Consider the following 67,658-nt stretch of genomic DNA (forward strand, 5'->3'; position numbering starts at 1 on the left):
GGCCAGGGTCGTGTGGGGTCTGGGGGTTGTGTGGGGCTTGGGGTGGGGTGGGCCGGGGTTGTGTGGGGTCTGGGGGTCGTGTGGGGTCTGGGGGTCCTGTGGGGCCTGGGTGGGGTGGGCTGGGATTGTGTGGGGTCTGGGGGTCGTGTGGGGTCGTGTGGGTCTGGGGGTTGTGTGGGGCCTGGGGTGGGGTGGGCCGGGGTTGTGTGGGGTCCTGGCTTGGGGGGCCCTGGGTAGGCCCGTCTTCCGGCCGCACCAGGGGCCACGGGTGCGGCTGTGAAGGATTCGTCTCGTCTGTGCTCAGAGGGAGCGGAGGCGGGAGACCCGGGGCTGGGCGCCGGCCGGGCCCTGGTCTGCACAGCCGCACCAGGGAAGCAGGCCGCGCTCTGGCTTCGCCTTCCAGCCGGGCAGACAGAAGCACGGCCCGAGCTCAGGCCGCGGGGTCCAGGTGGGTGGCGCTGGCCTGGCAGGCCCGCCCGGAGCCGCTGACGGAGCGGCAGTGGACCCTCAGACCGCGCCCGAGCCTCGCCGTCCAGAAAGGAGGCGGCGGGAGATTGGAGGGGACGGGGGCACCAGAGCTCCTTGCCCGGGACCAGGGCTTGGCGGCCAAGCCGACTGCCAGCCCGGGGGTTGGGCGGCACAGAGGCCACACTGCAGTCTCGGAGACCTTTGCCCACTCAGCTCTAGGTTCGTCTGGCAGCCGCCCTCCAGAGGAGCTTCGAGAATGTGAAACAGGTTGGTCCGGCTCTGAGGTCACCCAGTAGCCAGGTCTAAACAAATAAGTTAGTTGTTTTGTTTATTTCTGTTACAAAAGGGATCTGTCCTCCCTTGACTGGTCACCATGAGGCCTTCCTGGTGCCCAGAAAGAGGGTGGACTTGGCACCAGGGCCTCCGGTCAGCGGGCAGGGGCTGCCTCTGAAGCAGGCCGCACACGGCTCCCCGGCTCCCCACCTCTGTCTCCGGCCATCACAGCCTCTTCCAGGAGGGCGTCCACTTCCCCTGACCCAGGTGGTCCCAGGGCCCAGCCCCTAGCCCGAGGGCAAGCCACCGCACCCGGGAGACAGCCGTTGTCCACACGTGGACATTGGTCACCGCGTCCATGTGACACAGGACCCCGTGTGTGGTGGCTGTCCCGCGGCTTCTGTCCCTTCTGCCACCCTGGACCCGTGCTGGGGTCGGGGGGTGGCGGTGGGCGTCCATCCTCGGGGAACCACAAGCCGCAGACACGCTCTGCTTTGGCTCCGTCTGAGAGTGGCCTCTCACTTACGTTTCGTCATTAAAGCCAGGCTCTGGGCTCCGGCTCAAGTGCAGGCCTCCCCATGCTGCTGGCGGGTCGGCAAGCTTGTGCCCGAGGGCGGCGCAGGCAGCGGCAGGACTGGCCGGGTCTGCGCACGGAGGAAGGCCGGGGCTGGGGAGGCGGAGGGAGCGCAGAGCGGGGCTCACGATGACCGCACGGGACGCGGTCACGAGGAGGCCACACCCCGCCCGCCCAGCCGTGGGCCTCCGGGCCAACGCGGCCCGGCCCGCTCCTCCTGAGAGCCTGAAATGAAACCCCAGCTCCTCCTTGAGTGTGCGGGCCACAGCTCCTGGGAAACCCCAAGGGGTCTTTCAAGCAGCCGTGAACACGGGGTCTGGAGGGGGAGGCCCGGAGGCGTAGGGCGCCGCCTTCTCCAGACATTCTATCTGCAGAGAGCCAGCGCCGCCGCCTAACCTCAGTCCACACAGCCCCCCAGACAGCAGCTGAAAAGGCCCCACAGCATGAACGCAATTTCAGGCTTAGGGGGTCTTCTCGAGATGAAGGTTTGATCAGGGGGATCCCCTGGAGGAGCAAATGGCCACAGTCCACAGAGCTGCACAGAGTCAGACACGATTGAAGCAGCAGAGCAAACGCATTCGCGTGACGTGAAGCCAACTTCGGGCTCAGGCTTTTCTCTTTTTCGTTTTGGGAGCAGTGACGGGGGGCAAGAGTGAGCCGTACACACGGAGCTGTGGCCTCCCTGCAGGTCATGGACACGGACACACCGTCTCCCCCAGGAGCACGCCTGTCCCGGCCGAGCGGCCAGCTGTCTGCACTTGGGGCCAGACGCGCTGGCGGAGGTGGATCTATCACCTCTACTGAAAACTCACTTGAAGACGAGGTGTGACATGTTGCCAAATGCACGTATTTTTATTATGACTGAGGAAACGCAATCACAGGTTGCCCACCAAGTTGCTTTATCCGTAAAAACAGTGCCAAGGAGGAAATACAAAACCAGCAGCACAAATTCACAAGTGGCCTGTCCTGGGCTAAGCGGCAGCCACATCGGGCCTCAGGGGGATCCACAGGCCGAGGTTCCAGGACGCTGGGCGCACTGTTCCCTGCAGCTCTCTCCCGGTAGCTCTCTCCCGGCCTCCCAGTGGGAAGGGCGCTTTCCCAAAGCTGAAGCTGTGTGCAGCGCTCCATGGGGTACGTTCGAGCCCAAGGAGGACAGGAGGCCACCTCCGCCCAGCCGTCCACGTGCATCATCAGGGGCGCCCACACCTCCCCAACCCCGCCACGGCCTCTGCGTCCTCTCAGGGTGCTGGGGGCACCCCCACAGCCTGCTTCCTCTTGGCTCCCGGACGACTGATGGGGAGTTGCCTCTCCTGTCTGCAGGCCACACACACCCCCCGGCTTCGGGCAGCAGCGGCTCCCTGACCGCCCTCCCGGCTTCATGAGGATGAGCTGTAGGAGCTGCAAGGGCCCCGTCCACCCAGTCCCGGGTGACCACGAGGCTGGCACCCCTGCCCGCCCCCCGCCCCAAGCGAAGCCTCCCCAGCGCTTGCTCTCCGGGGAAAAAACACAGGCCAGGAGCAGCCAGCAGCTGCCTCCTGCCCTTGGGCCTCACACTGGAATCACGACAGAAGCAGGCGCAGGCATCTGAAAGCGAACGCGTGTTTAGGGACGACACGGAAAGCTTGGTTGGGGGGACACCCAGGGCCGCGGGCCGCGGGCCGCGCGGGGGCCGGGCGGGGGCCCTAGGCCGCGTGGTGGTGGGGACACCCAGGGCTGCGGGCCGCGCGGGGGCCGGGCGGGGGCCCTAGGCCGCGTGGTGGTGGGGACACCCAGGGCCGCGGGCCGCGCGGGGGCCGGGCGGGGCCCTAGGCCGCGTGGTGGTGGGGACACCCAGGGCCGCGGGCCGCGCGGGGGCCGGGCGGGGGCCCTAGGCCGCGTGGTGGTGGTGGTGGTGGTGGTGGTGGTGTTCGTGGTGGTGGTGGTGTTCGTGCCGCTGGACGGCCGGCCCCGCGAAGGCCTCGCCCAGCAGCACAGGCGGCAGCTCCTGCTCCAGCGCCCCGGGCGGGCCCGGCGCGGCCTTCAGCGGCGAGTGGCCCTCCCGCGCCCTCTGCCGGCACCGCCGGTGGCCGTAGGGCGGGGGCGGCGGCTGCGGGAGGGGGTGGGCCTCCAGGGGTGCCTGCGGCAGCGGGGCGGGCGGGTGGAAGCTGAAGGACCGCCCGGGCCTGAGCCCGCTGGGCGCGCCGGGGGGCCGGCCCGAGCCCTGGGGGGACCTCAGGAACGGCCGCTCGGGGCCCTTCGGCCGGGGCGGCAGGTCCAGGGCCCGGGGCAGCGGCTCAGCGGCCGGCAGGGCGAACTCGGCCAGCCCCGGGCAGCGGCGATGGTGGGCGGCGTGCACGTCTGACTCCTGCGAGCGGGACCGGCCCTGCGGGTGCGAGGCCCTGGCGGGGGGCTCCGGCCGGGCCTGCGTCGGGGGGGACCCTGCAGACACAGCAGCCGTGAGGGCCTCCACGGGGCCGGGTCTGTCCCGCTGGACCCGCTGCTGCCAGGACCCGTGACCTGCAGGCCTGGTGCCCGGGGGCCGGGCCCCCGGGACTCACCTGGTCCGAACTTGGATGCATAGTTCTCGATTCCGGCCAGGTCCAAGTAGTGGTTCCTCCGCTCCGTGTTTTCATCCACGCAGTAGGGCCCCCGCTCCGAGCAGGGGTGGGGGTCGGCGTTCGGCCTCCTGAGAGGAGCGGAGGGGTTATAGCTCTGATCTCCGCTGCTCTGACCTTCGAGGTCGAGGACAAGCAGGGCCCACCGGGCCCCAGGACTCTGGTGCCACCCTGTGGCCTCCGCCACCGTCGTCGCCCGGGAGCTGGTGAGGGCTCCATGACCGCTGCTGTTGGGGGGTGGAACCACGGGGCCCGGGACCGAGCGGGCTGAGGGTCCGGAGAACACCCCCCCGCTGCCCGTGAAGCCCTGCGGCCTCTCAGACGACACTGGGCCTGTCCAGCTCCCACCCAGGGGCCGGCCACCCACCCCATGGCAGGGAGCGCCTGGGGCCACCCCAAGGGGACAGCCCTTGAGGCCTGCAGGAAGCAGGGGTGTGGCCAGGGTGCTCCCGTCCAAGGGGAGCAGAGCCGGGGCCCAGGCCCTCACCGGACGTGTGCGGACAGCCTCCTGTCAGCCACCCTGGGGTCCTCACTGAGCTCCGCCTCCGCCCTGCAGCGACTGGCTTCGCGGTCTGAAAGCGGGGGACGTGGCGGGCAGCCTCCACTCACCCACTTCCTCTGCCCGCGTGCTCACCAGCCCCCACGCGTTCACGCGCTCATTCACACCTTCACTCACTCGTGCATCGGTCCAGTTGTTCATTCGTCACTCACGCATTCATCCGCACGTTCAGTCAGTCCCTTATTCATTCGTCACTCCCCACTCACGCCAGTCACTCCTCACTCACTCGTGCACCTTCAGTCTTGCACGCACTCGTTCTCTCCTCACTCGCTCCTGCACACCCAGTCCTTCACGGAACTGTCCCCAGCCCGCGCCTCGCTCTCTGTGTTCAGGATGCCACGGAGCCCTCTGCCATGAAGCGGACGTTGAGCGGAGGTCATAGTTAACACCCCCCGATCCCGCACGGTGAGTGGGCCCTCGGGGGAGCGGCAGCGTGGGGCGGGGAGGCAGGGACCAGGAGCCTGGGCCCTCACCCTGGGCGGCAGGGGGCCCGTCCTTCCTCTTGCTGGAGGGCTCGGGGCTGACGGTCAGCTTCACACGGAGGGTCTTGCTGCTGCCCGAGCAGCGGTGCACCGAGGCGTCGACGACTTCGTAGATGGTGTGCATCAGGCTGGACATGTCCTGGGCGGGGGTGGCGGGCAGACGTCGGGGCACAGGAGGACTGGGGGGCCAGCCCAGGCCGCCCACGCTGCCCACGCCGCCTGCCTCCCACTCCTCTGCGCCGCGGAGACACCAAGAGGCCTGAGCCAGCAGCCCTGCTGGAACCACCACGTCTCTCTGAGCTTTTCAAGTTCAAACTGGGTCTGAGTTCAAAGGGCTTAGCAAGCAAACGATCAGAGCTGCTTTTAACTCAGACACGTTGTCTCAGTCATCCTCCGTGTCTGCTTCCTTCTGAGGGGCCCTTTGCCCTCCTGGTCACAGAAGGCAGCAGAGCGGCGTGCCGGGGGCACCCCTGGGACCCTCACGGCCCTGCTGAGGGGCTGCTGGCCAGGGCAGAGACAGGCGTGTCGGGCTCCACCAGGAACGGCACAGACAGCGGCTGGTCACAGAGGGGACAGACGAGGCTCCAGCCGGCCCTGCTGGTGACCTGGGTCCTGCCCTGCAGTGGCTCCCTCCCCGCAGCCTGACCCGGGAAAGCTTCCTGCCTCTCCTCCCGCCTGGAGGGCCCAGCCGTGTCCCCACCGTGGGACCCGGGCCTCCTCATCTGTCTGCCGCCAACGCCAGACCATCACCTCTCTGGTGGCCTTGCCGCTGTTGTCGAAGCCGTAGAGCGTGAACGTCCACTCCTGGTGATCGTCTTCCTCCACCGAGACGTCGCACTGGACCGCCTGGGGGGCACGGGGTGGGCGGAGGGTCATCTTCACCCACTCGCCGGGCCCCCAACCCTGCCCCGTCCTCCGGGGACCAGTCCCTGCCCCTCCTGGCCGGGCAGGGAGACGTGACGGTCCGTGCATGACCCGGCTTCTGGGTCATTCCCACGGCTCTGGCACTGAAGCCTGGGAAAGTCCCGCGGGTTACGTGGGGCCACAGCGGCTAGCTCTGGCCAGGCGCATGGGGACCCCTCCGCCCAGCAGAGCCTGCCACCCCGGGCACCCACGGGAGGGGGAGCGGGACAAAGACCTACGTCCACATTCAGGCGCCGCTTGCCCAGCCCACGGGCGCCCTCGCGGCTCGCCGCTCTCTCTCCATCGTCCACGCAGAAGAGCTGTCCTGGCCCCTCGCAGGCCTCGGCCTTCTCAGGAGGCAGCATCACTGTGGGGTTGGGGGGTGGGCCTGTCGTCCCGGCCCAGGGGGAGGGGTGGGCAGGCCTAGCGTCCCCAGGGGCAGGTGGTGGGGGTGGGCCCGGTGTCCCCAGGTGCAGGGGGGTGGGTGGGACCCCCCAGAAGGGTCTGAGCTGAGATTCTGGGCACAGGGCATCAGGTGGCCTGGGAGGGAGGCCAGAGCGGCCCTCAGGGTGACCCCGGCCCGGGGCGCACCCCTGCCCTGTCCGCCTGGCTGTGGCAGCTTCAAACCCGGGCTGGCCGGGGTCTGGGGGGTAAGTGGAGGGGTGCACGGTGAGGGTGGTTCAGGGTGTCCGGGGCAGGGGGCATTAGTGAGGGTTGGGGAGTGGGACTCACCCTCGAGGGGACACTGGTTGTCGCGGAAAGGCCCTTCCCTGAGGTCCCCGCCCAGCAGCTCCTGCAGGGAGAAGGGACGGCACAGACCATGAATGCCCACCCGAGCTCGGGGGCGGGCACCGGACCTGCCTCCTGGGCGTCACGCTCCTGCTGCAGGAGCACCAGCCTCTCCACGCTCACTCAGCCTCGGGCTCTGAACGTGACACGCGCCCATCCCTGGGCGTGGCTGGCTCCGTCAGAACCGCCTCCAGGACGAGACACAGGGCCCCGGACGAGACGCAGGGCCCAGGACGGGCCAGTGCTTCTCAGTGCAGCTTGCATCACCCCCAAGGACATGGCCTTCACCGGAGGGCACGGGGCAGCAAGAACAAGTCTCTCTGCCCAGCTTCTGCTGAGCGACGCGGGCACAGACCAGAAGCCGGGCCGTGAACGGGCGAGCTCACTGGCCGGCACATGGCACCTCCCGCCCCAGCTGGACAAGAGCCAGGGAGCGCCCCAGCAAGGCCCAGGAACCGGGTGGCCAGGGCTGCAGGGGGCGCCTCCTTCGCGGGGCTGGGCCAAGGACACAGACAGAAGACACCCCCCGCCCCCACCCCCCACGGCCGATCCTGAGGCCAGTTACAGGACCAACCTTCCAGCCAAGCTGGGAAACCACAGAACTGAGTCCCCGGAGCTGGCAGAGCCAACCCCAGGGTCAGAACAGACGCTGGGCGAGCGGGGCTGGACCCAGGGCGGAGGGGGCCCTGCCCGTCTGTCTCCTGGGCTCCCAGTCGCCCCCAGCATCCTCCTCTCGGAGGCCCTGACCCTAACCGCCGCACCCCCCGGTCACGCCGCTTAGAAGCAGGTGACTTTCAGTTTCCTCGAGAGGCCAGGCGGGCGGTGTGCCCGAGCTCGCTTTAGTAGGAAACCAAACACCGGGTTACGGAGACGCTGCTGCCTCCGCCATGCAGCCCGCCTCCATGGGACGCACCCGCTGGCCCAGCTCGGAGGGCCCTGAGGTCGCCCCGCATACCAACACAAGGGCCCTCCAGCCAAACGGACTCCAGCCTGAGCGCTCTGCCCCGCGGACACCAAGATAAATTCCAATCATAAGACCCTGGCTTTAAGTTGAATTTTTTCCATAACATCAAAGTGAGCTGTGAAGCAGAGGTTCCAGGTGTCTGCGGGGAGCAGGCGCAGTGCCTGGCCAGAGGCAGGTCAGGTGGCCCCAGGGACTGCGTCACAGGGGGAAGCCGGGGCCAGCCGACATCCAGGGGGGCTGTGGGCCCTGCGGTCCTTGCCACGTGCTGCGGGGCCAGAACACAGACGGGTGGGCCCAGGGGCTCAGGCACTGGCAGGAAGTGCCTGGTGAGGACTCCACCCCCCAGCTTGGATGGCCCGCTCTCACCACGTTCCCCTCCAGGGGCCTGGCCAGCCTCCCCGTTGGGCTGGTGGTTGGAGGCTCAGATCCTGCGTGGCTCCTGACGACCCCACCTGGAGTAGAGGCCCCTGTATTCACCTCCTTAAATCACAGAGGCGAGAAAAGCTGCAGGAAGCACCTCCCCGGAATATAAGGATCTGAGACCAGACTGGGCACAGCCTTTCTTTAAAAGAGCCAGTCTCAGTGGGGAAGCATCCAAACCCGCCCCTGGGGACCCGCCGGAGCCCCAGGGCTGGCGGGGAGGCTGGCCCTGAGCACTCGGCCCCCGGGCCATGGGGTGGGGGACCCGAGAATCTCCTCACTGCTCGCCGGGCTCGGCCGAGTGTGCAAAGGAAGAGCAAAACCCACCCGTGGCCTCTACATGTGAGCTTAAGAGAGTCGAAAGTTCAATAATTCCTTCCATCTTTTTGTTTTAAAATAACCTGAGCGCTTACTTTGGGTAGGCGGCGCTGGTTACAGATGAGATGTTAATACGTGCTTTGGGCTGGGGAGGGGTCAGGACAAGGTCTGTGTGAGCCTTGGTGGGACCGAGATGCTCCCAACGCTACGATCACAAACACATCAAGGGCAAAACCAAGCAGTCCCTGATCAGCAACGGACGTGCCCACCTCCCCAGACGGTGCCTGCATTCCCTAACGGGGCTGGGGGTTCAGGACACTCGGAACGTTCCTCCACACACCCGTTCCTCCACACACCCCGACGGGAGGACAGGCCAGTGTGAGATCCGGCGGGTCACCAGCAGTCTCTGAGACGTGGAGCCATCAGACAAGGGGGCGAGGAGGCTTGCGGGAAGCGCAGCCACGCTCGGCCCCGTGACTGGTGACTTGCGTCCCATCCATCCTGGTTACACACAGATGCCCTCTCACCTGCGCTGCTGCAGCTCAACAGAAGGGCCAAGAACTTACGACGTAGGACACGCAGCTCAGGGCTGCTGGCCAGACGTGCAGCCACCCCGCCGGCGACCTCCTACGTGGCTGGAAAACCCAGGCCTTCCAGCAAGACTGGGGGTGAATAGATGACCTCCCCACACACGCACAGGCTCTGCCCGGGCCCCACCCCTCCTGGGAGGCCACCTGTGCTGGCCTCTGTCCCCAGGCAGAGCCCCCAGCTGCAGACGCTCCCCAGCAGCAAACTCCCATCTCGTGCCCTCCCCCACTCCTCAAGGGAGCCCCAGCCTCCACCTACAAACCCTCCAGCCCCACCTGCCCACCCCCCATCCCGGCCCCGCTTGGACAGTCCTTGGCACCAACCGCCTCCGACTCTGCTGAGGGACATGGCTCTGTCCCCAAGGCACCTGGGGCTCCTCTACCTGCCAGCAGGGGCCTGCGGGTGGCCCAGCCCACCACCCAGCCTGCTCAGACCCAGGCCTGGCCTCCTGCCGACCCCGGGGGCCCCCAGCAGGGGAAGATCGTGCCCCATCCTCCAGCGTCCGAGGGGCCCTCCTTCAGCCTGGTGCTCTGGCTGCCAGGGACGGGCCGAGGCCCTCACACCGGACACTCTCTCCTCCAGGTCGTCCCTCTCCATCACCTCAGGCAGCCTCTACCTTTGCTGCAGGCTCCTGCTGCCCCGTCCCGGCCCCTTAGGCCGAGGGGGGTCTCAGGGAGCCCACCATCTCCTCCCCGGGCATGACTGCCCTGAACCCCAGATACTAGAGCACATCCACCCCACGAGGCATGGCGCAGCCCTGAACTCTCGGTCCCTCCCAGCAAGTGACTGTGGCCCGGCCAGGTCCCGCTGCAACGCTGGAGGCGGCCCACCTGCCCAGGTGGGGGCGATAGGCACGGAGGTGTCGGGGGAGTTCATGGAAAGGCTCGGACCCCCGCCTCCCCTGAGAAGCCAGGAGGCCCAGCCACACTTTTCCTCTGCCAGGGTCCCCTTCCGCCCACTGGAGCCGGGGACGCTGGGCGGTCCACCCTGCAGGTGGGGCGGGGGGGGGGGACACACAGCCTGGTCGAGGGGCAGGACACACGTGCCCATCGGAGGCCACGGGCTGCGGGGTGGTCGGCTGGGTAGGAAGGAGGACGCTCCGGTGGTGCTGCCGACCACCCCCTGAACTCGTCTACTTTTCCAGTGTCCAGATTCACACGTTCCTTCAAGATTCAGTGCCTCTGCGACCTCAGGAAACACTCCCAGGCTTCGAGGGCGGCCAGGTCCCTAGGAAGCCCCACTATTGTTCGGGTAGAGGCCCTCCGGCTCTAGAGTCCCTGAAAGATCCCCGAGGGAGACGGTGCATCTGTGTGGTGGCGGAGCACGTGGGAAGATGGCTTTTACAAACCCGCTTCACCGTCACCCGGATAAAGAGCCTGCCCAGAAAAAACGCCCAGGGCCCCTGTGTGCAGCGCATCTGCGGCGAGCCTGGGGGGAGCCCTCATATTCCGACCACCCCCTCTCCCAATGCTGCCAGGACTCAAAGTCCCTTCCGACGCTGTTCACAGACCCTGTTCACAGACAGGCTGGTTCCCGCTCTGTCCCTGGGGGCTCAGCGCGCGGATCTGGGGATTTGGGCTTCAAGAGAGGAGCCCCCCCAGGACCCCAGGGCCCGAGGGACAGTGCGTCTGTGTCCCGGGGCCATAACAAGTGGTCCCCAGCCAGGCAGCTCACACCTGAGGCCAGAGTCAGGACTCGTGGCGTGGAGGGGAGCCCCCCAGGCTCCGGGGGCAGGGACCCTTCTTGCCTCTCTGGCTCTGGGGACCCTGGGCTCATGTCTGCGCCCCCAGCCTCTGCTCTGTGGCCGCTCAGCCTCTGGGCGTGCGTCTTCTGTCCGAGGTCGGACCCGCGCCCGCCCCTTTACAAAGACAGGAGGCGACAGTCAGGGCCCCAGGACCACCTCTCATCTCGAGACCCTTCACTCAGTCGCATCTGCAGAGACCCCTTTCCACTAAGGTCACAGTTGCGGGCTCTGAGACAGGGAGCAGCCCCGCAGTCCGGGAGCCGCCAGCCAGCCGAGAGTCTGGACTGGCCACTGACCACCGCCTCCACCTCTTTCCAACAGCACGCGGACCGGGTGTGGTGACTCCCCACGAGGACGGGGTGCAGGGACCGCCCATGCACACGCTCACGGGGCCCCGTCCCCCTCAAATGGGGACAGACAGGAAGTACATCAGCCAGAAACCCAGCGGAAGCCAGGCCCCTCCTCCGGCCCGAGTAGGGAGAGACTGCAGCGCGGGTCACAGTGCAGGTCATGGCGTGGACGCAAGGACAGGCCTCCTGCTCCCAGGGCACGCCTTCCAGACTCGGGGGCCCCAGAGGACAGGCTCAGCTTCCTGTGACGGATCTGAGGACTGGCAGCCGTGACCAGAACCCAGAGGGTCCCCAGCGGAGAGCCCGGCTGCCCGCAACCCCCAGGAACTGCCCCAGCCCCTCCGCTGCCTTCAGAATGGCCCCGTTCCGTTACAAATACAGGTGGTCCACTCAGTGTCTGCAGCCCCCTTATGGCTTGGGAGCTCTGGGTCCTGGAAACACTGGCCCCGAGGAACCTAAGGTCAACGGTGCTTCCAGGGCCTGTGTGGGGCGGATTCCTGAGTCCTGAGGTGAGCTGTCTGCAGAGGGGCAGGAGAGGCCCAGTGTGGATGGCAGTCCAGGCAGAGGGGAGAGAGGGAAGACGGGGGTGGGGGGAAGCTGGGGGACAGGAGGGGCGCGCGCAGGGCGAGGACGGAGCAGGGGGTGAGGGTGTCCTCCAGGCCGAGCGGCTCCCGGTGGAACAGCCTCTTGTCCCAAGTCCCTCAGAAGAGGGTGGCCCCAGTGCTGGGTGGACGCTCGGGGCGTGGTGGACTCTCAGGTTACGGGGGACGCTCGGGCTGCAGAGCCCACACCCCGGGTCACAGATGCTGTCCTGAAGGTGTGTTCACTGAGTGGCCCCACGTGTTCCCTCCTGCTGGTTCCACCCCCAGCCACTGTCTCCCAGGCTCGCAGTGCCCCTCTCTGGCTGCGCCCCTTGCTGCCCTGCGGGCCCTCCACCCTGGCCTGCTCACACCAGCCCTGCCTCCTGAGCGGTTGGCCATGGGGGCCTGCTGATCAGAGACAGAGCCTGGCCTCACCTCCCACCCTGGCAGGCAACACCCTGGACAGGCAGAGTGGGCAGAGGCCAGGACCCCGGGCAGTGCCCACCAGGCTCGTGCTACCAGGTACCAAGGTCACTTCCAGGCAGTGCCTAGGGCTGGACAAGGGGGTGATGTGTCATGCAAGGGTGACCTGGGCCAAGTGAGGGTCCAGGGGAGCCCCTGGGCTCCTGCTCAGGCTGTCAGGACGCTGGACAGGGCAGGACTGGTATGGGATGAGTTGGGGCGGGGGCGGCTGGGCTCCCCAGGCTCTGGAAAGAACTGGGTCGTGCAGGAGAAGGCAAGGACGGGGCACTGGGGGGAGAGTGGGAGGGCAGGGGGGCAGCAGAGGGGAGGGCAGATGGCTGGGGATGAAGGCGCAGGGCCCAGGAGAGGCAGTGGCCTCGGTGGGAGAGATCGAGGGTAGAGGCAGACCTACCCGCACCCCTGACGGAAGGCCTGGTGGGGACACATCACAGACACACTGTCAGGGAGATGGAGGCTGCTCCACAGGCTGCAGGAAAGGCCTGGCGGCTTAACAGCTGGGGTCGCGGCTCCAGCGGCTGAATAGCCTTAGAGGGGACAATGCAGGTTTGAGGCTTAATAATTCTAGCACATGCGCAGTGAGGCCTACGGAGGGGCTCCATCAGAGGGGTTGGCGTGGCCGTGACCGTCAACTCCTGACTTTAAAGTGCAAGTTAAGGCAGACGCAGTGTCGGGGAAGGGGCCTGCAGGGTCCCCACAAAGCTCCAGGACCCGAGGGCATTCTGAGACTTTATGCAGCAGGGCTCCTGGGTGAGCGCCGTTCAACCAGACTTCCTAACAACCAGATTTGGAATTTAGGCCTAGAAACTCAGTTCTCTGGGGATCAAAGGGTCTCCTAAAGTAAACACCTACAGACCTAATGGGCCAGCCTGCTCCGTAACTGAGGTCCTGGGTGAGGACGTCTTACCCACCACAGCTGCTCACGACTTCACTCATTTTGGTCAAAAAAATACAGAATGTATCTGGCGTTAGTAGTAAAGAACCTGCCTGCCAATGCAGGAAACGTAAGAGATGTGAATTTGATCCCTGAGTCAGGAAGATCCCCTGGAAGAGGACATGGCAACCCACTCCAGGATTCCTGCCTGGAGAATCCCATGGACAGAGGAGCCTGATAGGCTACGGTCCACAGGGTTGCAGAGTCAGACACAACTGAGCGACTTAGGAGCAGTATCGCACGCCCACTTGCCCTGGTCTATGGTCTATGGGGATTTCTTTCTTGGCAACCACACACAAAAAGACCCTGACCCCGGAGAGGTCCCCAGGGACCCACTTGTGAAGCGTGTTGGAGAAGGGCTCCACATGTGTGGCAGGGAGGCCTGAACACACACCACGGTGGCTCAGCCCACAGCCCGCGGCTGTGGACAAGCTACGGGGTGGGGTTACTAAGGTCACCCGCAGGGGTAACTCCAACCTAAGGAGCGTGCTTCCCTGGTGGCTCAGACAGTAAAGCCTCTGCCTGCAATGCGGGAGACCTGAGTTCGATTCCTGGGTCGGGAAGATCCCCTGGAGAAGGAAATGGCAATCCACTCCAGCACTCTTGCCTGGAGAATCCCATGGACGGAGGAGCCTGATAGGCTGCAGTCCATGGGGTCGCAAAGAGTCGGACACGACTGAGCGACTTCGCTGCACCTTTAAGGTGTGTGCAGGGAAAACGTAATAAATGCAGAGCCAGTGAGAAGCTGCACAGCGTGAAAAGAAGTGCCAGCTGCTCAGTCATGTTCAACTCACTGCAACCCCATGGACTGCAGCCCGCCAGGCTCCTCAGTTCATGGGATTCTCCAGGCAAGAATACTGGAGCGGGTTGCCATGCCCTCCTCCAGGGGATCTTCCCGACCCAGGTATCAAACTCAGGTCTCCTGCATTCAGGTGGATTCTTTACCGTCTGAGCTACTAGGGAAACCCTATATGCCCTATATACAAGCACACACACACAGACATGTGCACACACACATACACCCATGCATGTTCACGCATGTGTGTACAGACACACGTGTACACATGAATACACACAGGTATATACATGTATGTGAACACACAATATACTCACAAACACAACATATGCACGCACATGTGTGCACAGATGCACATACATATGCATGAACCTATACACACATGCATGTGCACATATGAACATGAGTTTGAGCAAACTCCAGGAGACAGTGAAGGACAGGGGAGCCTGGCATGATACAGTCTACGGGGTCACAAAGAGTCAGACGCGACTGAGCAACTGAACAATGATGTGCACACATACACATTCATGTACACTCACATACACACATGTACAAATGCATATATACACACATATATGTGTGCGAGAACACATACATATATGCATGAGCACAACAGACAGATGCACACATATTTACACATGCACACACACATGTACACACGCACACACATATACATGTGTGAGCACACATACATATATGCATGAACACAATAAACACATGTACACATACACACATATATGCGTGTACACACACGTATATGGTGCATGCACACCCACATATACATGGATGCACACACAATCTCTACCACAGAGAATCGAGACGTGTCCATAACATATACTAAAAAACTTCAGTGATTTCAATTCTCAGCATCCTGGAACTTGGCTTTTCATTTAACACAAAATCATTCTGCAACAAATCTGCAGACTTCATTTTCTCCCAGTCGTGCCCACTACTGGCTCAGTCTTCAGAGCCAACAAAGAGGAGCTTCGCAGAGAAAGGAAGATCCCCGGGATCCACCTCCTGGTGCCTGCCCCTTCCCTCCCCTCTGAGCCCCCAGCCGCCGAGGTCACGGCGCACAGAGTGTTGACAAGACACCCGTGCCCCTGTGCGGGAGCCATCGAGCCCGCCAGCGCACTTGGGCAGAGGAGGTTTCCTGCCGCCGGGTCTGAAATGCAGACTCAGGTTCATCTTCCTCTACCTGAGCTCTTCCTCTGGAAAAACCACTGGACTTTCATTCCCTTCCACCCGTACTAAAGCCTCGTGTTTCCCATTTCAAAAGATCAGTTCCAAAGTAGAGAAGAACCCTACGCGTTTTCAGCTTTGTGTTTTTAGCTGAGAAGGCCCCACATGTTCACACGTGACGCCAGTGTCCCCAGCAGAGGCAAGCGTGCTGGAGACGCAGAAGGCTTACACTTGATTGCAGCCCAGGACCCCGAGGGCTGAGCTGCTCTGAGAAGCATGTGGGCTTCCCTACCTCTGGAAGCACCCACACCCTCAGGTGGAAACGCCTGCAGGGAGGCGACACCCGCACCCGGCTCTGTGGCTGCATCCAGACCCCTGGGGCCGGAGCGGAGACCGGCGCCCCTTCCCTGGTTTCACAAACAGGAACCAAAACTGACTCAAGAACAATTCATTTGCGATGCCACCCGTGAAAGATAGAGAGAGTCCTGAGCAGACCTGCACTTGCCTCGCTGAAACCTTCCAGCCGCCTTTACCCGTTCCTCCCACCCTCACCCCCACCTCCCACAACCAATTCATTCTCTGCAACGGGGAGCTTGTTTTATAAACGTGTTTACATATTTCTAGTCTTCGTAGGTGAGAGATCACACAGTATTTGCTCTTCTCTGCCTGACTTACTTCACGTAGCACCATGACCTCAAGGTCCATCCATGTTTGGGGCAAGATTTTTTTTCTTTATGCTGAGAAATATTCCACTGCATATACACACCGCATCTTCTTTATCCATTCATCCACCATCAAAGGACACTTAAGTTGCTTCTGTGTCCTGTTGCTCAGTTATTAAGTCGTGTCTAACTCTTTGCAACCCCACGGACTGCAGCACAGCAGGCTTCCCTGTCCTTCACTATCTCCTGGAGTTTGCTCAAACTCATGTCCACTGAGTCAGTGATGCCATCCAACCATCTCATCCTCTGTCGTCCCCTTCTCCTCCTGCCCTCAATCTTTCCCAGCATCAGGGTCTTTCCCAAGCAGTCAGCTCTTTGCGTCGGGTGGCCAAAGTCCTGGAGCTTCAGCCTCAGCCTTGTCGAGGCCACTGTGAACAACGCTGCGGGGAACGTGGGCTGCACACCGCCTCCTGGAGTTAGTTCTGCTTTCTCCGGATCTGTACCCAGGAGGGAGCCTGCGGGGTTGCCTGGCACTTCTGTTTGTCATTTCTGAGGCGTCTCCACAGTGTTCTGCATAGCGGCCGCACCGTTTTCGTCCCCACCAACAGCGGAGGGGGCTCCCTTCCCTCCACACCTTCCCCAGTGTTTGTTATCTGTGCTCTTCTGGCGGCAGCAGCCCCGAGGGGAGGTGACGCCTCGCTGCAGTCCTGGTGACTAGGACGTCCAGCGCCTTTTCACGGACCTGCTGGCCTCTTGCATTTACTCTTCGGAAAACATCTGTTACGTAATGACATCATCTCAGAAGCGGCCCTGGCCCGGGGCAGCCGCGTGGTCTGGGAGCAGCAGACGAGCCCCCAGAGCAGGAGGCCTGCTCTCGCCTCCCACCCTTCTCCGGGTTTCCCCTTGGAACCTCAGCGCAGCTCCGGGGGTCCCTCTGTCCCAGCACCCAGACAACGCCCACGGTTCTTCCCCAGGACAAGCCGCAGGAAGGGCCTGGGCGCCCCTCACGGCAGCCAGGAGGGCAGAGGCACCTCAGTGCCCTCCTAGGGGAGGACACCTGGCGGGAGGGCGGAGCTGACTGCAGGCCCTGCACCGGGTCCGAGCCAGGGCCTCCCTCTGGGCAGCACTGGGCCTGCGGCTGAGGGCACCTGACCTGCCCACCCTGGGAGCGAGGGGGCCGCGGGGTCAGGGGCCATGGGGTCAGGGGCCACAGGGTTCCGGAAGCCACCAATTCAAGGCCGCAACCACCCACCAAGCTCCCAAAAGAACTGGAACTACGCCTCGGGCTGGGGAACATGCCAGAGGACACCCGTGGGTGCCAGGCTCGGTTTTAAAACAGCATTAATCACTTCAGACAAACCAAGGGAAGGAGAAGAAGGGCCCCAGCCCCGTCCTCCAAAGCTAGGAAGACACATGCTGGGAGGCCTCAGCCCCGTGCACTGCGGTCCCCCTGCGGAGCTGTCTCCCCCTGTGACACCCGCCGCCCCGTGACACCCACCTGCCCTGTGACAGCCCACCGCCCCGTGACGCCTGCTGCCCCATGACACCCCACCTGCGTGCTCTTCATGGGCACCTGGGCTCTGGGTCGGACCTGCAGGGCCCTGCCTCGCTCGTGTGCAGAGCCTGGGCCTAGTGTGACTCAGATAAACCACACAGACACCTACTGGGAGGCAGGAGGCACCGTCCCTGGAGGAGCCCTGAGCCCACAGTCCCAAGCCCAGGCAGCCGCAGACGCCAATGCCAGTGGAGGCTGGGCCCCAGATCTTCTCCTGCAAGATACCCTTTCGCCACCCTTCCTCCTCACCAGACTCCGGCTCCCTACAGTCAGGCGTGCGTTCTCACAAGGCCACGGGGAGAGCCGTGACCGGGCAGATGGGTGGCAGGACATCCCTTCCCGCAGCTCCTTCGGCAGCTCCAGCAGGGGTTCCGGACCAGGGCCCTCTGCCCCGGCCCCACCGAGCCCGTCTGTGGTCTGAGACGGATGCCTGACACATCACGCGCTGACCGAGCCAACACTCTGAACCCTGGTGCCAAGGGTCTGCCTTGCTTCCTGACATCCGGAAGGACCCCGGCAAATTTCAAGACCAAAACCTCCAGCGTGTTCAGAAGCGAGCGGGGACTGCGGGGCCCTCTGCACCGCTTCATGGATGGTTTCGGGACCCTCCACACCACTTCTGGACAGTTCCGCAAAACACGTGAGACCCGCCGAGCTGGCTGGGGGCGGGCTTGGGCCCGTGAGGTGTCACACAGAGCGTGCAGAGTTGGGCCGCCCATGTGGCCACTTAAATTTATGAACGAAGCCACGTTAGACGTCCGGGTCCCGTCAGCCGTCACAGTTCAGGCTCCAGCCCAGCTAGCAGTGACCAGCGTGGGCAGCGTGGATGCAGACCACGACCAGCTTACCAGGTAAAGAGCAAGCCCTGCAGCAGAAGCCCCCTACGTCGCTCGAGCTCCTTCTGCACGAGGGGTGGGGAGGCGGGTGAGGACACCTGCTGCCTGGACGCGTCCCGAGGTGAGCGGGCAGCGCCGTGGCTTCTCTTACTTCTGGAAGCTGGTGTTTCTGACGCCTCAGCAGTGCACGGGCCTCCCCGAGCCGCCCCCGCCCTGCGGGCCCCTCCTCTCACAGCAGTGTCCCCAGCAGGATGCTCCCGGCACTTCCCCACCCTCCGTCCGAGCACCGGCCCTGGTCTGCACGTGGGGCTTCGCTGGGGCTGCCCCCCAGAGCACGCATGGAGGTGGGGAGGTTGAGGCCATGTGTCCGTGGGGCAGGCAGTGAGTCCACGTCTCCCACCCATCCTGGGGGTGCTGCCCCTCCTGCCCTGCCCTCGGGAGGGCTCCACCAGCCTCTGGCCACACCACGGCCGATATGGTCCCCTGGAGCGGCACTGCGGCCAAGGCGGGGGCACCAGCTACGGCCTGGCTGTGTCCACGCCCCAGAGTCCTGGCCGCACCACGGGAGGGTGGCTCAGCACGAGGGAGACGGGCACACACGCTGCCCTGGTGCTGTCCATGGAAGCCTGGGTGGAGTGGGTACTGCATGCATGGGGTCTGGCCCTTCCGGGTGCCCTCAGGCCCTCCCGGGTATTCAGCACCATTGGCCGCAGGCCCGTAGGTGACCCCCAGCCCTGCACCGCCCCTCCGGTCCCAAGGGGATCCCGGTGAGCATGTCGCCAGGACACGCACCTGCAGGCAGCCCCTCCCCGGTTTCTAGGTGAGAAACAGGCAAACTCTAGCCACTCACCCTGGACACGCCCACCCGCAAGCAGCCCCCTCCCAGGGTCCTCAGGCCCCCTCCCTGCCCCCAGCCCCTCCAGGCATTTCTGACAAAGCGGCCTCATGGTTCCGAGGTCCCCAGAGGGGTGGCTCATCAGGTGAGGGTTAGTTGGGACCACCCAGCTCATCCTTAGGTTGAGTGGGGTCCCAGGGGGACATCTGCAACTCTGGAAGCCTAGGTAGGGAGAGGGACACGGACGCTGCCCGACCTCGGGGGGGTTCCCGATTCCCTGATCTGCAGGGTCTGGGCCCCCAGGGCTAGGATTGGTGCTTTCAAACCCTGAGGAGCCCCCAGGGCTGTGTGCACACCTGTGCTGGCCTTGCACATGGCCAGGCCACATCTGGAAGCAGACACCAGGCCCTGGGTGCCCAGGGGGCCCGAGAGGAAACCAAACATGTCTGCTGGGGCTGGCGTGGTGCCCAGACGCCCACACATGCCTGCCAGGACCCCACAGGTCATGCATGTGCTGGAGGGGCAGCAAGGTTCCCCAGAGCCTCCCCGACCCCGCCTTCCCCCGTGACCTCAGCCCCCACCGCCCCACCTGTGGTAACAGCATCACCAAATGGTGCACCGTGACTCCGTGAGGTACCTGCAGATTCGGCCGCCCCTCCCGGGACCCTTGGTGCCATCCCCGCCAATGCCCCACAGCCGCCCCCACCCTCTGGGACACGTGGCCTTGAAGCAACACAGAGCATTTCTCGGATTCACAAGGAGGACCCTTCTAGCTCGTGAGGCAGCTATCCACCTGCCGGGAAACTAACGTTTACCAGACATTCTGGACGTGCACAAGGGGAGCACTGGGAGCCAGCCGGGCTCCCTGACTTGTGGGCAAAGCCAGTCGCATTCCCTTTATCGTGTGTGTGTCGTGGGAGTGGGTGGGTTAGGTGGGGGGATGTGCACTTAATTTGCACAAGGTCACTGGCCACCGTTCTTGTGGCCACACGGCGACCCGCAAGGAAGCACACGGTGGCCTTGAGAGAAGGGGGACGTGTCCCCGCGCCGGCCCCAGCTGGAGGTCCTGGGGGCACAGCACGGTCAGGCAGGGCATCCTCGGAGCCTCCCCCGGGAGGCAGGGACGAAGCTGGGGCTGGAGACGGGACAGAGGGAGAGCCGGCCCCAGCGTCCCCCGACCGACACGCTCCGGGGAGAGCCAGGGTGGGGTGCTCGGGGAGGGGACAGCAGCGTGGCAGCAAGACGCCTGAGCTCCCGGGCCAGGGGTCCATGCTCCAGGTCGGGGGCTCTCAGCCCACGGCCAAACAAGGAAAGGACGGAAGGAGACGGGGAACAATGACCTGTGCTAAACACAAAGGGCCATCCGTTGTTCTGAGGCTCCGCTCTGCCTGCCCCTCAGGGTTAGAAAGCAGACTCAGCCCGTGCGGCTGCCACAACACACCCAGGCCGGTGACTAATGAACAAGAGGACTCATGACACGGTCCTGGAGGCCGGACGTCCGAGACCGAGGCGCCTGGACTCCGAGACCGAGGAGGCCGGGCGTCCGAGACCGAGGAGGCTGGACATCTGAGATCGAGGCACCTGGATGTCGCAGGCCGAGGCCCCAGCCACTTTGGCGTCTGGTGAGGGCCCCTTCCTGGTGCGTAGACGGTGCCCGCTGCCTGTCACCCCACGTGGTAGACGGGACACCGAGCGCTCTGGGGCTCACACAGGCGCTGATCCACAGTGAGGGCTCAGGCCCCGGGCCCTAACCGCCTCCTCAAGGTATCACGTGGAGGGAGGCGAGGCTGAATTTCGGGGTGACGCCAACACTCAGACCACAGCAGAGAACAAAACAAGGGAACTACCCGAGCCACACGCCACACCGCTCCTTCAAACGCGTCCCAGCAGCGTGGGGTCCCTGGGCCTCAGAGGCCGGCACGGCGGCCTCCACCACCTCACGGCCACGCAGCGGGAGCGTCGTTTTCGATCTCCATAAATAACACGCACGGGCAACGTGTTGGGACCTGCTGTGTGGTCCACATCCCGAGCTGACGGAGGCTCGTCCACTGTTTCAAGGCCTGAGGTGACCATGCCTGGGAAAAAGCCCCCAGGTGGACGGCCACCAGGAAGAGGAGGCGTAAGCCCGGGACCGCTCTGCGTCACCTGCCGGCATCTCTGACTCCTCACGCGCAGGAGGACCAAGCAGGCAGAAGACAGCACCCCGTCACCAACACTCACCTCCCCAGGCAGACATGATCGGCCCAGAGGAGGGGCGGCCCTACCCTGGCCCCCTGGCCCAGAGGAGCACACAGCCTCCAGCCGCACTGTGACGTGCCCAGCAAATCCTCTAACGGGGTTCCTGCTTTTACAGGTGTGGGATTCAAACCTGACTCCCAGAAAGGAGGAGTTCTGACTCAAGTGGGTCTGATCTTAGGGCATGTCTTGCCCCTCACAAGCATTTACAAACACCTTCCGAGCGTTTCATTTACCAGCTGGCCAGAGAGTGTCCTTCCAAAAAGGGAGCTGTCGTGCCTCTGAGTGGGTGCGCTGTCTGCAGTGGACTCCTGGGGCCACTGGGGAGCGAGCAGTGGGCGAGGAGGGGTCTCAGCTGTCTGGCCTGGCCATCTACCCGAACCCACTCCACACTGGTGCCTGGAGCCACCCACCCTGGCAGACGGGTGGGGTCTGGTTCACCCAAGGCCCCTCTGGCGCCCCAGGCCTGGATGGACACCCTCCACGCCCACTCACAGGGGCGCTGTGTACGGAATGGGGGCCTTGATGCTGACAGCAACTTCAGTCTGGGGGGGCCAGCCATGCCCCTGAAGCCTGGCTTTCCCTTGAGCCCAGCAGCCCCCGACACAGCAGATGGGCAGCGTGGTGGCTTTTAACTCGCCACCACGGCTGTGCAGCGCATGGATCCTAAAGAAAGTCAAGCCCCAGCCCCGCGCCCAGCTCCCGCCTGGGATACGCAGGCCTTGCGGCCACAGGCCCCCGTCCGGGAGCGGGAGGGCTCCCTAGGCCCCGCCGCAGTCCGTCTGCCGGCCATCTGCGCCGCCGCCTTCTTTGTCCCCGGACCCCGGGTCCCGGTCAGGGGCTCAGCTTCGGTGCTCGCGGCCCAAGGAGCCAGCCGGGCCCACCACGCCTACCTGCTTGTCCCTGGCGCCGTGCTCCGCGCAGCCCCGCCGCTCTGCCTCCTCTGCGCCTCTGCGGCCGCCCATGTACGCAGACACCACGATACTGTCCCCTGCGGGGCCGCGGGCGGACGCGGCACCGAGGAGAGAAGGAGACGCCCGTGAGCCCGCGGGCGCTGCGCCTGGCGATGCCCGCCGCCCTGCGCGTCCGCCCCTCTCCGCGAGGCCTGGGGCACGGGGCTCAGGCCCGGGGCTGGGACCGGGGTCGGGGGCGCCGCGCCGAGGCCCCTGCCGCCACCCCAGGCCTCGGGGGGCAGCACGCGCGCCGCGCTCCGGGCTCGGTCCCCCGCGCCCCGGCCGCTGCCCCGCGCGCTCACCTTCCGGGCTCTCTCTTCGCTTGAAGGCTGAAGCGGCTGCGGCGCGGCCGGAGGGCGCGGGGAGAGGGAAGGGACAGTGAGTGGCCGGCGCCCGTCCGCCCCCGCCCGCCAGCCCGCCGGCCCGCGCCTCACCGTGCTTGGACTGGATTTTCCCCATGTCGCCTCCCACCCGCCCGCCCGCGCTGCCGGCGCCGCGCCCGGGCGCCGGGCCGGGATCCGCTGCGGGTCCAGGGGGCCGCGGAGACCCGGCGCGCGGGGTCGGGCGGCCGCGGGGCGCGGGGCCGGGCGGGCGGGCGGGCGGGGGCGCGGCGCGGCGGCGGCGGCCCGGCTCCCTCTGAGCGCGCGCGCCCGCGCCCCGGCTTTAACCGCGGCCCCCGCAGCGCCCCCCGCGGCCGCCGCCCGCAGCGCACGGGCCCGGCCTCCTGCCCGCCTCCTGCGGGGGCGCGAGCCAAGCCCTGGGCGCGGGGGTGGCACCGCCCGCGACAGGACCCCCGACAGGACGTCTACAAGGCAGTCGGGGGCTGCGGTGGACGCTGTGGGGACAGCTCCCAGCCCCACCCTCTCACGGCGTGTCCTGGCACCCCCAATTCGAGAGGCACCCCAGCGCCCTTGCCCCTTTCGGAAGGGGACCTTAAAGGGGACGCGCCTGGCTGCTGGTGGAGCTGGTCTCGGGGAGAGGTTGGGGGCTGGAGAGGGCAAGAGGCCTGTGGGGAGGGTCCTTTGGAAGGACAGGAGGTGGGGACCGGGGCTCTGGGAAAAGCCAACTGCAGTCCCTGCCCAACTGCTGGGGACCCGCCGGACTCTTTCTACCTCGTGGTATTCAAGGACAGGCAAGGACCCGGGGGGCGGAGGGATAGACTCCTGGGCAGTGAGGGGTGTCCGCGACCTGGGGTCTCTGGCACCCAGCGCGCCCACCCACCCCCAGCCCCACCACCAGCTCCCTTCCAGCTCTTCGCCTGCAGCCCTGCCCCGTCCCACCGCCGCCTACCCTACGGGAAGGCTTCTCAGTCTGCCTTCCCAGAAACCGCCCCTTCTCACCTCCTTGAACCCCGGCTTGCCACTGCCACTCAGCTTCTCTCGATTCGGCTGAGCCCCCTCACTGGCCAGTCGCCTACGTCTCCTGCAGCAGCTGCAACCCAGCAGGTGCCTGTCGTCCCGAGTCACGGCCACATCTCCGTGGGTGACCCACATGGCCCAAGGCCGGCTGGTGCCCTGGACATGGGTGAGGTCCCTCCCCTGCCCGGGCCTGGCCCACCCCCTCAAGGAGCTGGGCCTCCCCGGCGCAGCCCCCACACCCACCAGGCCGCCCCACACCTCTCACTGCTGGGGCAACAGGCCTTGACCAGCCCCCGCCCAGCCGAGCGCAGCGACACTCCACGCGTACTCTGTGCTCCAGGCTCCGGGCTGTCCAGTTGTGGGGGCTGCTGTTGCCTCGTTTTAGAGGGTCCAGGTGCCCCAGGGCTTCCCTGGGGACTCAGACGGTAAAGACAGTGAAAGTGAAGGACGCTCAGTGGTGTCCGACTCTGCGGCCACATGGACTGTACAGCCCTTGGGATTCTCCAGACCAGAATGCTGGGTGGGTTGCCATGCCCTCCTCCAGGGGATCTTCCCGACGCAGGGATCAATCTCAGGTCTCCTGCCTTGCAGGTGGGTTCTTTACCAGCTGAACCACCAATGCAGGAGACCTGGGTTCAGTCCCTGGGTGGGGAAGATCCCCTGGAGGAGGGAACCGTTACCCACTCCAGTGTTCTCGCCTGGAGAACCCCATGGACAGAGGAGCCTGGCGGTCCCAAAGATTTGGACGTGACTGAGTGACGGACAGCTTCCCACCACAGGTGCCCCATGGTTCCCTCGGCCTCACAGCTAGTCCAAAACCGGATGGGAGGCTGACCTGGAGCCCTTTCCTGACCCAGGCCGACTGTCAGCCGGGAAGCACGCTGCCCGTGGAGGTGTGAGCGTGTGTCATGAACGGTGCCGCTGGCAGCCTGGCCCATGAGCCGTTCCCACTATCTCTTCTGCAAGACCCCAGCTGGAGGCCAGCCCCAGAGGGGCCCACCCTTCAAGCAGGACCTGCCTCCCACCCTGGCCCTGGAGGCAGGGTCTCCGGGGCCCTGCAGGTGGCCCTGCCCTGACCCAGTGGTGGCCGCCTTCCATGTGGCTCCCAGCTGCAGATGGGGGCCCAGGCCTCTCTCTCCCAGCAATGCTCCCTGGCTCTCCCCGCTGTCCTCTGACTCCACTATGGCCTTTAACCCCCAGCTGAGAGTGCAGCTTGAGAAGGAAATGGCAACCCACTCCAGTGTTCTTGCCTGGAGAATCCCATGGACGGAGGAACCTGGCTGGATACAGTCCATGGGGTCACAAGAGCTAGACACGACTGAGTGACTAGAGAGAGAGGAGAGGGTGCGGCGTTTGTCATCTTCTGGTTTCACGGGCCCTGTCAGTGTCTTTGTGACGATAATAACACTATTGTGTGCACGCAGACAGTCGGCGTGGGGACGGCAGCCCTTCCGAATGCACCGTGTTTACATCCACACCGGGCAGCGGCTCGGGGGTCAGCTGTGACCCCGCGTGTGGACCCACCCCTGGAGGGGCCCTGGCGTGCCCTCTGGCTCCCCACCCTGCAGTGTGAGGGTGTTGGCGAGGATGCCCGCCAGGTGTGCTGGCAGAGACCGGCGAGCCTTGTCCTTTCCGGCAGAGGCTCTGGTCTTTGTCACGCGCGGGGTCATCTAGTCCTGGGAGGGTGGGAGTGAAGCTGACCTTCCGGGGCTGCCTGGCATTGGCCTCACGGGCACCTTATCACAGAGCGCTGGGCAGCGGGACCGTCAAGCAGAAGCCTCACCCTGTCCACGTGGAGCTGGACTCACTGGCAACTTTAAACGTTATCCTCTGCGCTCATTCTTTGGCTTCCTCGAGCTCAGTGCACACGCCCCAGGGTGCCTGCGAGCTCTGTACAGCCCACGACATCCGTGTTTTCATGGATGTGCACGACCATCCCTGACGGTTTCAGCACATCTTTGCGCCTCAGAGAGAAACCCTGGCACGCCCATCTTCCTACGCCCAGCTGCCAGGGGCGTGCCCACCCTCCGTGGATCACCCTATTCGGGACATTTCACGTGAAGGGCGTCCTGTGGCGTGTGCCCTGTGAGTCCGGCTTCCTCCACGTGGCGTAGTGCATCCAGGCTTCGTCTGTAACATGTCGGGGCTCTGTGCCTCTCGGTGCCTGAGTGGCGTGCTGTGCTGCGGGTGGGCCCTGTTCTGTTGAACCGTGTACACCTGGGTCGCTCCACTTTCAGGGGGCTCCGGACGCTCACGCATAAGCCTGTGGATGGCACCTGGCGTGGGCTCTCAGGGTCCCTAGGGACCTCTGTTTCGCGTTGCGGGACGCGAGCGCGCTGAGGCCCAGCGTTCTCCACACTCCCGACCGGCCGGCCGTGGGGCGGCTCCACGCCCTCGCGGATCCTGTCCCCGTGCGTGTGGTTCACGCTGCAGGTGACGCGGTGTCTCTCTGGTTTTGGTTTGCGTTTCCCCAGCATGTGCCGACGTCCAGCATCGTTGTCTGTGCTTGTCTGTTTGCGTATCTTCCTTGGAGAGCTGTCTGTTAAATCTTTGTCCTTCTAACCATTGAGTTGTGAATGTTCTTTATATATTATGGATTAAAGTTTTTTATCAGATATATGATTTGCAAATATCTTTTTCGCATCTTGTGGGCTGTCTTTTCCCTGTTTTCATGGTGTTCTTTTAATTTTGATATTTCCAATTTGTCTGATTCATTTTTTGTTGCTCGTGGTTTGGTGGCATGCCTCTGCATTCTTCTGGTTTGTCTGTTTGATCCTCTGCCCACGTGTCCGTGGGGCACAGCCAGATATCCTGAAAGCCCCTCGAGGTCACTGGTGCTGGGAACTCTTGATGAACCCTAGGAGGGTCACATGGCAGAGACACAGGTGAGCGGAGGTGGGGCTTCCCTGGGGCGACTCGAGGGGGGCTCACCCACCAGGACACTCGGGCTTCCTCAGTGGGCGTGGACCCGGCCGGGGCAGCGTTAGCACCCACACCCACACCTGGAAACGGGAGGAAGCCAGGACGTCCCACCCGCTCTGGCTGCCAGGGTCCCGAGGAAGAGCCTGTGCAGTGACCACGGCCTGCTCCCCCTGCACCCCCGTGCTCAGGGCGGGTGTGATGGCAGGAGAGGGCGGGGCTGATGTGGACAATGGCCGTCACCTCACAGGGTCCTGTCAAGGGAGGACCCCACCAGGACTGAGGCCCCGCCCCACCCGCCTCCCGGGCCCAGGACGACAGACCGCATCCCCACACCCTCTCTGCGTCGGCCAGTGGAAGGGCCTTCTTTTTGCTGTGTCCTGCGTCCTCCACTTGGCCCTGTTCTGGGTGGACAGTGGCCATCGTTCCCCAGCCTCACCGAGCAAGGCCTCCAGGTGACCCACAGTGGGTGCAGAAACAGGGCGTACGTTGAAGTTTCCTCCTTGGAAGAAAAGCTGTGACCAACCTAGACAGCGTATTGAAAAGCAGAGGCATTACTTTGCCAACAAAGGTCCATCTAGTCAAGGCTATGGTTTTTCCTGTGGTCATGTATGGATGTGAGAGTTGGACTGTAAAGAAAGCTGAGTGCAGAAGAATTGATGCCTTTGAACTGTGGTGTTGGAGAAGACTCTTGAGAGTCCCTTGGACTGCAAGGAGATCCAACCAGTCCATCCTAAAGGAAATCAGTCCTGGGTGTTCATTGGAAGGACTGATGCTGAAGCTGAAACTCCAATACTTTGGCCACCTGATGCGAAGAGTTGACTCATTGGAAAAGACTCTGATGCTGGGAGGGATTGGGGGCGGGAGGAGAAGGGGACGACAGAGAATGAGATGGCTGGATGGCATCACCGACTCGATGGAAGTGAGTTTGAGTAAGCCCTGGGAGTTGGTGATGGACAGGGAGGTCTGGCGTGCTGCAGTCCATGGGGTTGCAAAGAGTCGGACATGACTGAGTGGCTGAACTGAACTGAAGTGAAGTCTCCAGAGAGTGGCCACTGCCTGCCTGGCTACCTGGCTGCCCTCAGCTGGAGAGACAGCTGACAGGAGATGGGGCGGCAGACTGGGGCCCCTTTCCCTGAGGCCCGGGTCCCAGGGCCTCGGGCGGCAGCTCAGATGGGCTGGCCCTGACTTGGGCTGCCCTTTGTTCACTGCTCCTGCCTCCTGGCCGCCGTCTGCTGCCTTCGTCAGCTCAGCTGGGGGACCCCCGCCTCCTCCTCGGAAAGGTCCCCGGGGCTCCTGTTACCCCAGTGACGGCTGCTCTGCCGGCCCCATGAGGCCCCTCCTGTGTCTGGAGTGGGACGAGCACAGACTCCCTCGCTCAGGGTGTGTGACCTCAGAGGTGCCCGAAGGCCATGCTGCCCGGGACCCTGCAGCCCACAGCGCCATCCGCCAGCCCCAGCAGGGACGCCCACCCGTCTGCCTGGCTTCCAGCTCAGGGCACCTCAAGGAGCCAGAGGGACCCCGTCCTGCTCAGCTCAGCCTCCGGGCCTGGCTGTCCGCACCGCTGGCAACCCCCTGCCTGGGGCAGTCAGGTCCCTGTGACACACAGTCCCTGTGGAGCCGCTGTGCGTCCCTCTTTGTCCCCACAGGGTCGAGGGTGTACCGAGGCTCCAGCGAGCCCGAGGGGCTTCAGCAACAGGCCCGAGGAGGCTGGGAGGTGAGGAGAGACCCGCTCCCGGATTTCAGGGTGTCCTCGCCACTGGAGCCCAGCCAGGAGGGGCTGGAAGGCTGGCTCAGGAAACAGGGACATCCGCCTGGCGCTTGGGCTCACCAGCCAGAAAGCAGTCTGGCCTCCGCAGGCCTTTTCCTCCGGAGGAAGCACTGGAACCGCCTTCTCTGCGTGCTGGCCGGGCCCTGCGGCAGCTGCCTCCTCAGCACGGGTGTGCTCAGTCGCTTCAGTCCAGCTCCTTGCAACCCCGCGGACGGCAGCCCACCAGGCTCCTCTGTCCCGGCTTCTGCAGCCTCAGCCCCCAAAGGGGCTGTCTCGGCCGCTCGCTGACCAAGCCTGCCCAGCCCGGGGGGGTGAGGCTGCGCCCCCCGTTTGGACTCCAGCTGCTGGGCCTTTCTGGGGAAGCTGGTTCAGGCTGGGTCCCCCCGTCTTTGGGCTGCAGGCAGAAGACCCTGCCTGGGGCCATACCCCGCCAGGCTCCCAGTTCTGCTGGCTGCCGTGGGGGCGGGGAGTGGGCCCCCAGCCAAGCCTGGGCTCCTGGGAGAGGCCGCCTGCCTACACCGGGGGGCACGAGGCGGGGTAAGCAAGTCATGCCCTGCCCAGCTGAGCAGTGCTGGTGTGGTTTCAGGAGACACCTTGAGTTAAGAATCTGCAGGTGGAGCGTCATGAGGCACTTGTCTCAGGCTGAAGCCACAGCTTGCAACCCCATGGATGGCAGCAGGCCAGGCTGCAATGCCAGGGGTCTGGCCGGTCAACTAAGTGCTTGCCACCCACAGGCACTGCCGCCCAGTGAGGCCCTCGCTGGCTAGGAGGGGTGTAGATGAGAAGCCGTGATGGTGGGCAAGGGGCCAAGTGCTGACCCGGAGAAAGGGGCCGGATCCCCTGGATGGGGGGCACCCTGGGCTAAATCCAGACCTCTGCCCACACCCCAACCCACCCTGGTCCTGGAGGACCCCCACCCCCACCCCCGGCAGCGATCCCAGGTCAGAGGGGACCCTGGGACGCAGCAGCCCCAGCCCCTGGGCCTGGCACGGACCCCCAAGGACATGTCGCCAGCCCTTGGTGCCCGCCAAGCCAGTGCTTCCATCTCCCTGACACTCGGGCTGGAGCCGCTGTGGTGCCAGCTGTGATGCCGGCAGCGTGGCCGCCCCCACCCCTCAGTGGGGCCGTGTTGGCCACCATTCCTGCACTGTGACGTCTGCCATGATGTCCTCAGTGTGGCCTCCTCCCCGTCAGGCCATGGGGCTGTCAGTCACCATCCCCGGGGGACGTTCCCTGGGGCCCCCCCTTGTCGTCCACCTTTCGGTGGGCGTGATGTGTGCCCGTGATGGTGCTGCTGCTACGCTATGACCCCTGCCAGGCTGCCGTCAGCCCTTCCCACGAGGTCAGCCCAGGGCTGTTTGCCCAGGGCCCTTCCTGTGGCCCCGACGGGCATGTCCTCACCACGGCCTGCCTGTGGGACCCTGTTAGCCTCCTGCCTGGGGTGCACACTCTGCCCTGGGTTCCCCGCTCCTGCTGCGGGCCTTCCGCGGCTGGACTCAGTCTCCCTGTGTGTCCCAGCCCCCGGGGAGGTGGGTCAGGTGGGGCCACTTGCTGTGTCCTGTTTGTCTTCTGCAGGAGGAGAGTGTGGGGCCACCTGGCAGCTGAGACCAGCTCAGGCTCACTCAGAGGCCTAAGCCTGGCGCGGGGCCACTGACCGCCCTGCCCATCTGGTCTCCAGGATGGCCATGTGGGAGGAGGCGGGCGGGTGGGGTCCTTGCCCCAGCCCGTGTCTTCCCTTCCAGGCCCTGGAGCCTGCGGGACAGTTGCTCTGTTGATAAAATCAGTTCTCAGAGCTTTCAAAGAGCAAGGCTGGGCTTAGCGGCGTCCTCCGTGATTAGTCTGCCACCCTGCAGCCTCTGAAAGTGCTTCCTGAGATCGCATCAGGTCCCAGGCTCGTCTTCAAGGCGAGGAGATGCGTCTGCAGTGGGGCTGAGCCCGAGGGGGGACGCTCGGGCCCTGTCCCGTCCTCCCCACCGCCTCCCACCCAGCAGGTCTGTGGACAGCTGGCTAACTGGGAAAGTGTCCTGTGGGAAGCGTGGAGGAGACCAGACTGGACCCTTCCAGGGCAGGGAGCTCCTGCTCTCAGAAATGGTCACAGCCCCGTGGACGGGTGGCATTCCCAGGCTGCCTGCCCGCGGCTGCCGTGGGGTCTGGCGATGGGGTGGGTGCGGGTGCGCCCCGGGATCCCCTGCTGACCCCCTGCGGGACCCGCACCCGAGGACAGGGGTCCACACCACAGCGTGGAGGGGTGGTGTCCCAGACTAAGCGCTTGGTCGGGCAGCGGCCTGGGAAGCCACCTGGACCTTCCCAGAACACGGCCGGGAGCCGCCTCTTTCCCCTCCTCCTTCTCCTCCTGTGCGGTTTCCAGACGCCCACGAGGCCGGACTGGAATCAGTAGGTTCCTCTGCCAAGAAGCATGGTCACCTCCTGGGCCCTGAAAGAGCCTTCCGCCAGAGCCGAGGTCAGAGCGGAGGTCAGCATGGAGGTCAGAGCCGAGGTCAGAGCAGAGGTCAGCACAGCGGTCAGCACGGAGGTCAGAGCCGAGGTCAGAGCGGAGGTCAGAGCAGAGGTCAGCACGGAGGTCAGAGCGGAGGTCAGCATGGAGGTCAGTATAGAGGTCAGAGCCAAGGTCAGTATAGAGGTCAGAGCCAAGGTCAGCACAGAGGTCAGAGCTGAGGTCAGTATAGAGGTCAGAGCAGAAGTCAGCACAGCGGTCAGAACGGAGGTCAGAGCGGAGGTCAGCACGGAGGTCAGTATAGAGGTCAGCATGGAGGTCAGCACGGAGGTCAGAGCCGAGGTCAGTATAGAGGTCAGAGCAGAGGTCAGCACAGCAGTCAGCACAGAGGTCAGAGCCGAGGTCAGAGCGGAGGTCAGCATGGAGGTCAGTATAGAGGTCAGAGCAGAGGTCAGCATGGAGGTCAGAACTGAGGTCAGAGTGAAGGTCAGCACGGAGGTCAGAGCAGAGGTCAGCACAGAGGTCAGAGCGGAGGTCAGAGCCGAGGTCAGCATGGAGGTCAGTATAGAGGTCAGAGCAGAGGTCATCACAGAGGTCAGCACGGAGGTCAGAGCGGAGGTCAGCACAGAGGTCAGCATGGAGGTCAGAGCCGAGGTCAGTATAGAGGTCAGAGCAGAGGTCAGCATGGAGGTCAGAGCCGAGGTCAGTATAGAGGTCAGAGCGGAGGTCAGCATGGAGGCCAGTATAGAGGCCAGAATGGAGGTCAGTACAGAGGTCAGCACAGAGGTCAGAGTTGAGGTCAGAGCGGAGGTTGGAGCAGAAGCCAGTGCCTCCAGGCAGAGCAGAGGCCAGTGTCCTTGAGAACAGGGGGCAGGGCATGGAGGGGGCTGCAGTTCTCAGTCTCTGACCCTCAGGCCCCCCACCTTCTCTGTGGTTGCCTCCGTGTGGAGCTGGCCCCCCTTCTCTGTATTCACCTCCGCGTGGGGCTAACCCCCACCTTCTCTGTGGTCACCACTGCGTGGGGCTGGCCCCCTCCTTCTCTGTGGTCACCTCCGCATGGGGCTGCCCCCCCAATCCTCTCTGTGGTCACCTCCGTGTGGGGCTGCCCCACCTATCCTTTCTGTGGTCACCTCTGCGTGGGCTGGCTCCCTTTCTCTATGGTCGCCTCTGCATGGGCTGGCCCCCACCTTCTCTGTGGTCGCCTCCGCATGGGGCTAGCCCCCCACCCTCTCTGTGGTCAGCACCACAGAGCTGACTCAAGTTATCGTAAACGCAGCCTCATGGATGTTTTTGTCCAGAAAGGATGACACGGGAGAGGACCAGGGATCTGGAGGCGGGATTCCCACAGCAGGTGCCGAGTGCGTTGCAATCAGCAGAGCTGAGCGGAGCTGGGTGTTTCCACTCAAGCCGGATGGCGAGGAGTGGAGGGTACATGTTTTTCCAGCACAGAACAGCCAGCAGTGCCCCCACCCAGGTGTGTTCCCACCTCCTACCCTAGTCACCGGGGGCCAGGCGAGGGCAGCGGACCCAGAGCCACCCAGGGCCCAAGCCATGCCCCAGGGCCAGTGCGTTGGCAGCAAAGCCTGGGTGTTTGAGATCTGCCCATATGGATCAGAAAGCTTCTTAATACTCACAGCACACATCATACACGTTCATCAGAATTATTTTTCCAGGTTGTATTTTGGTCAAAAGAGAAGTTCATTACCTTTTCTCGTTATAAAAGTTCTGACCACTACGGAAAATTTAGAAAATGTAGAAATTAAATAAGAAGAAGGAAATGAAAATTTCCCCAGTGCCGCCTCCCCAAGATAACCACTTCATTAGCCAGAGTTTTGTGTCTGCTCGTTTTACTGAAAACTTTTCATGGTCACTCTCTGCACAACCAAAGGTTCCTTAAAAGCAAGATCTACGTTCCTGCCTGCAGCTGCTCGGCACAGGATGGGCACTGGTTCCCACCTGCCTCGGTCACAGCGTTCCCGCTCTATGATTGAAGGTGCTGAGTCACGCCTGTCTTTGTCACAAATCACTGACCCTGTTCCAACTGTCCCCTGAGCTGCCCGGCAGAGGTGTGGAATCGCTCTCACGCTGGTGATGTCCCGAGCTACACTGCTTTTCAGAACGCCCTCGCCAGTTCACACTTCCCTTAGCACTGGCGACCCACTCCAGTACTCTTGCCTGGAAAATCCCCTGGATGGAGGAGCCTGGTGGGCTGCAGTCCATGGGGTCGCTGAGGGTCGGATATGACTGAGTGATTTCACTTTCATGCATTGGAGAAGGAAATGGCAGCCTACTCCAGTGTTCTTGCCTGAAGAATCCCAGGGACGGGGGAGCCTGGTGAGCTGCTGTCTATGGGGTCGCACAGAGTCGGACACGACTGAAGTGACTTAGCCGCAGCAGCAGCAGCAGCCTACAGGCAAGCCCCTGGCATTCCAGAACCAATGAGAAACTGAAAAAGTCTCATTTTTGTTTAGTTTTTATTTTGTTTAGTATTTATTTCTTTGGCTATGATCAAGATTGGCTTCTATATTAATGCTTACGTTAATTACATTTCTATAGTTACTACAGCATAATTTTTATTCGTGGGTGAGGGCTTTTGCTGGGCTTCCCTGGTGGCTCAGGGGTGAAGAATCCGCCTGTCGGTGGGGGAGACAGTGCAGGCGGGTTTGATCCTGGGTCAGGAAGATCCTCTGGAGAAGGAAATGGAAACCCACTGCACTATTCTTGCTGGGAAAAACCAAGGACAGAGGAGCCTGGCGGGCTACAGTCCATGGGTCGCAAAGAATCGAACGTAATTTAGCAACTAGACAACAGGAGCTCTCTGCGTGTGAAGGACCTATCTGCCCTAAACAACGGGAGCTCCTTGCACGTGAAGGGCCTGTCTGCCCGTCTTCTGCTGCGAACACTCACCCAGTCTGCTCTCAGACTTGCTTTCTGTTTCTGATTTACGGAAGGTTAATATTTCTATGTAGGAAAAAAATCCCTGCACCTTCTCTTCTTCTGTGATTGGATGTGTTTATCCTCGGCGAGTCTTAGCGCATCGGAGCAGCTGCTTTAGTCTGCTGTGGACGGCAGCTGCCCGGATCCCCAAGCCCCCGTCCATGCCTGGAGCGGCCGGAGGTCCGGCAGTACTGAGCAGGCGCTCGGGTCCTCCGCTCCCCTGGACTGGCAACCTTGGCAGGATGGGTGAGGGTGACCACCTGCTGCTCGAATCCGGCCGGGAGCGCCAGGGGCCTGGCCGGAGCGTGTCCCTGGGGCGCGCCTGGTTGAGGGGTCTCCCATCGTCCTGCACGTGCTTGCCCAGCCTCGGCCAGCAGGAGTCCCGAGGGCGTCTCCCGAGGTCCCAGAGGCAGAGCTGGCTCAGAGTGGACCCACGGCCGGGGCTCAGGATGTCCAGCTGGAGGGAGACCCCTGTGAGTGGAGCCCCCAGACCCCAGCTCCTGCAAAGCCCCCATCAGAGGAGACGGGGAAGTGGGGGCCTTCCCTGAGCTGCCTGGCACGGACCCCCTCCCATCCGCAGAACCAGCCCAGCCACCGTTTCCCTGAAGGAAGGAGACCCTGCCACCCACCTGGACGCCGGACGCCCTTAGAAGCCTCCCCCAGCTCCTGTGCTGCCGGGGGCCCAGCTCTCCGACTCCAGGGGAGAAGCTCCCAGGGCCGGGTGACGGGTGGGGACCCGTGCTCCCTCCCCCAGGGCCGTGGGGAGTGCTCACAGCCCTGCTGGTCCGAGTCGTCCTTCCCGGCTCCAGGGAGGAGGTCCGGTCAGCCCACGCCCTTGGAGCCTCTGGCAGGAGGTAGGCGGCCTGGGCTCAGGCCCTCTGGACAGGACCAGGCCCACTGCCCAGCCGAGAGAGCCGCATGCACCTCTCAAGTGTCTGCTCTGGGGCCTTTTCGTGGCCGGCTGGTCAGGACGCCACCTGCTCACGTGACGCCCAGAGGTTCCCTGGTGTCCCCCCCAACCTCGGCAGTGCCTGTACGACCTCAGTGAGCCTCACAGCGGCCCACATCGCCTTCTCTCGGGTGACTGCCGGGGGAGGCCACATGGTGGCCTCACCATGTCCTCTTCAAGGTCCCGGAGCAGAAGGGGGCTGGAGGAGGACCTCCTCCTTCCACCCCCTCAAGACGCTCACACGCACACACGTGTGCTCACACCCGAACAAGCACACACGCGTTCACATGCCTGTACACATGCTTGTACATCTGGGGGCCTTGGGGGGACGGGACTGCCAGCTGGGCTCACAAACACACTCGTGCACACAAGTGGGAGCAGGCACCCTGGCGTTCCCAGGGTCCCCTGCCCTCTGCACGTTCCCCCGTGCCCTGGCCCTCGCTTGTTCAGGGCTCTGCAACCTCGGTCTCGAGTCCACGGCGGGATCCTCAGCCGCCTGCCCGCGGGGCCCACGGGCTTGCTGACATGCCCACGGGGCTCTGAAACACGGAATCGACAGAGAAACCGAAGCAGGTTTGAAGCTGTCAGCACCTCGGTCCAGTTGCTTTTCGCTTGCGCAACGTTGTTAGGAAATAACCACAGATTCTGCGCCCCCCCCCCACCCCCGCCGCCTCTGGGGGAGGGCGGTGGTGAACTCTGACCTCCTCCTGTCTCCCCAGTGCTATTCCAGTGATTTCCTACCAGAACGGCCTGGACTCGGGCATGGAGGCGGCCCTGTGCTTGGCCAGCTGGTAACAGCTGTTCAGCCAGGCTGGGCCTCCAGAATCTGTTCCTCCATGGATGCAGCACGGACCTTGACCCCAGACCCAGGAGTCTGTCGCAGGGGCCGGGGCAGTGTCCTCAGCCACCAGTCCTGGAGTCCACGGGACACGTGGCATGTGACAGGGGAGGTGATGGTGGCTGGGGGCGGCGGGGACCTGGGCAGGGGTGCCACTCAGCCCCCTGTGGGCTCCCCCGCCGGCACCTGGTGACTGTCACCCCCGAGGGTGGGGCCTGGTGTTACTCAGGGCAAGAGCAGGGGCCTGGTGGCTGACCTGGCCTCTCCTGGGCTTCCAAGGTCCTGGCCAGCCCAAGCTGTCGGTGTTGTGCCCCCCTGGTCTTGCTGACGGGACCTCTGTCGAGGGCTCCGCACGAGGACCCCCGGGGTGGGAGGGCTTCTCCCTCTGCGCCCCCAGGAAGGGGGTTTCAGCCCTTACCCGCTACAGCCTGACTGGGGCCAGGTACTGCCCTCCCTGCCCATCAGGCCCAAGAAATGGGGTGCTGACTGATGGCCCCACTCACCGCTGAGAGCGGCTGGGGGCAGGAAGGTGGAAGACACGCTTCAGACCACCGTCCCCTCAGCCCGCCGTAAACCTCCCAGGGAGCCGGGGAGCAGCTGGGCCCACCCCTGACCTGCGGGTCAGCCCCGGGCCAAGCCCCTCCTGTGGGTCCCCTACTCTCAGGAGTGGGTGCTCGTCTCAGGTGCGAGGCCAGAGCAGGGCTGGAGATGGAGCGGGGGCCACTCAGGCCAGCATGGCGGGAACAGCGGGACAGGCCCGGGCTGGAGGCAGCCGGAAGTCTGGGGGTACAGCCTGGGGTGGGGGCGGCCCCTGAAGGGGTGCAGGATGGGTGAGAGTGGCTTTCCGCTTATGATTAGAGGGCTGATGCTGCAAGAGCTGCAGCCGGGAGTCTTCTCTGTCCCACCTCCCCTGCCTCTGCAGAAGGGGGGCAAGCTGGCTGAGTGGACACTGAGGCTGCCCTGGGAACTCAGAGAGCACCCAGGGCCCAGAGGAGGTGGGAAGCCTCTGCAGCAGAGGGTCCCGGGGAGGTGGGGTGGGGGTGGACGGCCGTGGGGAGCAAGCCCTGCGGGACAGGGCGGGTCCTGGGCATGAGCTGCACAGGGCGAAGCCCCCTCGCGCTGTGGTCTGGAGCACAGGGTTCTGAGGCCGGTCAGCCTGCTGCAGCGTGCTCCGGGTCTCCAGCCTTCCGGAGTGTCGGCCTGGATGGCTCACAGACGCGTGGAGTTAAGGGCAGGCTGCCCCAGGGTGGCACCAGGTGGGGGCTCCCTTGTGCTGCTGGGACCCCCTCCCGAGGCCGCCGTGTCTGGGTCCCCCAGGGGGAGGGGAGCCCCCAGAGTCCCAGGACTCAGAGTCAGTGGGTCAGAGAGCTGGGCCGCACACTGTGTTTCTCACGGCCCCAGGGTGCCAGGGTGTGCATGGCCAAGCGTGTGGAGGGATGTCCTGGATCGGGGCTCCCCGTGGCCCTGGACACTGGGCAGACCTTGTCACCCAGGGACAGGTATCGCCATGGCTCCTCCAGCCAAAGACGGGTGTGAGGATGAGGGGGCAGCCGTCAGCAGGCAGGACCCCTCACTGTGGGGGAGGCAGGGCCCAGAGTGTCTCCCTCACACCAGTGGGGTGTATCCATGGGAGTGTAGGGCCGGGGAGCCCCAGTGCCCGGCTGGCAGCCCTGTCCCCCCTCCCAGGACCCCCCAGTGCCCGGCTGGCAGCCCTGTCCCCCTCAAGGCCCCCCAGCACCCGGCTGGCAGCCCCGCCCCCCCAAGGGCCCCCCAGTGCCTGGCTGGCAGCCCCGTCCTCCCGCAAGGCCCCCAGTGCCTGGCTGGCAGCCCCGTCCCCTCCAGAGCCCCCCAGTGTCCAGCTGGCAGCCCCGCCCCCCCAGCACCTCCACTGTCCCAGAACCCCCACCCCCAGGCCCTCCTGTGCTGCGTCCTTGGCCCCTCCACTCCAGCAACACCATCTGCATTGCTGGCTGATGTGTGCGAGCACGGTCCTGCCTCGGGGCCTTTGCACAGGTGTCCTGCACCTGGAAGCTCCTTGCACACACCTCCACGGCCTCTCTTGCTTCTTCCCCTCAGGGGGTGCATCCCTGGTCCCGGGAAGCCCCTCATCCCTGCATGTTTCTTTGCTGCCTGACCACTCACTCTGGCCACTCTAAGTTCCACGGAGCCTGGTGAGTGTCTGGACTTCAGCCCGGACAGGACAGGTTCTCAGAAATCACTTGCTGGATGGGTGGACGAGTGACTGAATGAACCCGGTGGGGAACACAGCACGCAATCCACGGCATGTGGCCAGTATATGAACTGGGGGGACACAGTGCCCAGTCCACGGCATGTGGTCAGTATATGAACTGGGGGGCCACAGTGCCCCGTCCATGGCACGTGGTCAGTATATGATCTGGGGGGACACGGCACCCAGTCCATGGCACGTGGTCATAGAAATGTTATAAATCAAGTAGTTTAAATGCCAGAGGTGGGGGTCTAGGGGAGACACTGAGGATATTTCAAATCCAGCCTAGAGGAGGAGTCCCCATGTGATTCCGTAGGAGAAACCTGGACTTACCAGGCTGATTCTGGTCGGGGCAGGGAGCTGTCCTGAGCGGTTTTCAAGTGGACATCAGCCTTCATAAGGGGGTGGGCAGCATGAGGAAACCACAGCTGATGGTCCCTGGACCTGAAGTGTCCTCTCAGGGGCCGCAAGGGTGTGTTCCGTCCCACTGTGCCGGTTTCCCTGTTTGGGGTGACGAAGCGGGGCTCTCAAGAGGTGTGGCTTCCTCACATGTCTCCTTCCCCCCACACCAGGGAGCCAGGGCTGGAGGGGTGGCGAAGGCCCATGGCTCTTGTGCATCCAGGGAAAGGCTGGTCTTTTCTGGCCTGGCCCTGAGGTCAGCGGGGAGGGGCGGGTCCTTTGTGCTGCCTTCTGCTCGCTAAGGTCCTCAGTCTCCCGCTGGACACCCTTGGCCGAGGTGCTGCATCCTGTGCTCAGTCCTCCTGGAGAAAGCAGGACCTTCTTGGGTGGAGGTGGGCCTCACTGGGAGCCCCTCAGACTTTCTCTGCAGTCTCGCTCCCCGGGGCTCCAGGGAAAACCTTGCTCTGGCTCTCACCGCCTGGAGGCTGGTTTCTGGGAACTATTCAGCAAGCACCGCCCAGAAGAATTCCCTGAAAGAGGCAGAAAGCAGAGGAGGATGACCATGGGGACGAGGAGGCCGGGGGAAGCGTCCCTCCTCCCTGCGCGTGACAGGGAGCAGAGTGATCCCGGCAGGGGCACGCTACCCAGCTCCGTGACTGTCAGGCCACCTGCCTCTCGATGGCCGAGCCCTGGGGCCCTCGGGCCCTCGGAGGAGTTCCCGGGGCGCAGCCACGTGGGTCCCACTGAGGGGCCTCCTGACCCCCTGGGTGGTCAGGGCCGGCCCCTCAGACCTGGTGGGCCTGCCCCAGGGTCACAGTGGCCGTCCTAATGGGGACACTTGGAAGGAGCCTAGCGGAGTCTGGCTCCAGGCGTCACATTCATCTTTGGGCACCGAGAGGTCATCTTAGCCCCTCTTTCACGGCCACCTGGGAGGAACCAGGAGCGGCCCAGTGCTCTGTCCACCCCTCAGAAACCCACAGCCTCTGCCCGGCGCTGGCCCCTGACGACAGTTAATGCCAGCGACAGTGAGTGCCGAGCCCGGGGGCGTTCGGTTGATACTGGTGATGAGCCATCGAGTCCAGGGCGGGCACCAGACTCGACGTGATGGAGAAGGAGGGGCCTTGGGGCTCGATGACCCCTCCTCCCAGCAGGCCACCTTGTCCGAGGGGGACACTGGGACTGGCACACGATGGCCTCGTCAAGCCCAGCACTCCAGGGAGAAGCAGGGGCCTGCTCTTGGGCGCTCCCACAGACACACTGGGGGGTGTGCACAAGTGTGTGTGTGCACAAGTGTGTGTGCACGTCCGCATGTCCTCGCCGCAGCCCTGCCTCTAACAGGTGGCCCCGGTGGGAACCAGCACCAGGACCCCCGCAGGGTAGGACCCCCACCCCCTACCCCCCAGCTCCTAAACCGTCAGGATCTGGGCTGACTCTTGAGGAAGAATGTCCAGGATGCCTTGTTGAGTGAAAAACGCAGCCAGTCTCATAGCGTATTTTTGTCATGATCCATCCCACTTGTGCAGAAATAATTTTATCTGCATTTGTGTGGAGAAAATTTCCAAATTATGGAAAGACCCATAATAAATTGTTAGCAGAAGTTACTCCTATTGTGGGGTTGGGGGGAGACTTTTGTTTCAGTTCTGGACTTTTTATTCCTTTACAATAAACACATGTCTTTTTAACAGATGGGGAAAAACTTTAAAAATCGCAAGTTTGAGGAGAGGCCTGGGCAGAGTGGGGGCCCCTCTCTCCAGGGAGTGAGCCACGTGGCTGTGGGGCTGGACGCAGGGCCCTCAGCGGGGGCGCCTTGCTCAGAGGACAGGTGAGCTGGTTAACTCGTGCTCAGTGGTCCACTTTGGTTCTAAGGGAACCAACTGGCTCTGCGGCTCCTGGCAGGGCAAGGGGCCGAGGGGAGGGTGTTCCTGAAGCAGACGCCCCAGGGAAGCGCGTCAGGCTTTGCTTTCTCCAGAACAGCGCATGGGCCGAAGGCGGTGGCCGTGGTGGGACAGCGTTACCATTCACCTGGTTTCAAGTCCCAAAGAGAAGAAGCACCGAGATTCCCCGCTAATGCACAGGGTGCGCGCTGACACAGAGGTCATGACGCCAGGCCGCCAGGCCAAAGTCCTCCCCAGCAACAGGCTCCGGCCCCCGCCCTGCCCGGCGACCACGCCTGAGCTTCGAGGGCTGGAACTCGGACCCCAGCCGCAGGTCTGCCTCTGGAGAAGACCCTGGAGTTGGGGTGGGGACTGTCTGCAGGGATGGCCCAGGGCCGACCTCTGTCTTCAGAGATGGTTCCGTAAACCAGCCATGCAGGCCAGGCTGGGAAGGGTGGGCTTTCCTCTCTCAGTAGAGGGAAAGAAGCAGAGCCTCTCTCTGGCTTTAAAGACACGAGTAGTCCAGACCCAAGAGAAGCACGAGGGAAAGAATAGCGGTCATTTCCTTCTCAGCTGCAGATGTGCTTTGATGGCACCTTGTACACAGTGAGGGCGGGGGAACAAGGGGCCTGGGCAGTGGACAGAGGCCCCAGGACCAGAGGCAGATGCCGAGGATGGGGACTCCCGGCCCAGAGGCTGGGAGAGCGGACAGGGCGAGTTTGGAGTGCTGTCTCAGCCGGGAGAAGCTGGGCGGTCCCCGGCCCCCTGTACCCCCCACCTCCCGTGACTGCTGTTCCGGGCACTTCACAGGCGGGGAGTGTGTGCCCGGCTTGTTTCCCGACGGCTTCAGGCTCGTCCCTGACAGGGTCGCTCCAGAGCCAGCTCCTCTCTGCAGCTAAGTGCTCTGTGCTTATCCAAGCATCAGATGGCAGATGCTGGGCTGTCAGCTGGGTTGGCTGAGTGAATCCATTGCCCCCCGGGTCTCCTGGGGCTGCCCCCACCCCTGTGCCAGCTGGAGCCCAGAGCACAGGGTGGACAGGGGGCCTGGACTGCGTCGCAGTGCGGCTCCGCCCTCCCCGCAGCCCTGTGGGACGCCCCCTGGCAGCTGTGGGCTCCTCTGAGTCCCGCGAGAAGGGGCAAGCTGGGGTCGGAGGTTGGCCAGGCTGGGCGGTGTGGGCCTCTGACCCCTGGAGGGCAGCCCCGCAGGGCAGCTCCCTGCCCACCGGTGGCAACTGCAGAGCACTTTGGACCCAGAATGGATGCGCGTGTGACACGCCAGGGCAACGTGAGGACCGCCGTGGGCAGACAGACCCCAGGGGTCAGCTGGGCGTGGGGCCAGGCGGCCCTGGAGATGGAGACCCTGACCCCGGGAGCCCACTGAGCCCTGGGCTGGCCTGGCAGGAGGGGCCCCGAGGCTGGACTGGGGTGGCTCCCGAGGGACGAGGGCATGCAGGGCTGTCCCGGGCCTCCCCGCCCACCTGGCCCCATCCAGATGGGCTGTAGGGCCAGCTCCTGGCGACCAGTGGTGAGCGCCCGGGGCTGCTGTGAGACAGCACGTCTCCTGCCCCGCGGCTCCGGAGGCCACAGGAAACAGGGCTCATGGGCTCCGCTCCGGGTGTGATGGCTGGACCCCGGGGCTCCCACCCAGCTTCTGGACACCCCTCCCAGCCCACGGCTCACGGCCCAGTGTCTCCTAGATCTGCCTCCTGTTCCGCCACTGCCCGAATGGACCCCTGTGACTGCACCAGACCACAGAGATAACCCAGGGTCACATCCCCCTAGAGAGATAGAGACAGAGAGAGAGACAGAGAGATACAGAGACAGAGAGACAGAGAGAGAGACAGAGATGAACAAAGAGACAGAGGGCACATGCAGTGAGCGTCCCGGGGGCTGAGCCGTGTCCGGGGAGAGATGCTGCTGGCTTCTGTTTAGGGGACCCGGAGGCCAAGGCTTGGGGTGCAGATCCCTGGCGCAGCGGGCAGCGTGGGTCGGCTCCCTGCGGCCCTGGGGGCCCTGATCTGAACACGGCAAGAGGGGGTCTGCCCTTGAGAGCGCCTACGGCTTGTGTTTTTGTTTCCCAGTCGTTTCACCTGCAGGAGCAGCTCAGAGCCAGAAGCAGCCCTGCATGCAGGGTGGGGCGAGGCCGTGCCGCTGGGACGAGGTGATGCTCCCCGGGAGGACCAGCACCTGCGGCCCCCTGGGTGTCTCGGTAACTGGACACGGAAGTGGTGTGGGCTCCCGGGCCCCGCTGTCAGTGGCCACCGTGGGCCAGCCCCCGGGACGTGGACCCGGTGCTGCTCTGTCCATTCCTCCACCCTGGCCGGCCGGCTGGCCTCCACTCTGGTTTCCACCTGGGGCCGTGGTGCAGCCCCCATCTGGAGGTGCAGCTTCCATCTGGGGGTGCAGCCCCGGGGCGGGGCACGCCAGCTGTCTCACCCGGGGACCCCCCCGTTCCCGCCCCTGGGGCTCCACCAGCCAGTGGCCTCTGCAGAGAGGACCACTGAGGTCCAGGCCGCATCCTCGGGTGACTAGGACACAGGGCCCTCGCTGTGGGCTGGAAAGACCTCAGGATGAGCCACGAGCATGCCCACGGGCTCCGGCCGCTCCTCAGACCACGTGTCGCATGTCCCTTCAGCCTGGGCAGGGCTTCCTCCCTGGGGTCTCAGACAGACAGGAGCTCTCAGCTCCCATAAAGCCCCGTTCGTCCTTCTTTTTTTTCCTGAGTCATACTTTCTCTGGTTTGAGAGATGTGCCTCTGGGCCATGAGGGCCTTTTCCTGTGTCTTTCAGATCTCTTCTAAATGTATTTTTGTTTTTGACATGAAGTACGGGTCAAGGTTCGCGTTCCCCTCTGGCGCCTACGTTCAGTCCGCGGGGTGGGAAGGACGTGGCTGCCCCGTCCACACCGTGGCCCCTGGGGCTGCGACCCCCTCGGGGCCTTTGCCACACCTGCTCCTCCTGCCCCGATGGGCCTGGGCAGCCCACAGCCCTGCACCCCCACCCGGGCTCTGCAGGGGAGTCAGGGCCCTGCGCGTCGGGCTCTGCCTGCGGAAGCTGGGGGCAGGGAGAGGAGACAGTCATGCCCCCTTAACCTGCGTCCCGCCACCCGTGGGTACAGCCCCACAGAGGGCCCTTTGTAAGCCATGCCAGGGCGGCCGCAGCGCTCCCGGGAGAAGAGAGAAGAATGCATTGTTTTCCAGGGAAGTGTGTAAAGAGGCCCTCCAGCCAAGACGGCACCGAAGTAGACGAGCACAGTCGGGCCCTTCATTTGAAAACCTCCCACTCGGCAGTTTTCACAGACCTGTCACCGCGGCTTCCCCAGGGAGTGGCCGGCGGTTCCCCCGACGACGCGTGTGCGACAGCCTGTCAGTGATGAGAGGAAATGACTTCCACCAGAGTCAGGAGGAGAAGGACGCGTGCGTGTCAGGAGAACCAGGACGCTCCTGACTTACTCCTGTTCTCAAAGGCAGCATAAACAGGTCGAGCCCACAAAACAAGCAGATGACCCGGCCGGCCACAGAGCTCATGGCTTCCCCACTGAAGGCCGTTCAGGGGAGAGTGGACGGTTCCCTGAGAATTGCCCTTGTCATCCCTGCCGTAGGGAAGGAATGCCTGACGTATCCACAAATGTACAGGAAAAAAGAAAACCCAAAGCAACTGTGCTGTGAGAATGTGGGTCCCCAAGAGCCTCCCCGAGGGTCCCTGTGGATGGACTGATGGGGAGGGTCCTCACCCAGCTGGCTCCTCCCCTCCAGCAGCCACACCTGATCCTGGCTGCTGCTGCTGCTGCTAAGTCGCTTCAGTCATGTCCAACTCTGTGAGACCCATAGACGGCAGCCCACCAGGCTTCTCTGTCCACAGGATTCTCTAGGCAAGAACACTGGAGTGGGGTACCATTCCCTTCTCCTGGCAACTGTCTGCAGAGGCTCCCTGACTGGGGAGGAGACCCAGCCTCCCACCAGCAGGAAGCGGGCTCCTTGCTTCTGAGCTGGGGGCTCTCTCACCCACCCCCAGGCACCAGCATGCCCAACCTGAGACCGTGGTGCCCCCTTCTGCCTTCCACTGGGGCTGCGTGGACAAGGACGGGGTCTCGAGCTGACAAGGGGCCCCAGTGGCCCCCACTGTGAAGAGCTGCTGTTTGCCGGATGTGAGGCCACAGGTGCAGCCACGGGGCCACCACAGGGGCTGGGCCACGGCGAGCCCACCCTTCAGAGGCCGTGATGTCATGGGAAGGAGGGGAGTCCAGCTGAACACCCTTCAGAGAACCAGTAAAGCCAACCCCAAGGGGCACTGTTGGAAACTTGCAACAAAATAATTAAGTTTATGTTTAAAAAAATAAAAAGGCAAGAATCCAATAATAGCCAAGGAATCTTAAAAAGAGCCAGAAGAGTGACTCTCCCTAAAAGGTGTTAAAACATAAGAAGCTCCGCGGGGCAGGACGGTGAAGTCAGCAGTGGATCCCAGGGTTTCCGCAGTTACTGCTGGTAAAGACGGCATTTCAGGTTGGGCGTGAAGAGACAGCTTTTTAAAACCGTTTTGGGGGAAGGTAACACTGATCTCTTCTTGGAGTCTTCTGCCACAACCAGTACATTGACAACAACGTCTGTATTTTGTTCTAATCCCGATGGTTTAGCTTCTGCCCTCTGCTTACTTCCCAAGCTTGGACGCAAAGTTCACTGAACCACTCAGGTCTGGCCCGTGTGCTGTCCCCCTCGAGGGTCACCTCTGGCTCAGCGACACTGCTTTGCCCACCCCCATCCATCCCTCCAGCAAGTCCCACTCACCCCACCCTGCGACCGGGCAAGTCCTTGTTTGTGTATGCTATGCTATGCTAAGTCGCTTCAGTCGTGTCCGACTCTGTGCGTCCCCATAGAGGCCAGCCCACCAGGCTGCCCCGTCCCTGGGGTTCTCCAGCAAGAACACTGGAGTGGGGTGCCATTGCCTTCCCCGCTTGTTTGTGTAAGAACCACGCACACACACCAGGTGTTGCCTGACCTGACTCTAGTGCCATAACTGGTGTCTGTGATTTATCTTACTCTTAGTGGCTAATTTTCTAAAGTCAACACTATTTTAAAGCCACGTCCAGATTTGTGTTGTCGTCCACTCAGTTGGTTTACTGATTTCTCAGACCACCGTGTCTGGGTCAGCCTGGGGTTTTCGGAGCAAACCTGTCTGATCCTAGCCCGCAGATGGTGGCTGGCAGGGCCTGGGGCTGCCCCTCGCACAGGCTGGGGCACCCTCTCCTCACTGCCCATGTGGGTGGGTTAGGCACCACCTCACCTGTCCCTTCAGGCGGGGACCCCACCCTCCTCCCCCCACAGAGAAGGCGGCGGTGACACCAGCCACCCCCCACGCCTGCACCCCAGACGGTGCCCCTGGCAGGGTGAGCACCCTCTGCCCAGGTCTGCTCAGCTGCCTACCAGAAGCTGCGATGCCGGTCCCCACTGGGAGATGCTCCCCACACCCTGCAGGGCTTCCCTGCCCCCACCTCCTCCCCTCCCCACCCTGGCCAGTGGGCATGAAATGACCACCACCCTCCACTCACCTGTGAGGCTGCTCACCCTCCTGAAAGCCCGCCTGTGACCTGCCCACCCGCGTCCTCTGCCCACGTCCCAGCTCCTCCTTGCCCGGTAGCGGCAGGAGCTCTGGAGGGGTCTGGGGGGCAGACCCCCGCAGGTTCTGACGCTGGAAACAGCTCATTCATAGGCTGTCCTCCATGGAACACGCACGTCTAACCTTGATGCAGGCAAATGCAGTAGGTTTCCATGTTGCCGTTTGTGGCTTTCAGGTGGTGAAGACAGGCTGACATCTTCTGTTAGCTGCGAGGATTGTGCCTTCCCTTTGGGGCTCTTCCACACTCCTCATTTCGCACAGGGTGTGAGGTGGGGGTCCCACGGGGGCAGCGGCGTTCACACTGCTGCCTGGCCAGGGCAGCCTCCTCCGTGGATGTCCGCCATGCCCCAGGACAGAGCGGGCCCCCACACGGGGCTGCGCTTGGCTCCCCCTGGTGCAGGCCAGCCCCGGGCCTCATCCACGCCTCGTCTCCGAGTCGGTATCAGCAAGAACGTCTCCTTCTCTGGTCCCGCTGCTCCACAGAGCCTGCTCCTGTCTCTTGTTCCCGGCAGAGGATGACGTGGCAGTGCTGACTCTCCTGGGTCAGTCCAGACAGCTCATCGACTGACCTGTGTGCTCTCTGTTCAGAATACGGTGTGACCTTCACCTCCACCGTCTCCACCACTGTTCACCTTGCACAGCTGAACCCTTTATCCTTACGCGGTAACTCCCTCTGCCCTCGGTTCCCGGCCCCTCCGCCTGCTTCCTAGCCCCACCGTCGGCAGCTCTGAGCGCCTCGGGTACATGACGTCACTGCTGTCTGTCTTTTTAGGACCAGGGTGTTTCCGTCAGTTATGTCCTCAGGCTTCACCTGTGCTGCAGAAATTTTTGCTTGATTTCATATGATTATATATTGATTTCCTTTTTAATGTTTTACCATTCTTGTGCCTCTGGATTATAATTCAGTTGGCTGTGGTGTATTTCCGTATAAAACATGCCACACAGCCATCTGTATTCTGCTGTGATTTGCTAATATTAAAGCTCTTTCATGTTCGTGCTCATGTCAGAGATTGCCGTGACGTTCCTATCCGTGGTCAGATATTTATGAAGCTATTCTGATCTCATAAATCAAGTTGTGAAGTATCACATTTTTCTTCCCTCTTCCCTAAAACAGTGCATATAAGACTGCTGTGATTTCTTCCACAGCATCTGGAAGAGTTTACTCCTACAGCCAACTGGATCTGGACTTTTTGTGGGAATATTTTTAGTAGGACTATATGGACTTAATTTTTTTTTCTTGTATTAGTTTTGGAAAGTTGCATTTTCCAGAATTTGCTCAATTTGTCTAAGCTGTCAAGATTACTGGCATCAATTGTTCAGCAGGTCCTTTCATGACTGAACGTCTGTGAGACCCTTAGTGACGTCTCCTTTCTCATCTTTGACACTGTTAACTGTGCCTCTGCATTCTCCCTTGATTAAAGTTTCCAGGAGTTTATAATTTTGTTTTTATCATTCTGTTTCAAGCAAGTAACATTTGGCTATTGATTTTTTCTCTTATATGTTTTATATTTCATTAATTACTGATTTTATCATTGCTGTATTCTTTCTAATTTATTGAGTGTAATTTTTTTACTTTTCTGTCCTTTTCTCAAGTTCTTGAGTAAAGTAATTAGTTCTTTGATAGTCAGCATTTTGTCTAATATACACAATTAAAAGTTAGACACTTTCTTTTCAGTACAGCTTTAGTACATCACACAAGTTTTTATATCATCCAATTCAAAATAGTTCCTAATTTTCGTTGAGACTTCTCTTAGACTAATGGATCATTTAGAACTTTAGCATGTTATTTTCAAACATTTGAGATTTTCCACACGTAACTTTCAGTTATTGATCTCTAGATTAATTGCAGTGTGGTCATTGATCATTATATGTTTTCAACACTTAACAATTCATTGAGGGATTTTAATGACACAAAAGGTCATCAGCTTTGGCGAACGTTCCTTGTACACTCAGGAGAAAAGTGTGTACTGCAGTCATCCGCCAGACGCAGGGCTCTGTGCACGCTAACCAGGTCAGACCTGTTTATCGTGATTTTCAGATCTTCATTATTCCTACCACTGTTCCTCTGCTTGTGGTACCTCCCCCTCCTCCATATATGTGTGCTCACACTTATATGTGTTATTGGAGAAACAATTGCTTATTTTCTTTCACTTTTGTAATCCAGCCTGACCATCTTTGTCTTCAATTAGAATATTAATGTGCTTTAATTATTTAATAAAATGATGGTCGTGTTATTTTGGTGTAATAAACGATATATTTGTGTCAAATTTACCGCGTTACAGTTTGCTTTGTAGGGATCTTCTCTGTCCATTTTAAATCTTCCTCTGCCAGATTTTGGCTAATCAATTAATTTATTATTTTCCCCAGATACGTTTTCTATATCTCTTTCAATGATTTCCCACATGTATCCTTGATATATTAGAGTTAGTACTCCCAGCTTTCTGGACAAAGCAACCGCACCTCAGCTCTTGAATCCCACTCACCTATCCCACTTCTTTCTTTTTCTGTACCTGATTTTACACATATTTAATGTCTACATGATATTATTGTTACAGTCAGTCAGTAGCCATCTAGGTTTCCCTTCACATTTATTCTTTCTATAGTTTTCCATAAATTTCTCACCTTAAAAAAATCAATATTTCCCTTCTACCTAAAAATTTTCCTTTAACATGACCTTTAATGAAAATCACTATTGACAAATTTTCTTAATTTTTATTTTAATACATCTTCATTTATGTTTATTCTCAAAGAAACGTTTTACCTGGATAGAGAACTCTGGGTGAGCTTATTTCCCCAGGACTGTAAATCCACCCTTCAGTGGTCTCCCACCTTCCATCACTGTGTGGAAAAGCCTGCTGTCTGTCGCCCTGTTCACAATATTCCCTTTACTTTCACTTTTGAAGTTGGACTGCGATGTGCTCGGGTGTGGTTTCCTTTGTGTTCATATTGCTCCATTCTTCCGCATTTTCACAAATATATGGCTTGATATCTTCCATTGGCTTGAGAATTTCTTGACCAGCATTTCTTCAAGTCTTTCTTTTGTTCTCTCTGCTCTCCTTTGCATGTTATAGCTTTTCACTGAATCTCAGGTGTTTTTATGTTCTTACTGATTTTTTCCTGCCAACCTATTTGCTGGCTCACTGGCCTCTATTCTGTGCTCTAAGTCGTCACTAAATCCACATCTCAAGTGTTGCTGTCTTTCAGTCTCTAAGTCATGTCTGACTCTTTGCAGCCCCATGGACTGCAGCCCACCAGGCTTCCCTGTCCTCCACTACCTTCCTGAGTTTGCTCAAATTCACATCTATTGAGTCACTGATGCTATCTAACCATCTCACACTGTCACCGCCTTCTCCTCTTGCCTTCAATCTTTCCCAGCATCAGGGTCTCAACCTTTCAAGTATTTAATTTCAATCAATGTAGATTTCAGTTCTAGAATTTCTACCAATTAAAAATATGATTCCAGTTCTCCTATTAAATTGTCCATCTTGTCTTATCTCTGTGTATATGTTAGTAAACTGTTAATTGCTAAAAACTGGTCTAGAAGGAATGAAAACAGTTAACTAAAATCCGCGTCTGGTAAGGCCAGCATCTGTTCGCATCTGACTCTGGCTACATCGTCTCCTTGTCTTGTTGTGCTTGGCCACTCGGCCCTTGGTGTGGCTGAAAACGTTGGGTGTATTTGGGATGCAATGCATGGAAACAGAGGTCTTGGATGATGTATTTTCCTCCAAAGACCATTTCGTTCACTTCTAGGGGGACGTAGCCCTGAGTCGAGGAATCTAAACTCTGGAGAGGTTTAAAAATCACAAAGGGAAAGCCACAAACCAGCGAGCTTATAACATCTGAAACAGAAATGTTAGGATGGACAAATTATTTGAAATTAGCATGACAAATATCCTCTAAAAATAAGGGAAGATATTATCAATAGGAAAAAGGAAAATATCCTGAAAAAGGAAGAAAGTAGAAATAGTAGGTACACAATAGTTGAAAAGACAAACGATTTTGAGGGCATAATGAAGCTATTCTCATAAGATTTCAAAAGACTTGCCAACGAAACCCACAGTGAAAATATTTTTGGAGGAAACCTCAAAATAAAAAGAAACAAACCCAGAAAAGCTGTAAGAGATATGAGAAGAAAAAGAGAAAGGTTAAAACTATACCTTTATATAACTTTATTGTTGTCTTAAGAAAAAATTAAGACCAAAGAAAAAAAACAAGCTTGAGCCCAGAACTAGAACTCTCCATAGTGTTGGGGGATGAGGGGCCAGGACATGGAGACCAGGGGCTCTGAGAGGCCATGAGACCCTCCTTTGATCAGGTGAGCATTTGCTGTCAACCTGAAGAAAGGCAAAAATAAGAAAAATGAATGAGAAAAGCAAATTGAAATTTAAGAGATGACAGGAAATGTCCAAATAGTCAGTGAACTCTGAAAACCTGAGTGGGCTGGCAGGGCTGTGCCCAGCCTCCAGGCTTGCTGGTTGCCCCCGCTCTCGGTTCCCATCACCTTGCTGACCACTTCTCCTGGTCCCCAGCCTCTCCAAGGTCCCACATGTGATGACCTTGGGTCCTCTCCCTGGGACCGCAGACGTGAATTTTTCTGACATCCTCTCTGGGTGCCCCTCTGGCACATCCGCTACACATGTCCACCCACAGCCCTCCCTGCTCCTGGGAACCAGCCCCTGCCTCCTTCTGGGCCTCCGGATAAACCCCAGGATGGTCCTGGCCGCCCCCTCACACTCCACCCATTGGCAGATGCTCTCAGCTCTCCTGTAGCCCACCCAGGACGCAGGAACCCCCACCCCTGCCCTGTCCAGGCCCAGAAGGTGCTCTGGGCACTGACCACCCTCCTGGTGGGTCTTGCTCTTATGCTTCCCATAGTGTATCCATCATGGGGAGCCAAAGGACCCCACCCCTTAGGGTGGCCCAGCCACCCCTAAGCAGCTCCCGCAGGCCCACACTTCAGCCTCCCAGTAGGACTAGAGTCCCCAAAGTGCCCACAGCGCAGGCCACTGCCTGCCCACCTCAGCTTCCTCCAGCCAAACCCACTGGTCCTGCCCCAGGACAGGGGTTGTCTGCCCGAGAAGCGCAGAGGCCAGGTCCTACAGGCCTTGGGTTTCTGCTAGGAGGCTGCACTATGGGCACCCCGCCCCCTGGGCCCTGCTCAGAGCCGCCGTGTGGACACCGCACAGACGGGCTCATGCCTCCCCAGCCTCACCAGGTGGCTGCACCCTGGGCCCAGAGCTGGGCAACCCCATGTGCAGGCTCCAGCACCCCAGGGCAGTGGTGATGGAGGAGACTGCCTGCAGTCCCCCTCTGGGGCCGTCAGGCCATTATGCTTTGTGGGGCCCCTCCCAGATATGTGCTTGTGTCCGATGCCCTGTTTTGGGGTCTGTGTGTGGGGGACACCACACCTGCTTCCCTTCTCTGACCCATATGGGCCCCCGCCAGCTCACGAGAGGCAACCTGTGCCCGCTGCATCCCCTGGAGGATTGACCCTCTTGAGGGTGGGGACATTATCTCATTGCTGGGTACCCAGAGCCTGGAAGAGGGCTTCCCAAGCAGGTGCCCCAAAAATTGTTGAGAAAGAGAAAAAAAAGAAAGAAAGACTATGGATTGAGTGAGCAAGGGCAGCTGCTCCATGCAGGCAGGGGAGGTGCCTGCCAGGATGGACGTGGGGGAGGGGCCTGGCCTGCCCCCTCTGGGGGTGGGGAGAACTGGGAGTGGGTGCTTCCGTCACTGCCTTCCTGTGACCCCAGCGCGTGCACCCCGGCTGGATCTCAGCTCAAGAAGACAGGTACCGTGGAGAGTGGTCCCTGGTCTCCAAGCCCGGGCACCCTGGTCAGGCGTCCAGCTCTGTCCTTCCGTCCAGCCCCCTCATATGGAAGTAACGCTGGGCCTCGCACAAGACCCTAGTTCTTGCTGCAGCTTATGAAACGCCTTCTCCCCGGGTAACACCGTGGCGGGCCATGAGTGAGGTTTTGAATTCCAGCTTCAAGAGGAAGTTAAATTAGTCCTAAATCGCAGCATGTAAGTTTGTAGTAAATTGGATGCCGTCTTCTGCTGCCAATTAAAAGAAAGTATTGGATGCATTCCTTTGAATTATTTGAATCTCTGTCACACTGTGCCCTTTAGAGCCTTCAAGTCATGAACAAAAGTATGAACTTCAAAAATAATTAATGCAATTTAAAACAATAAATAAACTTCAAAGCCCTGAAAAATAGCAAAACTTCATCAAAGCAGAGAAGACAAATCTGTTTCCAATTGGGATCTGAAACCCGACCAGTGGCCCAGGGTCTAATCTAGAGGGGAGGCTTGCGAAACACTTTGGAAGGAGGCCACCCCTGCCCTCCCCGCCTCCACAGCCACAACACGGCTGCATGCCCAGGAGGACGAGAAGGATGGCTGTCTGTTCCAAGAAGAGAAACTCCCACTGCTCAGAGCGGAGGCTGCCCAGCGCCCAGCAAGACGCTGCCCAAACGGCCACCTTAGGCAACACCACTCCCTTCTTCAGGTCCGGACCTTCCTAGCAGCGTGACCTCAGGGCCTCCCTGCTGACCTCGGGCCTCCCTGTGATGCCTGGGAAATGAAAAGCAGATGAGTATAGTAAATCTGCTACAAACGAGTGAGTTCCCTTCCAAGAGCACATCAGTAAGTCCAATGTGTTCCTAAGTCCAGCAGAGTTAGCCCAGGGACCCAACGAACACAATCGGCTGTATGGTACGATGCTGTAGTAGATTTGGAAGCCTTTCCGCACAAATAACACATGAAAAACAAGCATGAAAAAATAACAAAAACGTTTTTAATCTTACAGCACAGCACTTTGAGAAGTAGAGTAGTCAGGACAACAGTGGGCACCCAGGGGCTGGCATCCGTGAATAGGTGAGAAGGGTCACAGGCTGGAGCAGGGGGCGGGGGCAGCAGAGCTGAAGCGTCGTGAGCAGTGGGGATGGAGGGCCAGCCGCAGCAGCACTCACACCGCAGTCAAAGGATAGGTTTCAGGTCCTTGCTGCGTTCAACCCCATCTACTGTCTTGAAAAAATAACCCAGTGATGTCTGGGCACTTCTCTTCTCGCCGTAAACGACCCCCTAGCGCTGGGTTGTGTTCTGAACGGCTGCTACGGTCTTCCTGTGCTCTTCCCGATTCAGGCTCCGTGCCTTAAAAGCCAGCAGTGCCTCCTCACATTCCTCGCCATTCCCTGTGTCCTGACCCTCTTTGGTTCTTCAGTTACTTCTGAAGAACTGAACCAGTTGCTTCTGGACGTCCTGGGCTTGAAATAAGGGTCCTGAACTACCGTAGGCTTCTGCTGCTGTTCACTCGCTCGGCCGTGTCCGACTCTGCGCCCCCAGGGACTGCAGCAGGCCAGCTTCCTCTGTCCTCCACCATCTCCTGGAGTTTGATCAAATTCACTTCCAGCGAGTCAGTGATGCCATCCAACCATCTCATTCTCTGTCATCCCCTTCTCCTCCCGCCTTCAATCTTTCCCAGCATCAGGGTCTTTTCCAGTGAGTCAGCACTTTGCGTCAGGTGGCCAAAGTATTGGAGCTTCAGCTTCAGCATCAGTCCTTCCAATGAATAGTCAGGACTGATCTCCTTTAGGATGGACTGGTTGGATCTCCTTGCAGTCCAAGGGACTCTCAAGAGTCTTCTCCAGCACCGTTATTTGAAAGCATCAATTCTTTGGTGTTCAGCCTTCTTTATAGTCCAACTTAACTGCTCAGTTTCTGTACACAGACCTGTAAAGTACACAGAATCACACCTGCCTGCAGATGCTGCACGCACGTGGCAGTGAACTCCAGGCAAGTGAACGGACAACAATACACATTTGCACCTTTAATCTCACAACTTGAAGGTTCGTGTGCAGAGGACTTATTGTATTCACTAAATGTTAGTCTGTCAAAAAGATGAGCTCCGTGTTAACATGGGCAGAGGTGGGCTTCCTCGATGGTGTAGTGATTAAAGAACCTGCTGCCAAAACAGGGGACGCGGGTTTGACTCCTGGTCCAGGAGGTGCCGCGTGCGTGGAGCAGCTAAACCCATGCTCCACAGCTATAGAGCCTGCGCCCAACAAGAACAGCCACTGCGCTGAGAAGCCCTCAGACTGCAGCAAAGAGCACCCCTGCTCACCACAGCCAGAGACAGCCCACAGCAGCACCCAAGACCCAGCAGAGCCAAAACTAAAATATATATACATAAACACGTCTCTTAAAAAGTTTTAACAATTGGTACAGCCTTTAAAAAACAAATAAGATAAGATGCACAGAGGTTGACGGTAAGTGTCCATCACAAAGCCCTACTGTGTGACAGTTAGTCCTCGGCTTCATGAGACCCCCACTACCCCTGAAAGCACACACGATCCTTCAAAATGTACCCATCAATGCTGGCTCTCCTTTCAGGGCTCCGGGGTCCAGAAGGGCAGAAGCCATCCTAGTTAACGCTCTCAGCTTCTTCCCTGTCTTCCTGCACCCTGAGTCCTGGGCCTCCGGCCCAAACACCCTGCAGAGTCCTGGGGGCTGGGGGCCAGGGAAAAACAAAGGCTTTCTCGGGAATCTGTTCTGAAGTTTAAGCTCCGGCCAGGAACTCACTCCTTGTCAACGTCTCCACGACACCACCATGTTGAGTCAATTAAGGGAAAAATGGAGGCACCAGCCCACGTGGGGCTTCTCTGTGGACTGAGCTGACGGCCTGTAGGACGTGGCTGTGGCCCTGGATGGTCCATCCCGACCCGCGTGCCTTTGAGGGCATTTGGGCCCGTGTTTCTCGCCAGCTCCCGGCTCAGGAGGCGGCCGGCGTGCTGCAGGAGCCTCCTCCACCCCTAGAGCTGCAGGGCGGCCTCCCAGTGTCTCCCAGGACAGGAGGAGACAGCCACACTGCCCGTCACCTCCTCCCTCGCCTGGTCTGTGCTGGGTGATGCCATCTGCCCAGGTGAGGGAGGCCAGCCCTCCCTGCCCCGTTCTCCTGCAGAAAGGTTGGCAGACCCGAGCCTGCTCCCTGCCCCCAGTCCACCATGGCTGGGAGCTTGGGTGAGGCTGGGGCCTCCTGCAGGCCCAGCCCCCGGTGGCTCACCACTCCCCTGAGGCATCTGCCGGGTCCCTGCTGTGTGCAGGGCGCTCAGCCGCTGTGGGGGCCTTGGGGAGGCGGCTCCTGTTGTGAAGTTCTGGAAGCCTAGAGGGGAGGGAAAGTGATGTGAAAGTCGCTCAGTCGTGTCTGACTCTTTGCAACCCCATAGACTATACAGCCCATGGAATTCTCCAGGCCAGGATACTGGAGCGGGTGGCCTTTCTCTTCTCCAGGGGATCTTCCCAACCCAGGGATCGAACCCAGGTTTCCTGCAATGCAGGCAGATTCTTTACCAGCTGAGCCACCAGGGAAGCCCAGAGAGGAGGGAAGTCAGATCCAAATAGGAGAGAGAGAAGGGCGGGGGCTCCTGGGAGGCACCTGGAGGAAGGAGGAGGACCCCCCCCCCAGCCATCGCTGCCTGCACCCTGCAGAGCCTCTTGTCCTCCCTGGGTCCTCCCTCCCACCCCAGAACCTCTCCCGATGATCTGGGGCCTGAGAGGCTGCTCCCAAGACCCAGCAGAGCCAAAACTAAAATATAACGCGTGAGAGCACGGAGGCCTCAGGGCCCCTCTCCCAGCGTGCGCACCTTCTCACGCGAGACCATGAAGGGTCAGGCTGCAGTGAACCCTTCCCGGCCGGACCACGAGCTTTAACCAGGTGTCCATCTGGCCTCCTCTGAAGCCCTTTCTCCTCACATTAAAGGCTGCAGACTCATCGCCTGGGTGGCTCTCTCTACCCGGATCAGCGCCAGCCAAGCCGCCAGGATAAATACAGACCTTCAAGCAGCTGCATTAAAGGAATCAGAAAGAAATAGATGATACTAATGTTAGCAGTACACGTTATTTAACCCCAGGCACCCTCCGCCTATAACAACAGTTAACGTTGTTGCTGAGCTGCCCTGCGTCCACGCCTGGCGCCTTCACACCCGCAGCGCCTGTCTCCGCAGGGGTGGCTCCAGGTGCCCACAGGCCTCCAGGTCAGCCGCTGCACGCCCACCCCGGGTCCCCTGAGTCAGCTGCGATGCTCCACTTGGTCTACACGGCCAGTGGGGGAGACTGTGTCAGACCAGTCCCTTGTGGAGTCGGGGGGCATTCGGGGCCCAGGGCGGGGCAGGGGCCACGCAGTCAGGACTGGCGAGGACCCAGACTCTCTGCTCTGGGACCCAGAGCCCCATGTGAGTGGTAGATGCCCGGCTCTGAGGGCAGATGCTGTCCTGGGCTCGGGGAGACCCCTTCCCCTGCCCCTGGGCAACACCCGTCACACCCAGGCCACAGGCCAGCCTCCCGGGGACCCCCGCACAGCTTGTCCACCCTCAGGACACTTTCCCTCTGGCCTCGTGCCTTGTTCATTGAAAAGGGATTGATCTCCAGGAGTTCCCTGGGAAGTCTCGAGGGGGCTGAGCCACCCCCACCCCCTTCTTCGACCTGCTGCGGTGTGACGGGGGAGGAGGCGAGGGATGGACAGAGCAGGCCTGGAGGGTGGGTGGGGGTGGACTCGGCCCCCAGGCAGCAGGGGACACTGCCCTCCAGCTTCTCCACAGGAGGCCAGGCGGTGAGCCGGCGGGTCTGAGTGACCAGGGCCCCAGGCAGGGGGCAGGGTCCCTGTCCTGATCACTGGGGAGGATTGTCCTCACCCTGTCCTCTCGGTCACAGCGTAACCCCCAGAGGACTGAGGTCACACGATAGGCCACCTCCCTGAACTGGAGGGGGGCAGTCACAGACCAGGGGGCTCCTCCAGTAGCAGACAGACTTCCCCAAACCTCCGTGGCCTGACCTTCAGGAGCCCCACCAGGTTCTCGTGCTGAAGATCCAGAACCATCCCCTCTGGACGCTGAAGAATGGCAGCGAGACAGCCCAGAGAGCCAGTCTCCACCGAGGATGAAGTTTGATCACAAGGTTATGGGTGCCCGCCACTGACCACCGCACCATCGGGGGCCCACTGTGACCTAGGGGTCATAGTTGAGAAAGCCGAAAGATGCAGACTCCACACAAGGAAGGGCTCTGGGGACCCCAATGACCAGGGGAGATGGACGTCAGGACCTGGGAGGGGCTGCAGCCAGAGAACCGTGAGTCCTTCAGGAAAGGCCCGTCCACCTCGGTTCCCACGACCCCACACAGCAGGTCTGTCTTCCAGAAACTCATTACAAGGCGAGAAAAGGCCAAGGGAAACATGGTCAGGAGAGCAAGCGAGCCATCAGAGCAAGACCCAACAAGATAGAGCAGAGATTTGAGGACCTTGAGAAGAGGGATCTAGAACACCTGTGACGACCCACGGAGGCCCCAGTGAGAACACGGACAAGATCACAGCAGAGTAATGGGTAATGTCAGCAGAGAAAAAACTCTCAGAAAGATCCCAAGGAAATGCTAGGAGTCGGTCGCTACAGGAACGAAGACAGGCTCAGCAGTAGTCGGCCATGGCGATGGAAGAGTCCACGAGCTAAGGCGGGCTGACGTCATAGAGAAAGGAGGACGGGACACCCAGAGGGCCAGGGGCCGCAGGACAGTCCAGCAGCCCAGCCAGTGTGCCCCTGGGGCCCCGGGAAGACAGGGGAGAGCGGGGAGGGAGGAGAATTTGACGCAACAACCGCTGGGAACTTTTCGGAAGTAATGACAGGCACCAAACCACAGTGGCATGAAGCTCCTCAGGGCGCAGCAAAGAGAGTAAATTCCCCAAATCCACACGCAGACACGTCCCACATGGACGGGAGGAGACAGAAGGGACGGGGACATGCGGTGAACGGAGGCGGGGGACACTCGCCTCTTCAGGGGTGCAGGCTCCTCTCCAAGACAGTGAAACAGCAGGGGAAGGGAACCGCATCTGGTGGTCTTCCTCCAAATCACGGAGCCCGAATCTGATGCCAAAACACTCAGGACAGTCATGCTGGAGGGACGGCTACGCGACACCTGGCCCGTCTCCCTCAAAGCAGGCCACGTCTGAGAAGCTGTCGCGGCCAAGAGAGCCAGTGCTGGGTCGCTCCGGACAAGGTCCTGGGACGTCTGGGAAATACGAAGCTGTCGCGGCCGAGAGAGCCAGTGCTGGGTCGCTCCGGACAAGGTCCTGGGACGTCCGGGAAATACTAAGGCAGTCAGAAAAACCGTGGACTTTGGAGAATAACAACAAGCAATGTGGCTGGTAGACAAACGTCCCGCACTAACCCACGTGGGACACGAACTCAGGGGAACAGTGCCTGTGTCCAGGGATTCGCGGTGCCGCCTCAGCAGCTTCCCTGTAACTTCAGAACTATTCTGAAATTGTTTCTTTTAAAAAAATATAGAGTGAGTGAAAAAATGGTGGAATATTTTGAAAGAGAAATGAGCGTGCTCAAAAAGAAGCACATGGAAATTCTGCAAGTGAAAAGTGTAGTAAAGATAAAAGAGGTGAAAACCTTTTTAAGGAAACGCTCCTACCCTGAAGACAAGAGGGCCCTGGTTCAGCGTGTGAGGCGCCCCCGCTGGAAATAATCAGGTTAGCTCTCCCTCGGCTGGCATCCAGCTGGGCCCCACATTTTCTGGGCAGCCCCCAGACCCACTGGCCCACAGGGACCAGAGAGTTCCCTGCCCCAGACGTCACCTGCCCCCTTGAATCAGGGTTCCCATGGTTCCTGGGTCAAATCTGGGGAAGCAGCTGCTTGGCCCCTCAGCCCAGGACACAAGTATCCCTCGTGGAGGTTCCGCAGGGCCAACTGGCCTGGCCACGTCCTGGGCGGAGGCCCATGCCCTGATGACCTCGCAGGCTTCCCCGGCCCCAGCCTCGTGTCCTCAGCCGCCCACAGCCCGAGGTGCCTGCTCCAGACAGGACTAAGGCAGGGTGCCCAGACGGTGCAGCTCCTGGATTGGCCAGCTAGGGTGGGGTGTGAGCTCGTGGGGGCGCCGTCGACAGCCTGGATGAGAGCCCCTGGTGACCGTACTGTCCCCACCTCCCGAGCATCAGGGGCAAGCAGAGACCCCCAGCTCTGGGTGCGTGAGAGCCTCAGTCAGGAGGCAGAAACCTCCCACCTGCACCCCTCACCCCGCAGCTTATGGCAATTCCACTGCCCTTGGGTGGCACAGATGCTTCAAGACCAGCCCTGCCCAGGCCAGGTTCCAGACCCTGCTGCCCCAGCTTCACCAGACGGAAGGGCCTAGCCCCTTGCCAGCTGAGTCTGGATGCAGACAGAGGCGTCCGGGGTTCGGCCTGGAGTCAGCCGCACCCTGCGACCTGGGAGGAACCTTCCCCACGTCCCACCCACAGCCTGTGCTCCTGGCACAGAGCATGTGTGTCTGTGTGTCTACAGGTGTGTGTGTGCACACTTATGTCTCCATGTATCTGTGTTTCTGTGCATGTCTCTGCGTGTCCATATGTATGTGTGTGTCTGTGTGTGTATATGTGTGTCTGTATGTGTCTCTGTGTGTGTCTATATGAGCAGCTGCTGCTGCTGCTGCTAAGTCGCTTCAGTCGTGTCCGACTCTGTGCGATCCCATAGACGGCAGCCCACCAGGCTCCGCTGTCCTTGGGATTCTCCAGGCAAGAACCCTGGAGTGGGTTGCCGAGCAGTGTGTCTATATGAATGTGTGTTTGTCTGTGTGTGTCTGTCTACACGCACATGTGTCTCTGTGTGTCTATGTGTGTGTGTGTCTGTATGTGTGTGTCTACGTTTCCATGTATCTACGTGTCTGTGTTTCTGTGTGTGTCTGTGTGTCTATGTGTGTGTGTCCGTGTGTATGTGTGTACACGTGTGTGTCTATCTCTGTGTATTTGTGTGACTGTGTTTCAGTGTATCTCTGTGTATGTATATGTGTGTGTGTGTTTGTATGTCTACATGTATATGTGTCTGTCTGTGTGTGTCTGTGTCTACGTCTCTGTGTATCTGTGTGTGTATCTGTGTGTCTATGTGTGTGTGTGTGTCTATATGCATGTGTGTCTGTCTCTGTGTATCTGTGTATCTCTGTGTGTGTCTATATGCATGTGTGTCTGTTTGTCTACATGTATGTGCGTGTGCGTCTGTATGTGTCTATGTCTCTGCATATCTGTGTTTCTGTGGGTGTCCGCATGTGTGTGTGAAGGTGGGACTCAGACTCACAAGGTCCCTCTGGGCTGTGACCGATGCAGACCCTGCCTGTGGCGTCTGGTCTGCCAGCAGTCCAGCCCCGTCCCCTCCTGGACAGGCTGCTGGGAAACGGCTCCTGCCTTTGGCACTGGCAGGAGTCAAGCCGTGTGAGCGTCCCGTGTGCAGGGCCCACCCCCGGCCCCACCCCGACCACTGTGAGGGCCTTTCCCAGCCCCTCAGGCTGTTTTCAGACCCACTGGAGCAGCCTGGCTCTCCCCCAGAAAGCCGTATTACATGAGAGATAAAGCTTCTCACATCCTGTTCTCATGCGCGTGGTGGGGCGGTAGGGAGGGAGGGAGGTCACCAGTCTCGACCAAACCACAATCCAGGCAGGCATCTGCCCCGTTTCTGCAGCATGGGCACCACAGGGGGCCGTCAGTGGCCCCTGATAACGGTGGGCATGGCCTGCAGCCCTGTGTGCTGGCAGGGGAATGGCCCCGGTTTCAAACCCCAGACTGTGAAGACCAGGCATTCTCCACTCAAAAGCCTCTCCTGGCCACTCCTGACTGTGTGACCCCAGAAAAGTCACTCAGTCTCTCTGGGCCCCATTGATACCAGCAAACTGGAGTGTCTGAACTGAAGAGGCCTGTGGTGACCTCAGCGTCAAGAAGAGGAGGGCTGGAGGGGGCCTGGGCCCCCGCGAGGCAGCACCACGATGGAGAGCACCTTCGAGGTCACGGAACTCGGAGCCCTGGGCTTTGGGTCGGGTCCCTGCTGGTCGTCTCCTGGTTGTAGGAGGCCTGCCCTCAAATGCTCAGGCGGAGGTCAGTGCCCTGGTGCTGGTCTGGACTGCGGGAGCCCGACACCTGCCTTCAGGAGCAGGCAGCTGGGCCCTGGGACAGCTCGCAGGGCTGGCCACTGTGGGGCTGCGCCCTGGCCCTGGCCCTGCCCTTCACCTCCCCTGCTGGCCTCCGCATCTGCCCACGGCGAGGGCGCCCTGAGGACAGAGGCCCTGGCAACTCTGAGTCTGAATGAAGCAGAAAGGACACGTGGACGGAGGTTTGCACGCAGACCCTGGGGAGCTGACAGTTTCAGGGCAGCCGGCAAAGCCAGCAGGGAGAGGCACAGCCCAGACACCAGCCTCCCTAGGACTTGGAAGAAAGGGGGACCCCTGCCGGGTCGACACAGGAGGGAAGGGGGACCCCCACCGGGTCGACACAGACTGCGCTCAGAGGCTGAGCCTTCCCCGATGGAGGGGCCCATTCAGTTAGAAACGGCCTCGGGGGGCTTCCACGGTGGTCCAGGGGTTGAGCGCCCCCTGCCAGCGCAGGGCACACGAGTGCGATCCTGGACTGGGAAGGTCCACGTGCCTCAGAGCACTGAAGCGTGTGCGCCACAGCCCCTGAGCCGGTGCTCCGGAGCCCCGGAGCAGCAACCGCTGACACCGGGGAACGTGCAGCCTGGGCTCCACACAGGAAGCCGGGCACTACCCCTAGAGGGGAGCCCCGGCTCCTCACAGCTGGAACTCACAGAGACCCGGCGCAGCCAAGACAATAATGACAACAAGGGGCCCTCCTGGATTTGCTCGGAGAAGAGGCTGCGAGCCGTGCAATTGGAAACAGGAGGCTGTTTTCCTGGCGCGATTTCCGTGACCCACTGCTGCTCGGGGTGCCAGGCGGCTGGAGGGCTGGCGGGGCGTGGAGCACGGGGCATGGGGTAGGGGCCCTCGCACGAGCCCAGCCCCTGCCTGGTCGCGTCTGCCCATGTTCGCGTCTCTGAGCGGCCGTCTCCCCAGGAGGAGCAGGGTGGCCCCATCCCCCGATTGGCCCGTGTGGATGCAGGGCCTGGGCTGATGCAGGCAGCCCTGAGGCCCTGGTGATCTGAGGCCCTTCCACGCGTCCTGCTTCACGCAGGCCGGCTGTGAGGGGGCCGGACGCTGGATGCAGCCACACGCCCCACTGACAGTGGGGGGCGACAGGGTGTGCAAACCACGCCCTGTGCCCGCTGTGGTGCGGGGTGGGCATGGCACCGATGCTGGGGGTAGGATTTCCACGCAGCATTTTTCATCTGATGTCTGGCAGGAGACAGACAATATGGGCGAGTGAGGCCAGGCCCACCCTCCCACCCGTGCAGAAAAGAAGGGGAGACAGGCTCGGCGGGTGGGGCCACCATCCCCCCACCCAGGGCCAGAGCAGAGCCCACGAGGCTGGGGCGTCCATGCCACCCGAGGCCCACGAGCCCTGGTCACCTGGGCCCAGCCGCCAGCCACCACGCCCACCCAGACCGCTGCCTGGTCTCCGGTCTCTGAGGCGCGTCCTGACGGCAGGCTGATGGGCCACGCCAGCAGCGCTCAGTGTCTAGTTGAGGGGAGGCGGACGCTCCGCTTGTGGAGGCTGACGAGGGACCAGTGGCCGGGGGTCAGCGGGAGTGTCCCTGGATGCCTCTGTCTCAGGTTCAGCAGAGACCCTCCCCGGACCCCCAGGTCTGTGCCCCGATCCTGGGCTCAGAGCTCCACTTTCCCGACACCCCGAGCTCACACTGTGGTCCCGGCACGCAGCCCCGTGACCGTGCTCACACCAGAGCTCACACTCTGGTCCCGGCACGCGGCCCTGTGACCCGTGCTCACACCCGAGCTCACACTCTGGTCCCGGCACGCAGCCCCATGACCGTGCTCACACCCGAGCTCACACTCTGGTCCCGGCACGCGGCCCTGTGACCTGTGCTCACACCCGAGCTCACACTGTGGTCCCGGCACGCAGCCCCGTGACCGTGCTCACACCAGAGCTCACATTCTGGTCCCGGCACGCGGCCCCGTGACCCGTGCTCACACAGTCACTTCTTTGCGAAACTTGCGAAAGAAAGATGCTCCAAATGTTGGTCAAGACCGCAGCCTCCATCCGCTCTGAGCTGGCCTCCAGGTCACCACCAGGGGCCCTGGCCGGGCTAAGACCATGGAGGTGGGGGCTGGGGCACCGGCCATCTGCTCAGGGGCCCTGCTTAGACTGGACACCTTCCTGTTGTACTGGACACAGGCCAGTTGTACTGGACACCGACCAGCATTGTTATGAAAAGAAAACCCTGGGTCAAATGAAACAGGTCACGCCTGGCGAGTCCACCGCTGGAGGCTTTGACGCCTGCGTGCTGCCTGGAGCTGCCCCCTTGACCCTAGCGTGGCCATGGGCCGTGACCCCTGCCCCCTGGGTGGCAGGTCACTATCACTCCAGGTCCGTGTGGGCCCACCTGGCTGTCAACACTGGCACAGAGGCCTCAGTCCTTGGGCGCTGCCGCCCTCTGACCTTGCCCCCTTTGCGAGGACTCCCGCCTGGTTGGGTTGGAGTCCCCTGGGTCCCTGTGATGCTCAGGTGGCCTCTGAGAGGCATCGACTCTGGGAGAGCCTCTGCCAGGGGAACGCAGGGCCTGGGGTCTCCGGGCTGAGCCCTAAAAACTCTCCCGCCTGCCCAGGGGACACCAAACAGCCTTCTGTTGCCCCTCGATGTGGGGGAAGGATTGCAAGCTCCTGAGAACCCTCCACCCGCCTCTCTGGGAAGCCGACCAAATGGTTTTCCTGGAACCAGTTCCCCTCCCAGCCCTGCCTCCCGTGGTCCCCGCTTTCTGGACCCACCCCAAGCCAGAGAAGGAATTCATCCTTTCCGAGGGGACCTCACAATGGGCCTGGGCTGCCGCAGACGCAGCGGCAGGGAGTAGGGGGGCACAGAACCAGTGCGGGGCCGGCGTCCCGCCCCCAGCCGCAGAAGCTTAGTCTCACTGCTGTCACAGACGGGGCTTTCAGGAGAGACGGCTCTTGAGGGACACTTCGTGGATTTTCTAAAGTCTGAGATACACTGGATAAATATGAGTGGTCGTGTTCCAGGACCAGAGGAAATCTTGCTCCTGACCCCAAGGCCCTCACTGTGAGGGTCCGCTGGAGTGGGGTCTGCTGGAGTGGGGTCCATTGTGAGGGTCGCTGTGAGGGTCTGCTGGAGTGGAGGGCGCAGCCCCTCTCCCCAGGCTGTCTGAGGAGTGGAACAGCCACCCCTGGGGCTCTAGTGGCCTCTGTGGGACAATAGGTCACACGTCTGCACTGATCTGGCCTCCAGGTCACCGCCAGGATCCCTGGCCAGGCTCTGTAAGACCGAGGAGATGGGGGTGGGGGCACTGGCCATCTGCTCAGGGCCCCGTTTAGCCCGGACACCTTCTTGTCATCCTGGACATGGGCCAGCCCCCTCGGGACTGCTGGAGCCCCCCTCCAGGGCCTGCGTGCACAGGGCGCCCGCAGCAAGTGTGCCGCACCTTGGCGACTGCACAGAAGCGAGTGGCCGCACGACGGGCACATGTCCAGCCCCAGGACACAGGCCTGGAGGGGTCAGCGACCACAAGAGGAAGGAAAGGAGCCTCTTTCTCAAGGGGAACCCAGGGAGCCCAGAGGAGCCGAGCCTGTCGACCGGTGTGGCCCCCTCCCCCTGGGGGCACACCTCCCTGGGGCCCAAGCTCTGCCCCCCTCCCCCTTGGGGGGCACACCTCCCTGGGGCCCAAGCTCTGCCCCCCTCCCCCTGGGGGCACACCTCCCTGGGGCCCAAGCTCTGCCCCCCTCCCCCTGGGGGCACACCTCCCTGGGGCCCAAGCTCTGCCCCTCTCCCCTCTGGGGGGCACACCTCCCTGGGGTCCAAATCCAGCTCTGGCTCTTTCTGGCTGGCAGCCTCAGGTGGCTTCAGTTCAGTCGCTCAGTCATGTCCAACTCTTTGTTGACCCCGTGAATCGCAGCACGCCAGGCCTCCCTGTCCATCACCATCTCTCGGAGTTCACTCAAACTCACGTCCACGTCTTCCTCTGTGCCTGTGTTTAATACGTTATCCAGACCTCCAACCCCAGCTTCCTCACGCCCACCACACTAGGTCTGCCTGGAGTCAGGGAAAGGACAGACACAGGGGCCACCCTGGCCCAGGGCTTCTGGGGTCCTGGCCCCGCCTCCCTGTGGGCCTGGGAGCCAGCACTGAGGTGGGGGTAGGTGGGCCCCAGGCTGAGCAGCTCAGCCCCTGTGGACAGATGCTCCAAATTTCGATAGCAGGACAGTCGAGCGAGTAGGCTGGACTCTGCCCAGAGAAGAGACAGGGCCCACATGTTCCTCATTCTGAAGTCAAGGAGACTTTCCTGACTGCACAGGAACAGAAACGCTCTCTGGAGGTCAAACGGAGGGTGTCACTTCAGAGTACGTGGTAACCCACCCACGAGGCCCTTCACTGGGACCCATCTTGGATGAGAGACAAGCACACACGTGGGAGGACCCTGAGATAAACCAAGTAGCCAAGTATGGACCCAGAACCAGGCAGGGCAGGACGACCGTCAGAGGAGACCCGGAAGTGGACTCAGAACCAGGCAGGGCAGGATGACTGGCCAGAGGAGACCCGGAAGTGGACTCAAGGCCAGGCAGAGCAGGACGACTGTCAGAGGAGACCCGGAAGTGGACCCAGAACCAGGCAGGGCAGGATGACTGGCCAGAGGAGACCCGGAAGTGGACTCAGAACCAGGCAGAGCAGGACGACTGGCCAGAGGAGACCCGGAAGTGGACTCAAGGCCAGGCAGGGCAGGACGACTGGCCAGAGGAGACCCGGAAGTGGACCCAGAACCAGGCAGGGCAGGATGACTGGCCAGAGGAGACCCGGAAGTGGACTCAGAACCAGGCAGAGCAGGACGACTGGCCAGAGGAGACCCGGAAGTGGACTCAAGGCCAGGCAGAGCAGGACGACTGTCAGAGGAGACCCGGAAGTGGACCCAGAACCAGGCAGAGCAGGATGACTGGAAAAACCATAGCTTTGACTAGATGGACCTTTGTTGCCAAAGTACTGTTTCTAATTTTAATATGCTGTCTAGGTTGGTCATAACTTTCCTTCCAAGTAGTAACCGTCTTTTAATTTCATGGCTGCAGTCACCATCTGCAGTGATTTTGGAGTTCCAAAAAAATAAAGTCAGCCACTGTTTCCCCATCTATTTGCCATGAAGTGATGGGACTGGATGCCATGATCTTAGTTTTCTGAATGTTGAGCTTTAACACAACTTTTTCACTCTCCTCTTTCACTTTCATCAAGAGGATCTTTAGTTATTCTTTACTTTCTGCCATAAGGGTGGTGTCATCTTCATATCTGAGGTTATTGATATTTCTCCCAGCAATCTTGATTCCAGTTTGTGTTTCATCCAGCCCAGCATTTCTCATGATGTACTCTGGATATAAGTTAAATAAGCAGGGTGACAATATACAGCCTTGAATTACTCCTTTCCCAGTTTGGAACCAGTCTGTTGTTTCATGTCCAGTTCTAACTCTTGCTTCTTGACCTGCATACAGGTTTCTCAGGAGGCTGGTATGGTGGTCTGGTATTCCCATCTCTTTCAGAATTTTCCACAGTTTGTTGTGATCCACACAGTCAAAGGTTTTAGCTTAGTCAATGAAGCAGAAGTAGACGTTTTTCTGAAATTCTCTTGCAACTGAATACCTTTCTTTGCCCAGTGCCTACAAAAATAAGCACTCAGTAAATAGAGAAGTAAGATTTGAAGTCATAAATTATAACCAAGGTGATAAAGAAAACATTACTTCAGAAATGATCATTCAGATGTTTGAGGCTAAAGTTCCAGTCATAAATAATTCAGAAAGGTCTCCAGTCATAAATGGTAAATCAGGTGTTAGGGAAAGGGTTCTAGTCCCAAATCATAAGTAAGGTGATAGTAGTTCCCTGTCAAAACATACTCAGGTAATGGAGAAAAAAGACGTCCAGCCAAAAGGGCAGCACAGTTGATTGAGGGAAAGTCTGCCAGGCGTGAACAATGACTCAGATGATAACGATTTCCTGTCAAAAGTGTTGGCTCAGGTGATAGAGACCGAAGATCTCCAAGTATAAATGATAATGTGATCGAGACCAAAAGTTTTTCAGTAATAACAACTCAAGTGGTGGATAAATTTCCATTCATGGTGATAACCCAAGTGCTAGAGAAAGCAGGTTCTGTCATAAATGCGAAGGCAGGGGATAGATGAAAAGGTTATTCAATTATGAATGAAAAATCTCATGATGGAAAAGGTTTCCTGTTATAAATTATGATGTAGACCTTGGGCAAAGAAAGGTATTCAGTTGCAAATGATAATCCAGGTCATGAAAAAAGAAGTTTCCTAATCACAAATGATTAGAGAAAGCAGGCATAGGCGATAACTCAGGTGATTAAAAGGGAGGTGCCAGTCATAAGCTACAACTTAGAGGTTTTTTAGATTTAAGTGGTACCTCAGTAATAGATAAAGAAGGCTTCCAGTCAAGTAATAAGTCAAGTAATAGAGAACAAAGATTTCCTGTCATAAATCAGTTTATTAAAAAATAATGTGTCTAGCCATAATGATAACTCAAAGTGTTTCCAGTCACTAATGATAACTCGGCAGATAAGAAACAAAGTTTCCAGTCATAAATTTTACCTAAAAGAGAAACTTACAAATAAGCAGCATCCAGTCACAAATAATAACCATGGTCACAGAAAAAAGTATTTCCATCATACATGATAATCAAGATATAGAAACAGAATCCCACTCATAAATGGAATTTTAAGGGAACGACAGAGGATGTGATGGTTGGATGGCATCACCGACTCGATGGACCTGAGTTTGCGCAAGCTCCAGGAGGTGGTGATGGACAGGGAGGCCTGGCGTGCTGCAGTCTGTGGGGTCGCAAAGCGTCGGACACGACTGAGCGACTGAATGCAACTGAACTGATAAGCTCATAAAGAAGTTTCCCAGTATTACATGATGACTCAGGAGATGGAGAAAGAGGCTTCACGTCATAAATGAAAAGTGAAGTGATAGAGGAGGGAAACCGCAGTCCTGAAGGGTAAAACACACTAGAGAAAGGTGGTGATATAGAGGGTTCCCAGTCACAGAGCATAAATCAGGTGGCAGGAAAGAAAGGTTTCCAGCCGTAAATGATAATTCAGGTGAGACAGGAACATTCTGTCATAAATGATGATTCAGGAAATGGAGAAAGAGGATTTCCAGCCACAAATGGTAACCGTCAACAGTGGTTGACGACAGAAAAGATTTTCTACTGTTAATTGATTGTGCAGGTGGTAAAGAATGATTCGAGCCATAAAGAATAGGTCATGTGACAGAGTGTTTCCAGTTATAAATAATAACTT

General features: G+C 60.6%; 1 protein-coding gene and 1 long non-coding RNA gene across 2 annotated transcripts; both read right to left on the minus strand.

Moving 5' to 3' along the window:
* Positions 1-2,141: 2,141 nt before the first annotated feature.
* Positions 2,142-22,580, minus strand: NKD2 (NKD2, WNT signaling pathway inhibitor). The gene is made up of 10 exons (XM_027520182.1): positions 22,510-22,580; positions 22,378-22,413; positions 22,016-22,113; positions 6,586-6,646; positions 6,093-6,220; positions 5,701-5,796; positions 4,942-5,089; positions 4,397-4,481; positions 3,853-3,980; positions 2,142-3,733 (listed from the first exon to the last, which is right to left on the minus strand). The coding sequence occupies exons 1-10, from the start codon at positions 22,532-22,534 to the stop codon at positions 3,183-3,185; spliced, it is 1,356 nt and encodes a 451-aa protein (XP_027375983.1). The 5' UTR covers positions 22,535-22,580; the 3' UTR covers positions 2,142-3,182.
* Positions 22,581-37,572: 14,992 nt separating this feature from the next.
* LOC113879133 lies at positions 37,573-46,212 on the minus strand. The gene is made up of 2 exons (XR_003507208.1): positions 45,347-46,212; positions 37,573-38,458 (listed from the first exon to the last, which is right to left on the minus strand). It is a non-coding gene; the product is annotated as an uncharacterized LOC113879133 (long non-coding RNA).
* Between the last annotated feature and the right edge of the window lie 21,446 nt (positions 46,213-67,658).

This window comes from Bos indicus x Bos taurus, chromosome 20 (assembly GCF_003369695.1).
Source record: "Bos indicus x Bos taurus breed Angus x Brahman F1 hybrid chromosome 20, Bos_hybrid_MaternalHap_v2.0, whole genome shotgun sequence".
Lineage (NCBI taxonomy): Eukaryota > Metazoa > Chordata > Mammalia > Artiodactyla > Bovidae > Bos > Bos indicus x Bos taurus.

What these genes read in the sequence shown, in the direction of transcription:
- NKD2 (XM_027520182.1), bottom strand. Translation starts at nt 22,534, where the DNA reads ATGGGGAAAATCCAGTCCAAGCACG. An exon ending in GCGAAGAGAGAGCCCGGAAG is followed by an intron (nt 22,114 to 22,377) that starts GTGAGCGCGCGG and finishes GCGGCCCCGCAG; the next exon opens with GGGACAGTATCGTGGTGTCT. An exon ending in GCGGCAAGGCCACCAGAGAG is followed by an intron (nt 5,090 to 5,700) that starts GTGATGGTCTGG and finishes ACCCCCGCCCAG; the next exon opens with GACATGTCCAGCCTGATGCA.